Source organism: Procambarus clarkii, chromosome 18, assembly GCF_040958095.1.
Source record: "Procambarus clarkii isolate CNS0578487 chromosome 18, FALCON_Pclarkii_2.0, whole genome shotgun sequence".
Classification (NCBI taxonomy): Eukaryota; Metazoa; Arthropoda; class Malacostraca; order Decapoda; family Cambaridae; genus Procambarus; species Procambarus clarkii.
Window position 1 is genome coordinate 15,284,608 of NC_091167.1, and position 72,089 is coordinate 15,356,696.

Sequence of the window (72,089 nt, forward strand, 5' to 3'; positions counted from 1 at the left end):
TTCGGTCCGTCCTGGACCATTCTCAAGTCAAGAATGAGAATGACTTCTTGACAAGTCAAGAAGTCAAGAATGAGAATGACTTGAGAATGGTCCAGGACGGACCGAAACGTCGTCATCCCTTCAATTTCTAGTGTGTGGTCTGGTCAACAGTAAGACATATTAAGTACAGACAAGCATTAGACGTGTTTTATATATACGAGTAATGCGTGTATTATTAATAGAGAGCACAAGATGTATTGTGTATGGGCGAGAACTAGGTGGTATGTTTGTTTGTTATGTTTTGCGAGCACTTTGGTCTGGGTTCGTATCCTGGCCGGGGAGGATTGACTAGGCGCCAATCTTCTTATCTTGAGATGATTTCGGGGCTTTGCGTCCCCGCGGGCCGGTCCTCGACCAGGCCTCCGTTTTGTTACACAGCCCCCCAGGAAGCAGCCCGTAGCAGCTGTCTAACTCCCAGGTACCTATTTACTGCTAGGTGAACAGGTGCATCAGAGTGAACGAAACTCTGCCCATTTTGTTTGCACCTCCACCGGGGATCGAACCAGGAACCTCAGGTCTACGAATCCGAAGCGCTGTCCACTCAGCTGTCAGGCACCAATCAGGCTGCCAATCCTTAACTGTAGCCTCTGTTCACCCAGCAGTGAACGATTTGGTGGGTCGCATTCCGGGGAAAATTAAGATTAAGGACTTGCCCGAGACGCTATACGTGCTAGTGGCTGTACAACAATGTAAGAACTCGTCTATATATAAATAAATAAAGAGAAGGGCCAGCAGTTAGAATCAGGATGTATCAAAATTAGGGGAGATCAGATAGGCCCGGCCCCCAATAAGAACATAAACAATATTGAGTAAGTGGCTTAAGGTCAATACGTCAGCCTAGAGGTTTGATCACTGCTCCCCTACACAGGAAGAATGGATACTCCTTTAAAACTAATTTATTTATTAAACCCTCTTAACAACCCCCATATACATTAATTAGCAATAACAATAATTACTTTTGAAGGGTTGAAACCGAAGTTCTACTGAACTTACTGGATCCCGTAGCCTATCCGAGGCACAAACCAGGCTTGTTCATAAGATGCATCACGTTAGTGTGATCTCTGTGTGTGATGATGTAAGGGCGAAGAGGGAGAACGGCCTATTGTCATAGCTCGGGTGCAGGGGGGGTGGGGGGGTTGTGTAAAAGCCTGGGGCCGGATTCAGGAAGGTACTTACGAAGGTTTTTCTTCCTAGCTACGAATGTTTTCCTTCTTAGCGCCTTCGTGGCGGCTACGGCGGTATTCAGGTAGCTACACTAAGTGGAAAAACCTTCATAAGTTCATTCCGGGATCTAAGTGTGGTTTCGACCACTCGTAGCTTTACGTAAACTGGATATAACTCAATTTTTCTCTACTACATAACACTGGGATCGATTTTAAGATTTTGGAACATAAACAAAAGATTATAAAAAATGAATCTAGTGAAGAGGAGTCCTTCGTGTTAGTTATATATGCATTCTCTGCTTGAAACTTAAAGTAAATATGTCTTTTATGATATCAGAATTAGTTTTATAATAGCAAGACATTATACCCGTAGTTATTAAGTAAATAAACACTGGTGAACATGAAATATGAGAGAAGGTGATGAGCCCTGCCTGATGGGATCATTTACTATCACCAAATGCTCCTGTTCACCTAGTAGTAAGGGTGTACCTTAGCTATACATACCCATTTCTAATTTATTTAGTTTGGTTTTATTTTGAAATTAAATCTGGGTTAGACATAAAATAAAAATATGCTGCACAAATGATGTTAGGTAAGGAGAAGGGTAAAAATGTCAAAAACTTTATTCATTGAATACTTAAAGCTATAATTATGACTATATAGACTATTGAAAAAGAGAGAGGGAAGTAGGGGTCCAAGACCTCTTCTTGTTATACAATTTGGGTGTGGAACAAGTAATTATCAAAAGAAGGCACCATGCCGGGAAGGCTATGTAGCAGTAAGGTAGTGAGGCGAGGCAGCTACTTATTTGAGAAATGTTTATTTTATTTACCTTATAAGCTGAGGCAACTTATTTTATTTGAGGAATACTCAGCTGATTCCTCTACATTTATCATGTACACAATTTGGCTGTGTGTAACGAAACTAGAAGTGCTCTACAAATCAAGGGACCCAGAATGTGGAATGACCTCCCGAATCATGTCAAAGGCTGTACCTCTCTCAACCAGTTTAAGAGTTAAACCAAGTACTGCCTAATTAACTCCATGTAACCTAACTTACCTCCTAAATGTCAACCCATGTCTTGCTATTTTTTAAACAACGCTGTTCACCAACATGTGCAATTGCTGATTTATGCTATGTTAACCCCCCTTTTCGTATTTTTTATTCCTTCTTTCAACACAATTTATACCTAATCCCGATTACTATTAAGTTTTAGTCTGTGTATTTTCCTACACACCTTGCCCGAAATGCTATGAGTATTAGTGGCTTTAGGTACAGTATTGTATGTACTAGCTCTGTCTATAAATCCAACATTATGTTTGTAAATCAACTGTATGTACTTTTCCTGAATAAAATGTATTTATTATTTATTTTTTAATCAGTAAGTATTAAAAGAAGGCACCAAGCTGGGAAGGCTATGTAGCACCATTGTGTGTAACAATAAACCAAATTTTTTTAACAAATAATGCACCTGTATGGTAAAACAAATCCTGTCAGCTGTAAAAATATTGATGCAGTTATTTAAATGAAAAATATAATGAAAGAAATATTACTGGTTTATTTTTATCCTATCTTTTTGTACTGTACAGTATATCCAAGGAAGTGAAAAATTGAGACATAATGCACAATTTAATGAATGATTAGCATGGATTAGCAGTTCAAAAGAAATATGATTATTACATATCAACATGAGATCTTAATGATCCATGGTTAACATGATTTAATAAGGATAATACAGTACTGTATTTGTAATAATACAAACTATAATTTAAAATCTTTATTATTGATTTTTTTTATTAAGATTAGGTATACACAGCAATGTGCTGCTACCCTATTCTATATGGAATATTACACAGTGTAGATAAAAAACTAGCTATAAGTTTATCTAATACTCCCATCTCACAGGATGGTTAGACATACTGTACATGGAATCAATTTAGAAAATACCAGCCTCAATACAAAAAACAAATCAACTCTGACTAAACAACTCTTCGCGATTTTCACAACAGGTAAGCACTGAATCATGAAAGCATTATATTATAATTACTCTTACCAGTTTCTACAAAACTCCTCTCAAACAATGTATTTTTAAACATGTTTAGGTATACACAGCAATGTGCTGCTTCCCTATTCTGTATAAAGGACCACACAGTGTAGATCAAAAACCAGCTACAAGCTCATCCAACATCCTCACCTCACAGGATGGCCAGTCATACATGGAATTAGGAGAGAACAAAATACTTAATGCTGATCTATTAGCCTCCACTGGCAAAATCTGGGTGCAGCACAAGAATATCTTCCAATATTCCTGAGTGTATGAAGTAATTACAGAGCTCAAAATACCTCATACCATTTGGTATGAAGTCACTGATAACAGGACAATTACAGATATAGTGTTGGAGAGTATGTTCTCTCAAGTAGGACTGAAAACAGATGTTTTTTTTTTCACCAAGAGGGCTATAAACCCATGGAACCGCCTACCCGCTGAAGCCGTAAATGCCAAATTCCAGCTAAAAAATATCATTAAGACAATTGGCGGGCCCTTTAACAAGCCGCCGGCTTTCTGTCCTCTTCGAGGTCACTAGATAGTTAGTGGCCCTTGGGTAAATTCAGTAAAAATATACAATAATTGTCAGCGCATCTTCCGAGCAACAAGGACAGCTACACAGTATCTCTTAGAATTACGTAGGTAAACAACAAATGTAACATATTTGTTTACTACAATGTCGGTGCTGGCTGTATAAGTTGAAAAAACATTGTTTTACTTCGAAATATACTAATTGTATAAGAAAATTCGACGTAAATAGGAGGCAGTAGAGCTCCGATAAGCCAGCGCTAAATCTTCAATATGAAGAATGTTGCTGCTCTCTGATTGGCCAAACGAAACACAGTAGTGACCTCTATCGGCACGCAGGTGAACCAACAACTTTCTTCCTAAGTATACCTTATTGAATCGCACCTAAGCATCTTCTTAGGGCGCACTTAGGAACCTTCGTAGCAAACCCACTTACGAAGAAATACACAGAGCTTCCTGAATCTAGGTCCAGGACAATCACAGGTATAGATGATATTATGATATTATAGATGATATAGATGATATGAAGATCAGATATTATGTACCACGCCCTGTCATAGTGACTCTCTATTACTCCCTTATCTATCCATATCTCAACTATGGTATTTGTGCTTGGGGTTCTACTACCCAAAATCACTTACGTCCTCTAATTACTCAACACAAAGCTGCTATTAGGACAATATCCAACTCTGGCCCCAGACATCACTCGGTACCCCTACTCAAATCTCAGAATATGTTAGACATTAAGTCACTGCACATTCTCTCATGTGTATTATACATATATAAAACGCTAAACTATAATGCCAATCCTGATCTCAAAAGCTTCATAGAAGGTTGTAACAGAACCCATGAGCACCACACCAGAAATAAATACAGTTTTGATATTCCTAGAGTACAACTTAATCAAACTAGAAATGCTCTACAAATCAAGGGGCCCAGAATGTGGAATGACCTTCCCGACCATGTTAAAGACTGTACCTCTCTCAACCAGTTTAAGTTAAAAACGAAGCTATACCTAATAAATTCCCTGTAACCTACCTTACCCTTCTATTGTCAACCAATGTCTGTTTTTCTTTAAAGAGCGCTGTTTGTCAACATAATTGTATTTGTGCTGCTTTTTCATCTATGTTTTCATTTCTTGTTTTCATTCTACTCATTATGCTCAATTAGTATTAAGCTTGTCATTTAAGTTTATCATGCCCGAAACGCTTTGCGTAATAGTGGCTTTAGGCATTGTATGTACTAGCTCTACCTATAAGTCAACCAATCTTTGTAAAAATTTATTGTATGTATGTACCTTACCTAAATAAATATTTTATTTTTATTTTATTTTATTTATAGTGTTGGAGAGTATGTTCTCTCAAGTAGGAATGAAAATACATTGTTTGAGAGGAGTCTTGTAGAAACTGGTAAGAGTAATTATAATATAATGTTTCCATGATTCAGTGCTCTTGTGAAAATTGCTTAGAGTTGTTTAGTCAGAGTTGATTTGTTTTTTGTATTGAGGCTGGTATTTTCTAAATTGATTCCATGTACAGTATGTCTAACCATCCTGTGAGATGGGAGTATTAGATAAACTTATAGCTAGTTTTTTATCTACACTGTGTAATATTCCATATAGAATAGGGTAGCAGCACATTGCTGTGTATACCTAATCTTCTTAATAAAAAAAATCAGTAATAAAGATTTTAAATTATAGTTTGTATTATTACAAATTCAGTACTGTATTATCCTTATTAAATCATGTTGACCATGGATCATTAAGATCTCATGTAGATATGTAATAGTCATATTTCTTTTGAACTGCTAATCCATGCTAATCATTCATTAAATTGTGCATTGTCTCAATTTTTCACTTCCTTGGATATACTGTACAGTACAAAAAGATAGGATAAAAATAAACCAGTAATATTTCTTTCATTATATTTTTCATTTAAATAACTGCATCAATATTTTTACAGCTGACAGGATTTGTTTTACCATACAGGTGCATTATTTGTTAAAAAAAAATTGATTTATTGTTACACACAATGGTGCTACATAGCCTTCCCAGCTTGGTGCCTTCTTTTAATACTTACTGATTAAAAAATAAATAATAAATACATTTTATTCAGGAAAAGTACATACAGTTGATTTACAAACATAATGTTGGATTTATAGACAGAGCTAGTACATACAATACCTAAAGCCACTAATACTCATAGCATTTCGGGCAAGGTGTGGGGGAAAAAACACAGACTAAAACTTAATAGTAATCGGGATTAGGTATAAATTGTGTTGAAAGAAGGAATAAAAAATACAAAAAGGCAGGTTAACATAGCATAAATCAGCAATTGCACATGTTGGTGAACAGCGTTGTTTAAAAAAATAGCAAGATATGGGTTGACATTTAGGAGGTAAGTTAGGTTACATGGAGTTAATTAGGCAGTACTTGGTTTAATTCTTAAACTGGTTGAGAGAGGTACAGCCTTTGACATGATTCGGGAGGTCATTCCACATTCTGGGTCCCTTGATTTGTAGAGCATTTCTAGTTTGGTTACACACAGCCAAATTGCGTAACAGGAAGAGGTCTTGGACACAAATTTGTTCCATGCTAAATGTAGAGGAATCAGCTAAGTATTCCTCAAATAAAATAAGTTGCCTCAGCTTATAAGGTAAATAAAATAAGCATTTCTCAAATAAGTAGCTGCCTCACCTCACTGCCTTACTGCTACATAGCCTTCCCGGCATGGTGCCTTCTTTTGATAATTACTTGTTCCACACCCAAATTGTATAACAGGTAGAGGTCTTGGACCCCTACTTCCCTCTCTCTTTTTTAATAATCTATATAGTCATAATTATAGCTTTAAGTATTCAATGAATAAAGTTTTTGACATTTTTACCCTTCTCCTTACCTAACATCATTTGTGCAGCATATTTTTATTTTATGTCTAACCCAGATTTAATTTCAAAATAAAACCAAACTAAATAAATTAGAAATGGGTATGTATAGCTAAGGTACACCCTTACTACTAGGTGAACAGGAGCATTTGGTGATAGTAAATGATCCCATCAGGCAGGGCTCATCACCTTCTCTCATATTTCATGTTCACCAGTGTTTATTTACTTAATAACTACTGGTATAATATCTTGCTACAGTATTATAAAACTAATTCTACTATCATCAAATACATATTTACTTCAAGTTTCAAGCAGAGAATGCATATATAACTAACACGAAGGACTCCTCTTCACTAGATTCACCAGCTATAATATTTTGGTCATGTTCCAATATCATAAATCGATCTCAGTGTTATGTAGTAGAGAAAAAATGACTTATATCCAGTTTACGTAAAGCTACGAGTGGTCGAAACCACACTTAAATCCCGGAATGAACTTACGAAGGTTTTTCCACTTAGTGTAGCTACTTGAATATGGACGTAGCCGCCACGAAGGCGCTAAGACGGAAAACGTTCTTAGCTAAGAAGAAAAACCTTCGTAAGTACCTTCCTGAATCCGGCCCCTGGCAGTTTATCATTTCCTTTACTAAAAATAGTTACTTACTAATAAGTTTAATTTCGTAGTATACTACTACTTACTGGAACTCCCTTATTTAGTTGATATCAAACATTCTAGAGGAAATTACTTTGATGTAAATGATTTTGCTTTAATTTCCTCGATTAGCTGCACAACTTTAATAAGTCAATTTATGTTACGAGAAATTCTATTTTATCACAGAAGAATTTAATGTGATATTAATACTCGTCATTACCTCTTCCTTCCTTAGTCAATTGCGATATATACATATCCATTTACGCTCGAGATGTCTATCGAGAGCCGCGCATGCACAATAAGGAAGAGGAGGAAGACGGGAGAGCGTCACTAGACACGAGAGAACGAGAGAGCACGGCGTGGACGCCATTGACAGCGTGTAGCAGAGCTACGTTTTGATCCCATTTATTTCTCTCCCACGACCAGTAGAGCGGTGCCACGTTATCTGGCACTATAGCCGTGTCCCAGACTAGCATATGAGCAATTCCAAAGTCAACACCTTTCAAGAAGCAGCTGGAGGACGAAGAATTGCTCAAGTCTCCACATCAACGGACACGCGGCTCGGCAGTTAGGTTCACCTTTTTGTTATTATGTGGCCACAATTAACATTTAGGCTAGTTGTCGTTAGGCCGTAGAACAAATAAATAAATCCCGTACGTGTCTTAAGTAAATTTACCATCTAAATAGATGATTATTTTCATAAAAATCAAAAGAAAGAATTTACAGTGCTTGAATATAAATTGCTCAGATATTAGCTGATAATTTCTACTATTATCCTCATAATTTACGATGTATTTGTAGTTACTTATTATGTAGAAGATTTCTACAATGTAATTGCCTTTCAGTACCAAGGCGGTGTCAACCGAGGTGTTAGGCTTCCCACCGTTCCCTGCAACAATTTACCCTATGCAACACGTCGTCGGTGGAGCGTAGCAGCTGATTACACCTCACTAGATTTACAGCTAAGCTGTCCCTTTTTTATCTGTAGCAATAACTCTGTAGTTACAGTAGTGATTTCCAAAAGAGATCAATTATACTAACCCATTGATTTACTGATACTGTTCAACATTTCAGAAGTATATTGAGGAGCATTTACCTCCAATTAATATTATATAATCAACCTTATTTACTTTCATATTTTATTTACTCTGTGAAGAACCAACACCAGAATAATGTTAGGGATGTATTAATCTTTTAGCATGTAACCCCCCAATTTTGTGTAAGTTAATTTGACTCCATTTATATCAGAAATACAGTTCCACTAAGATCCATAGGACACTAGTTCTAGGGATCAGTTTTTCCATTGCTTTATTTTGTTTTCCACTTTTTCTCAAAAAGTGGTGGTCCTTCGTAGCTATCGAAGTATATATTTAATTATTAGTTATTGGAGTCAGGTTTTCCCCCACAAGTATGGGCCACGAGGAGGACTGAACCCGCATACATGGTACCTCTGCGCCCTACTGATCTTCTCATTGGTGCAGCTGGGTTGAGGCGGTGAGCAAAGTCAAGCGTGCAACTGCAAACATGTATTTGTAAAGTTAGTTACTTTTTTTTTTTTTTTTTTTGAGATATATACAAGAGTTGTTACATTCTTGTACGCGTAGCGTTTCGGGCAGGTCACTGGAATACGATCCCCTGCCGCGAAGAATCGTTTTTTCATCCAAGTACACATTTTACTGTTGCGTTAAACAGAGACTACAGTTAAGGAATTGCGCCCAGTAAATCCTCCCCGGCCAGGATACGAACCCATGACATAGCGCTCTCGGAACGCCAGGCGAGTGTCTTACCACTACACCACGGAGACTGTTAACCAGTAGTAAGATGAGTAACGACAAGCTAGAACATTTAAGCTTAATTCATAAGCAGTAAGGATGCAGAAGAACAATAGTAGCTGAATCTAAAAATTATGTAATAAAGGCAAGTCCCTAGTAGCAGAGTGAACGTAAAGGCCCGACGTTCGGACCTTTGTCGAAATAAGTCGACATATTTAGCCCGAAGCATGAATAGTCCCCGACTACCAGGTGAATATTGGGCACCTGAAGTTTAATGTTAACATTCTATTACGCCCAGTTCACCCAGAAGTGAACGGGTACCTGCTTGTTAAACAATTCCGGGGAAAAAATAGGATTAAGGACCTGCCCGAAACGCTATGTGCTAGTGGCTTTACAAGAATGTATGATTGATTGATTGATGAAGATTAAGCCACCCAAAAGGTGGCACGGGCATGATTAGCCCGTAAGTGATGGTCCTTTGGAGCCAATACCAGTATCAATAGCTGATACTGGAGATCTGTGGAGGTGCGACTGCACCCTGCGTGACGGGAGATGTCTCCCCCGTCCAAGAATGTAACTACTATTGTACATACATACATACATAAAACATGATTTGACATGAGTGAATAGAGCCAACTGGTAGAGGGGGTAACGTACAAGAATGACTAACGGCGTGACACACCACTTCTCGTACTCGAGGGCTATGACGGGCGCGGTCATGTGACAGGAGCCTAGAAGTGTGCCGACGAGCACGTCCCTGCGAGACGAGACGGGAGGGATTGTGCGTTTCGTAGCACGAGGTGGCTGATCGGAGAGGAAGGGTGCTTCATTGATAAAGGTTAAGCCATCCAAGAGGTGGCACGGGCATGAGTAGCCCGTAGATGGTTCATGTTTGGAGTGAATGTGATTGGTTGAGAGGGTTCTATAGGGGCCCGACAGCTAAGTAGACAGCGCTTCGGATTCGTAGTCCTGAGGTTCCGGGTTCGATCCCCCGTGGAGGCGGAAAACAAATGGGCAGTTTCTTTCACCCTGATGCCCCTGTTCATCTAGCAGTAAATAGGTACCTGGGAGTTAGACAGCTGCTACGGGCTGCTTCCTGAGGGTGTGTAACAAATAGTATAGTGGCAAGACTCTCCTGGCGTTCCGCGAGCGCTTAGTCATAGGTTCGTATCCTGGCCGGAGAGGATTTACTGGGCGCAAATCCTTAACTGTAGCCTCTTGTTTAACTCAACAGTAAAATGTGTACTTGGTTGTTAAAACAATTCTTCGCGGCGGGGATCGTATTCCAGGGACCTGCCACTAGTACGCTACGCGTACTAGTGGCTGTACAAGAATGTAACAACTCTTGTATACATCTCGGGGGGGGAGGAAAAAGGAAAGCCTGGTCGAGGACCGAACCGCGGGGACGCTAAGGCCAGAAATCGTCTCAAGATGACGTGGCGACGGCTGGAGCCCCTGTACTACATGGAAATTATGTTCAGAGTAGCTGAATCTAAAACAACTCACTCCCGTCACAATCTATTTGATAATGGTCCAAGACGGATCGAAACGTTGTCTCATCTTCTGGTGTGATTTGGTCATCAGAAGTCTTCGAGATTTGTTTCCAGTTGCAACTGGGTGTGAAGAACAATAGTACCAATGTTGCCATTCAATAGGGCAGTTTTCGACACCCGAACCGAGGTATTGCCAATGCAGGACAAAGTAGCTAGGAGAGGAGGGGGAGCAGCCACCATGGAAAGGGGCCACATCTACGTGTGTCAATCCGGGCGAGGTTAAAAGTATCTTAGGAATCCACAATCAAATAAGTGCTTATTGATGTGCACAGCATCAGGGTGAATATGTTCGTGACAAAGATCAAAGTACTTAGGCCACGTAGTGGGGCCAAACAAATCCTGGAACATATCAGGAAAGGTTGCAGGTTGGAAAGGTTGCAATATCAGGTTGCAGGAAACAAACGCGTGCGAGAGCGGCGACGGCTATTAACCCATCCATAAAGAAGGGGCAATGCAGTTGTCGCAATGTAACTAAGCCACAACAGGGGACTAAGTATTCACTACCGGGGGCTTGACCCAGCCACAGAAGGAGTTGAGGAACGAAGAAAGTATAGGTAGTCAAAAGTAAGCAAGTCAAAAGACGAAGCCTGGTCTGGGTCTAACGAACCTGTCCATCAATCAGTCGGACTTGGGGAGGGGGGTGTCAGGTCACCCACCCCAGAAGTGTGAGAAAAGTAACACTGCTGTCCAGCACCCCTACCCATCAAGGGGCCCACATAGGCACAAGCACAATGGAAAGCAACTTCATAGGTAACCAGAACAGTAAACATGCATCCCCATTGCAGGGCCGAACGGTACCCCCAGGGACCAATAGGGGAACCAACCCAACAGCGCTCACCTAACCTGATGTCCTAGGTTGGGCTAACCAGAGCAGATTAGTTCAGATAGGCCACACACAACCTTACATTATACCTCCCCTCCCCCCCCCCTCCCGGGAGGGCACAACCACTTTGTAGGCTCAACTCCCAGATAAAGGAACACTAAAGTGTGCAAGTTTTCATACAATGCCAACATATGGAGAGGCATTTGTGCAGCCTGACAGCAGGCAGGGGAAGATACCAAGAGTTCCTCACCACGTTAAAATACCGTCCACTGAAGAGGTTAAATGCTCGTGTTAAAAAACAAGTCTGCAAGGCATGGAAGAAGAGCTAGCAATGTATAGAACAATTTAATATATGTAACCAAGTACAAATAAGCAAATATGTGTACTGGACGAACATAAGTATCAAGACATTTCTATAAATACTAAAGTAAATAAAGTTTTGTAATTAATTTATTACAAATGTTTTATACATATTATGCAATTGTACATGCATCTGTATGAGTATATATATAACAATTTCATCAAATTTTGGAGAACACTTTGTATGAATACTTCTCAAAGAAAATGTGACTTTTGCAAACTATGGAAACACTTGAAACTCAAGTCAAAAATATAAAAATAATTACCAATGACACCACTAGTTTTGACACCACTGTACTTCCCAATCCTTAATACAGACTTTAACACAAGCTTAAATTCATCATATTTTGAAGCTTGCAAAAAGGTATGGTAGCCATCATAACACTCACCAACTTACGCTTAAATTCATCATATTTTGAAGCTTGCAAAAAGGTATGGTAGCCATCATAACACTCACCAACTTACAGACTTGCTAGAAAATTGTATTCTAGTGTCTTAACTTTATGAGCCAACTGTCCCAACTAAAACACTACCTTTACAAAACTTTCTACAAACTGAATTTGAAAACCAGTACAGTTTTGCGTAAAAAACTTTATTCATATTTAATTTAGTACATGGAATTGCTGCTGGAAGATGGCCAAACATGCATTATGGAAAAAATTATACACTACAGCTGTCATGTGCAGGTACAGTAATTTATAATACAAGAATACTTTTTAATTGAATGATGCTGAACACTTAAAATTTTGTTTTATTTAAATTAATATGGAGTAACAACAATTGTGTTGGCCACTACAAATGCACATGATTTATTCAAATGTAGAAAGACAATATGGGATTGTGCTGAGGTTGAATAGACACACGAGTCCTGTGTGCATATACTTATGGTCCCAGTCATTGTGTACATCTTATTTACTCAAAACACAGCTGGTCTGCCAAAGCTATCTGAAATTGTATATCCAGCAAATCACAAGTTGGGCAACAGAGTAATACAGCATGACACATTGAATAATTTACTAAATGCATTTATACTTTAATAGCTTTCATACAGCAATTAATTCTTCCACTCTTAATTAAAATCTTCTAGAAGAGAAAATGGATTATCTTGTTTACTACACTTCAGTAATTTTACAATTACAATGTTTGTATGAATAAATAACTCTCGAATTCCTAGAAAGAAATACAGCCATATTTGTATTAATAGGTACACTTGATAATGTGTGTACATTTACTAAAATTATTCGTCTCAAAATATTAATTTTTGCACCATGATTTCAGAACTGACTACTTTTCTGCATACAAACTTTACAAGAACCTCTAAAACCATGACGGTTTTGTTGGACAGGATCTACACCTTCAAAAATCTATTTTTAGACCCGTTTATCAATATGTACCATTTTAATAATAAATTATATAACTTTTCTAAATATTTTGTTAACATCTGCATTAATAATTCAAAAACAACCATTTAAAATGTATAGCATGTCACCAACACATTACACTTATATGTCAAACCTTTATATTACATAGATGTAGGAGCCCAAAAGTTCATTTCTCTCAAAGCTGAAGGTTTTGGCCTTTGTCGACGTTTAACTGCAATTGCTTTTGAATTAGAATCAAATGATTGAGAGGTCTTTGTTGCATCTTCAAGCTGTTGGGTCCTTAACGATGATAACGAAATTTCTCTTACTTCTTCAGAGATACTGTGTGTTGTGTTTGAACCTTCTTGATGGCCTTGGAAAGGTTTTGTGCAAAAATAGCTGTGAACAGAGCTTTTGTTTGAGCCTTCCATTACTACCCCCATTACTGAACGGCGAGGCTTTGGTGATGCTTTAGGAGATGCCAGGGGACTTGAACTTGGTGTGGCCAGATGGGTAGGATGAGAGCCTCCCCGATTAGATGGAATAAGAGTAACCTTCTCTAGAAGCCCTAATTTTTTGTCGTCTGTTTTGCTTGTGGGAGAGCACTTTTCAGATGGAGAAGGGCCAGTTATCAAAATTTCATTACAACTGCCATTAACTGAATTAGAATAAATTGATGCAAAACCTTCTTTTACAGGATGCAGAGTTTGCGTCGATTCAGCAGCTTTTAAGCTTTCTCCTTCTGTAGCAACAGACTCGGTCTCTGCAAAAAATAATGATTTAGTGAATAAAGTCCTAAAAGAATAAAGATCTACACAATGGATAATAGTAATTATTTAAAGAAGGCATCAAGCCGGGAAGGCTATGTAGCACCATGAAATGTGCGAGATATTCAAAAAGCACTAAATATCACTAAGGATGCCAATTCGAGAACAAAAGCGCATAAGGCCAACGATATTAAAAGGTATCCGATTCACCAAGGATTCTGCCTGCCCAAGGTGGGTGGGTGGGTAGGGAGGGAGGGAGGGAGGGATGGGAGGGTTTAGGCAGCCAGGTTGGATGGGAGGATAGAGGGTGGATGGGAGGATAGAGGGTGGGTGGGTGGGCAGGCTAAGGCAGGTTGGATGGAGGTTGGGTGGGTGGGCAGTGTTATAACCCCCCCACCCCTACCCCATGTAGCCTCATGGTGTAGGTCTGTCCCCCACAGTGAGAGTTGTTCCCCACCTGGCCATAGTGAGGAGTCAGGGAAATTAAATAGTGCAAGTAACCATCATCAGATGTGACCACAGAGATAAGTCATTGTTGAGCATCTCTGATAAAGCTTGGAAGTGAGATGTCGACTGTATGCAATGTGTCATGTGTAAAAATGAAGACGGGAGCATGTCATGTGCAAAGGTTTAAGGACATCACTTGTCATGACGAAGGATAAAGAGAAGGACGCACACCGTCACTCCAGAAGATATGCGTATCTTGTGAAGAATTCATGAGGAAGCTGATTGACGAAGAATTCATGAGGCGATTGGTGACGTATCTCGAATAGTGGCAACGAGTAGGAGCGACCGGAAGCCAGTTGGGTGGTCATGCCCTGAGGAATCCTACAAGAGGATTTGTTGGGCATGTGTACCCGATTGGTACCTGTCCTGTGACCTTTTTTTTCACGCAACTCAAGATTGAGAGGAGCTGAGTAGTGGCAGTCAAAGAGTTGTGTGGGCGACTTAGCAGAGCACCATATTCGATTGGCGTGCAATGAGCACCATATTTTGCAGTAATAGCCAAGTATACTGCCATATGTAGATTAACACTATCGGTCACCGGACAGGCACGCGGTCAACTTAAGGGGTTATGCACCGAACGTGCGGGCGAGCGTGCGGCGACACCTAAATGTGTTTACTAGTTGTGTTTTGCGGGGGTTGAGCTTTGCCCTTTCGGCCCGCCTCTCAACTGTCAATCAACTGTTTACTAACTATTCCCCCCCCCCCCCCACACCACACACACCCCAGGAAGCAGCCCGTGACAGCTGACTAACTCCCAGGTACCTATTTACCGCTAGGTAACAGGGGCACTTAGGGTGAAAGAAACTTTGCCTGTTTGTTTCTGCCTCGTGCGGGAATCGAACCCGTGCCACAGAATTACGAGTCCTGCGCGCTATCCACCAGGCTACGAGGCCCCGCTAACACCTAAACACCTAAATGTGTATACTCGTTTCAGCTTTCTCACCTTAATTCTCATGCTACGTTGCTCGTTTTGGTATTGTGTTCGCAATTAAATTCCCTACAGATGTGTATGAATATAATGTACAAAAGTTTGGAGTGCCTCCCCGCAGAAAAGCCTAAAGTTACCCGTGAACGAGAACCAATTTGTACACTGCAACCTAATGTGTATACTCGTTGAGTTTGATAACATCAATTTTCGTGTTACGTCTTTCATTTTGGTATCAAATTGTTCACAATAAAAAGGCGCGTATTTTAAAACTAGTCCCATAATAATAGAGCAATAACTGGAATTTTAACAAATATTTTAATTCTGGAAGCTCATCATCACAAAATTATATCTTTCCAGTGTTCCGACAAATTTGTGTTACATCTTTCATTTTGGTATCAAATTGTTCGGGACGTAAAGGCGCGCATTTTAAAACTAGTCCCAACATAATAGCATAATAAAATTTTAACAAATATTTTAACATTTTGACCAAAAGCCTATTTATATACATATATATATTTATTTAAAGCCTATACAAGTGTTCGGACATCAAGTTTAACATGAAACTTGATGTCCGGATATCATCTTTCATTTGGTATCAAATTGTGCGCATTCTAAAGGCGCTTATTTTGATGCTATCCCGAGGTCGAGAGGATGAGATCGTGGCGAAGTCAGAGGGAAAGATGGCCCTGCCAGAAAGATGGAGCATAAACCGAGTGGACCTGACTAATGCCAAAATAGTTGAATTTGAGGAACAGATCAAAGAGGCAAAAAGGGGGAAACTCTTGTCCAGAGTCCCCGATACATTATTACATGAAGCACGACATACTAATAAGGAAATGGCAACCTGACGGAACCGGCGCGTTATGGAGCCCCTCTCTTGAACACTTTAGGGGTCAGCCAGTTATGTCCCTTATATGTAGTGGAAGCGTGTTGAACAGTCTCGAGCCTCTGATGATAATAGACAGAAGTTCTCAAGAGTACTGTACCCACTTCACCTCTGATTTGCAATGCAGGAATTCTGCAAATCCTGCCATGCCTCCTGATCTCAGGTAGTGTTATTGTGTGCAGGTTTGGGACCAGCTCCTTTAATATTTTCCATGTGTAAATTATTATGTATCTCTGATTTCTCTACATACCCTTCACTGAAGCAAGGCCATTAACAGACCTCCAAATGCCATTTGTTAACTGCACAGTTTATTCAAAATAGCATAGTAAGGTATGGGTAGACAACAGATTATGATATTTTCCCCACAGTGAATTTTAGCTTTTTATGCATATACAGCAAACTATGTTGCTGAATAAATACCATTATATTTATGCATGTATCGAGTATTTTTAGGCAAGATTCACACTGCCAATTTATCTAAATTGTATTGCTTATAACTTTATAACTTAGGCGACTGGTCGCTTGGTTTGTTGAGTAGCCTGTGTTTCCACTCATGTTCACTGGCTGGCTGGCAGCAGTAGCACAGTTATTCATATTTAAAATTTCAATGTTTACAAGACTTGCCAATCCACATCTACCCATGAATTGGTTAATCTGAACCTATTTTCAATTAAATTTGATTCCCTATTTTGGGAAGGCTGGTGGCAACAGTTTCTCTGTACTGACACTATGTATTTTGACTGTCCAATTGTCACGATTAAGCATTATTTCCTTACACGAAGATTTCACTGCATGTCCTATGTGTCAAAGAGTTGAATGTTAAGAGATGCCATTATACAAGAATGTAAGGCAGAATCTAAATCTAATACACACATTCCTCATATACCAAACTGCACAAATACAAATACAGTACTTATTCTTAAAAGCTTGCATCAAAGTTAACATGGCAACCAAAACCCCAACCTTTCAAATAAGTTTAAAATAGCCAATAAAACATTAAGTAACATTATCCCATTTTAGACAAATATAAAAGTTTGTACTTGTGTACCTCTCCATATAACACTATTAGAATTGGTCAACATTTAAGATACAACATCCACTAATAACATTAAAACTAAAGAGAGTCCCTGGTTTGACAATGCAGGTCTGCCAAGAGCCATTACTGCAACCTTGCTACAAGAACACACACAAGAGTGCTAACCTCCAAAGTTCAAAACAAAAAGTGGTTGAACATCATAATTTTCCGCTGCAACTTTTGACGCCGAAACCGCCGCAGTGTTGGTAGAGAGGCCACCCGGGCTGATGATGAGAGCGGCCTCAGGGCTGGTGCTGTCCAAGTGTTCAGAGGAGCACACCGTTGTTATTACAGTGCTGCCATCCCTGACCTAGAAATGAAGACAATTTCTTATGTGACGTATAACAACTGTGGCTAATTTGCCCAGATAATTTGATTAGTTAAAATGCAATTTGTACAGCTTTACAATAATATTTAAAAAAATGGTGGGAAGCCATTACAGAACCGTGCTCAAACTAGTCACTGGGGGAGGAGGGTGGGGAATGAGAGATTGAAATTCTTAATTTAATGAAAGTAATTAGTAACTACATACAGTAAATACAAAGTTTAAATAATAAGTAAAACTGTAGTGTTAAGAAAAATTCCAATTATCTATATTCTAAAATTCAGGATACCTCAGTTTCATACAATTTTGATGACTTTCAAGCTGCACACACTGAACAACAGGTGCTACAAAACTTTATCAATTTTAATTAAAAAAATATGCTAGAAAAAATTGTAAATTTGGTAAATGTAGAAATAAATTTAAATTTTGGGAAGCCAAGATATATTTATCAATGATACCCAACAAACTTCTGCAATAATATATGTATGCAAAAAATAAAAGTACAGTACAGGAAACTATTCATTCCAGACAAGAGATGAACTTCCCTTAAATTTGCCCTTCTGTTTACTACTAAAATTTCCTGGGTTTCTCTTATAGCAAGTGATAAAATACATGTGCATGCTTATTTAGGCAAAATGATTTTACGAGGTATAAATTATCAAATTGTATGAAAAGCCTCTAGAGGATTCCTTGGTGGCTTCCTCTTGCTAACCATCAAATCTCTCCAGGCTCTTGCGAGCTATTAAAAGCCTATCTCAGAGGGGAGAGGGGGGGGGGGGGGAAAGGATAAAAGATCATGAACATAAAATTGCCACCAGAAATGTAGAGACAAGACAACAGGAAGGCAAAAGCAAATAAAAATGAGACTAATGGAACCGTTAGCTCCACCTTTATCTACCACTCTCACAGAGAGGATCCGTATGTGTGCGTGCTCCAATATTTTCTTGCAATTTGGGAGGGTTAACTTTTAAACTGCATACATTGTATATATATACAATTGAGGGTGCTGTGCAAGATTTAAAAGTCCTGTGCTGTAAAAGGAGCACCCATACAGCAGCCAGCGCTGATGGTAGACAGACGTCATCTTGGGAAAAAAAATCCAGCGTAGGCCATCATTGTGTGGAGGCCTCAGTTTCCCCGACAGACATCACGGCAAGCGCACCACATACCAGCGGCCAACCGGGCTCAATGCCTAGCCCAATCTTTGTCTAAGGATGTAATTTATCAGGAATTGTTCCAAGAGGGTGAGAAACCTGATATTGGCGACTCGGACATAGATGAAGACTGCACTCAGCCCTCAGACGTAGATACGACTGACACTAAGTGAACATGTGGGTGCCACCAGGGTCAGGCACAAGCCCTCATTTACGCCACTCCACTCTCACTCACCAATTCGCACCCGACCACACATTTCACGTGTTACTTTGCCAGATCATGATGTTTTGGTTGACGAGTCTGTTGAAGGTAACTCATTTTCTGGTTTTAGCGAGGTAGACTGATAATCATGTTACCATGCCTGTCGCTAGTGCCAATGATGTTACCAAGCGATGTTTTGTTGGGTCAGAAGCATTTCACCCAGCCAACGCAGTGTGGCACCACATGGAGACAATGAGGAACCCTCATTGTCCATTGTTCATTGTCATTGAACCCTCATTCAAGTAAATTTCCTTCATTGTTGGTTTCCACCCATACTGCACATAAACCAACTTCAGCTCTTGGTCCAAGGATTCCTCACTGTGGTCCTGATGTTGCGTCTCACAAGACGCAACTTGCGTCTTTGTTTATTTGTCTGGAATGGTAAAGATTTAGTTCCAGAAACTCCCACCTTTGACAATGCAGATGTTGGAATTACAAACTTTTCCCCTGACACAGGTGACGATATAAGTGAAGTGGAATTCTTTACTGCTTATTTTGATGAGCCGCTCATGGAACATACTGTTCAGGATGAACAAGTACACGATTCATCTCAATGGAGGCGAGAAGGTTATCTTGAGGTTATCTAGAGATGATTTCGGGGCTTTTTAGTGTCCCCGCGGTCCTTGACCAGGCCTCCACCCCCAGGAAGCAGCCCGTGACAGCTGACTAACACCCAGGTACCTATTTTACTGTTAGGTAACAGGGGCATAGGGTGAAAAACTCTGCCCATTGTTTCTCGCCGGCGCCCGAGATCGAACCCAGGACCACAGGATCACAAGTCCAGCGTGCTGTCCGCTCGGCCGACCGGCTCCTTATTAAGTATCAGCAAGTAAAATATGTTTTTGGCACTGTATGAAACAGTGTGTCAAGAACGTACTCAGCTATTATTGGAACAAAGACCATTATGTTCCAACACCATTGTTCGGTAAATGTGTCTCATGACAGGTTTCTGATACTCCTCAGGAGTCTTCATTTTGCAAGTGATGAAGACTAGACAGAGAATGATAGGCTTTGGAGGTCATGGCACATTCTGAATGAACTTGTTGGAAAGTTCAGAGATTTCTACGTACCAGCTCAGAAGCTGGCGATTGATGAATCCCTTGTGGTTTTCAAGGATGTATTACCTTAAAGCAGCATATGCCCTCCAAACGCCACAGATTGACTGAAATTCTTTGTACTCTGTGAAACAGGAATTGTGTTACACATGTTAATGTGTAACACAATGCTATCAATGTAGGCATTCCTGCTAATGACTAACATGGTTTCTAAGGTAGTGTGGCGAGGACATTGCTGGCACCATGGCACATGGCTAAACAAGGGCCACATACTATACACAACTATTATACAAGTCCTTTGCTAACTACGTTCTTGTTTGATAATAGAACTGGAGTGTGGGGCACATTAAAGGCAAAACAAAGGGAAATCCTGTGTTTGACCATGCTATTGAGGTAGGCGATTGGCAGCTAAGAAAATCTGCTGAAATGCTTTCCAGTGCAGTGGAACGACAGGAGTGAAGTGAACATGTTGACCACCATTCACACTGGTACAATGCTGAACAGTGGCAAGGTGAACAAAACCATGAAACAACATATGTAAATTATTGTGTTATGGACTATAACATAAGCATGCGATTGATTGATAAATGTAACATGATGGTGGTTGCTGTCGAGTGTGTGAAAAACATTGAAGTGGACCAAGGTGATGTTTTTCCACCTTCTTGATGTTACAATGTGTATCTTGTCAAAACGGGTACTAAGCCAAATCTGTGCGTTCAGTTTTATTGTAGTGACAGCTACTAGAAAAGTTTGGCAAACCACTTCCTGGTATACAAAAGCCCATTGTGAACCCATTATTGCACCATGCTCCCACACCAAGGCTGGCTTACAGGGAAGGCTTTCAGGTACATGCAATAAGGAATTTACCACCAACTGGAAAGCATACAGCAGGCCAGCACGAGTGCATTATGTAAAACCCAACCCATTCTCGCACTTTCTTAGTCAATATTGACTAAGTACGAGAACGGGTTGGTAAAACCACACAAGAGGCAACAGAAACGTAAATGGGTGCTAACATGGTGTCCAGCGTGTGCCGCCCCTTTGTGTCATGTCACCTGTTTAAGAGCTTCACACTGTCCAGAACTACTAATTATCCAATAATTGTGCAGACAGACAGACCTACTGAGTGGTGCGTCCCCGGGAGCGTCGCACACGGCGCGACGCTCCTGGGACGCACCATGCTTGAGCGAGCAAGATCTGCGACATCTAGATGGTTTGGAGCCAAAAGCAGGGAGGGAGGAGCAGGGTGAACACGCAAACCTGGGAAGGAAACAGGGGCGCTGACAGAACCGAAGTCGAAACAACCAACTCTCCCAATTCCCGGGCCCTAAAATCCAAATGGGGCAGCTCCAGGGCGTCCAACCAGGTAACCAACCAGGTGCATTGCAAGGAGAGGCGAGCTTGTAATGCCACCTAAATCATCTCATCCACAGACGAGGCAGGGGTAAACTGAAACACAAGCGGGGAACAAGTCCTGCAAGACTCCTGGTCATAGGTGTCACCGACCCAGCGGGCAGCAAGGCAGAAGGGGGTGATCGTCTCCCCGAGGCAGGGGCAACGAACAACCGTCAACATTGCACAAGGTGCGAGTGGACTGATGGATCCATGTTACCAACCGAGCCCACTGTGGTTTTCCAGGGCTTACAGGGTATGTTAGCCCTACAGGTAGCCCAGACACTGAGGCCAGCTAAGCTGGCAGACTCCCAGCTTGTAAACAGGCAAACTGACTACCAGTAGCAGAGGTAATGGGGCAGCAGCAGGCAGCTCCTCCATTGCCCCTCAGGGGCAATGGAGGGGGAAAGCCACCACAATACTAGGTTGGCCTAATAAGCAGACCTCCATTCAGAGGGGAAAATTCCCAAAAATAAAAAAAATAGAACAAGCACCGAAACATGCTTATGAACGACACCGCAAGCAAACTAGCAGCCGGAGAGAAATGTTAGCCGTCTCACAGGTAGCAGACTGCGCCAGCCACAGTGCGCCCCCCCCCCCTCGTCCAAAAACACTCCCCTGCCAGGGGGCAAGACAAAGCCCTAGACCCCAAGGGCGAAGACAACGTCAAACAATGAAGTCCTGAACCGGGAGCAAGTCCTGAATATCCAGGGAAAGTAACCCTGGCACGCAAGGGTAGTACTTATGGAGTACCCAGGGAAGGATACCCAGGGCGTATGCAGCTCCAAGTACAGCAAACACCTGGCCACCACACCACACAGCTGGTACAGCCACACAGGGCAAAATCCAGAACAGGAAAGCGAGGCCAGAGGTGACCAGTGACCGCCAAACACATGAGCAGAGAACCGAGATGGTGGTGGTCGGCTTGCCCGAGCTGGCTCTGGGGTTACGCTAATGAGCAGAAGTACTAGTAAATGAAAACATTTTCCAATTTCTACTTTCTTTTAGCATGAGTTTCTTGGCTTTCTGGCTGTAAGTAGCAATTTCCAGGCTAGTTGTTTGTTTTGTTTTGCCTATCTTTCTGGGTAAATGCCCTGGTTGATGGCAGAATATAACGTCCTTTACATGTAAAGTGCTTATACGCCATTACTTCTTGCACCTCTGAGAAGGCCCAAGTTCTGGCTCATGGTCACCAGTAGGCCGATGAAGCCCATGTGACTGATGACACCAAACTAATATAGCACACAACAGTTCAGATAGCTTCAGGGAGCCAACAGGGCTCCCCCAAAAAATATTCTGTTATTGTTTTATGAACATAATTGAATCACTAATAATTTCTACTGTCTACTTTTTGAGTATAGCAATGCACACCAGCACACCATACTAATTGAGTATAGTAATGGTTCACACATTTTAGTATAAATGACACTACACACTATTGAAAAATATTACTGGAGAAAAAAAAATCAGACATTGAAACACACGGACACCGACCCCAGACATGTACTTTTTCTGTGCCTGTATCTTGCCAGACTTCTTCAACCTACCATTGCCAAAATACGTCGCCTACGATTTTTTATTCCACATGATCAGGGAACACATTTAAACAATCTTAGAAGGGGGAAAAAAAAAATTCTTGCACACAAATGTGGTGGTGTTGGCTATTAATATTAACACTTTCACTGCCTGATGATGTTGTCGACATCATAAAACCAAAATAATGGAGTATGCCTCATGATGCAAACGGCGGCATTAATTATAAAAAAAAAAAAAAAAAAAAAAAAAAAAATAGAAATTTTTTATTGTCCGAATACCATGGGACTCTTAAAATGTGCGCCAATGTCTTCTCATTCTCCGTATACCCCACGTGGCATGATCCCACCGTGTGGGCACCCACCCACACTGGAGGCTCACTGTTCGAGACCTCGCTCGTGACAGCCGCGGCCTCCCTTCGAGTAGAAAAGTTTCCCCATTCCGGTTATTTTATCTCGGGTATTTGTTGTTACCGGCTTTATAAACACTGCAAATTGACTTCCAGGTGGATACTGATAAAAACAAAGCCAATCCACGATGAAAGCATTGAAAGAAACACGTATGAGGGGAAAGTAATCAATTTTTCGTCGAAAGTATAGAAAAAAGTTAGACATGTTCTTGTATGCACATATTCCTTTAGTGGGTGAACTTTAGCTATTGCGAACAATTTGTTACCAAAATGAACAACATAGCATGAAAATCGAGGTCAGAAAGCTAAAGAAAGTATAAACATTTGTGGGAGGTGGAGAGCTCTCGGCCTAACTTGCAGTGCGCGGCGGGTCAAAAAGTATAGGAAAGGGAGACTTGCATGTTCCTGTATGGAGATATCCCTTTATTGCGAACAATTTGATATTAAATTGAATGACATAGCACAAAAATTGAGGTCGGAAAGATTAAAAATAAATAAATAAATAAATAAATAAATAAATAAATAAATAAATAAATAAATAAATAAATAAAAATAAATAAATAAAATAAAATAGAGTACTGGCGAGTTCACGCGCACCACTTGGGCAACCCGCCGCACACGTCAAGGTCGACCACCGGGGTAGCGAAAGTGTCAATTATTAGCTGCACCGCCCAAGTGTTAAACTACCGCACTTCTGCTGTCATTCTTATTACTAAACAATACGTGATGACTACCACCTTCACACTAATTTCACACACAAGCATATTAAAAAGCAACATTAGAAGTAATAAATTGCACCATTCCACCATTAACAGCTACACAGTACTGCTACCTCACTCATTTTCGTTCAATAATTATGATTAAATTTCACCCTTTATTCTAGGTTCAGGCTTGCCTCAAACTTCTCTTCAAACCTACCTAGCTTAAAAAACTTACCACTTCAAGCTTTTTTTTCCTTCCCACCCCCCTCCCCATATATTCTTGCAACATGAAAGCCACACAAACCTGCCTTCATTTTTCTGAGAGCAGTTACTATACCAAGCAATTCTTATAAACCAGCCACATGGTAAACAGGACAAAATTTATCAATGGTCAACTGTAGGACTTTACCTGCTGAAGTCTTTGCACTAAAGAGACCAGCTTGCACAGCACTCAACACAAACTACGAGAGCAGGGAAAATTAAGAGTTAATGCCCTAAAAGAAAAATACTAAACATGCAAAATGCACACCCACCCTTTCACACAAAGCTTCACTACATTACAACACGCAGATAAACACAGTCCAGGAAATGACAAGAGCCTAAAGAGGTTATCAACTCTTACATGCAAAATACTGCAAGAAAAACAAAGAAAGAGAAGTTAAAGCCTTACATTTATGAGCCCCCTAAACCCGAACACTGCTTCCCTAGCCAATACACACACCTCAACAGTCATGGACATTTCCTGGTTGGTGCTGTCTTGGCTGGGTTGGTGCAGCCGTGGTCTTGGGTTTCGTCCATAACGGAGATGCAAGAAGCCCCCATCTTCAGTGGAAGGAGGCGATACTATGAAGTCATCTACCTCATATCTGTTATAAGCCAAACCAGTTTTTGATGTTTTAATTATGCCTCCGATACAATATTTTTTAATCCTGATTGACTTATTCAATAACTCGAGAAAACAACCAAATATTGTACTATACCATGATTTGACCATTTAATACAGAATGCACACAAACTAAAAATAACAAAATTTATCCACCTAAACGAGTATCTAAGATATGAGTAAAACATCACAAAAGCTAAAGGCATAACTTTTCAGTTTGCATGCTCCCAAGAACAGGGCAACAGGTAGAAAAATGAGGAGGACCCATTAACATACAGCACAGCAATACTGAGTAAACAAAAGTACTGGGGAGGGAATGAAGCCCTATGCTATATTAACCAGAAACATGCTCATATATCAATACCTGGGACTTTCATCGCTAGAGAAAAAAAAATACTCTACAAGATAAGCAGACGACATGCTTCGTTGTCAGGGATCTAAATACTGTAGATTGAAAGTATGAAGAAATACAAAGAGAAAATGTGTGGAACAGACTGGTTGTCCCCTGGCTACATATTGAAACACCACAACCTTGACCTCTTTTCAGTTTTCCCCTCTGCCACATTAACATCCCAGGCCACTCTCGAGTTATGAAAGTTTATATACAGTACAAGTATCGTGCAACCTTTTCTAAAACATTAAATATGAAATTATCTAACCGTCCAAAACTACCCTTACATATCTTCGTCAGAGTTCTTCAATACCTTCCTACATAATTTGTAGGTTCTAAGTAGCCTATTTCCTCCTATTCCACATTCTATATCATGCCATTGTTCACAATGAATTCAATTTGCCAAGTGTTCCATACACTTATTGTGTTAGGTCATCTTGAAGGACATGACAAGGGCAGGAGATTTGACTTTTCTTGACGCTGGGAAACCTTAGGAGGATGGGCTGGCTAATAACATTTCTCCAATCTGAAACCATTTCTCCTTGATTATTGGCCTTTTTTCTAGCAGCTAAAAAAAAAAAGTCTTGTGCTCATTACCGCTCCAGCTTTTTCCAATTTCCAGAACCTCTTGCGTGCGACTTCATCAAAAACCCATTTTTTTTTTTTTTTTTTTTTTTTTTTTTTTTTTTTTTTTTAATAGGTCTAGATAAAGTCAACCAAACCAGCTTTTTCCTGTTGAATCTGTGGCTTTATCATAGAAACTAAGATTTGTTACACAGGATCCTCCTATTCGTAAGCCATACAGTACCAATATTTCTCCATTTCTATCCATTTGGATTAAACTTGTTTTATAGTGTTTTGACTATCATGCTTGTCGAGATGGCTATAATTTAGAGGCTACTCTCCGGTGGCTGGGTTTTTATGTTATAACCAGTTTCAATAATAGTGTCCAATGATTGGCATGACTACCTGAAAACCAATCCTTATTATTCATTTGTACCTTAATTCTATTGGAGTAGAATATGAATGAATTAACCAGTTGGACATCTACACAAACCAAACAGAACACATCGGTCTCCATGCCATCCTCGCAAAATATTAATCCAGGTAGGTAAATTGGCCAGATGCAGTGGAGCCCCTCACTCAATTGACCCCTCACTATACAAAATTTCTGCATGGGCTAAATTTTATGTTCAGTGAATCAGAAAATGTGCACACATTAGGATTCTTTACCAAAGCCACCAGTGAGCCAACCCCAACAGTAGTGCATAAAATCTTTTAAACTCGAATGGAAATCGATTGATCATGTTATCACAAGTCGAGCCGGGCTCAGGTAATAGAACTCAAAACCCTCTCCATCTATGATGAATTTGTACTTAATTCTGTTGGAGGATTTTATTTTTGTATTACCTAAAGACATTTTACTTGTCTTTATAAAATAAAAGTATGGTAACAAACTAATAGATGTTTAAGCAGTTAAAGGCCTTAAAAATTTAGCAAGTAGGTTTACCAAGGGAACACATTAAAGTTCTGGACAAATGATACAAGATATAGAAACTTCAGATGCATTTGGCAAAATTTTTTTTTTTTTTAGCAATGAAGACAGTGTGCCGTCACCTTTCACAAAATGGCTAAGACTCCTCTAATTAAAAACTTTTAAAGAATCTTCATAAATGGGCAAAACAGAGCAAGCAGAGTTATCTCACAGGGAACACTTTACATTATTTTCATTTCTACAAATAACTACGGGAACAAATCATTGTGGACAAATACTGTAATACAATTAATACATTTGAATAGTACAGTACATAAATTATGGAAAATTTATAGCAATTATGTCTGAAGCACAAAAGCAAGTCACACAAGTTGAACCATGCTTCTCTAGCAAGCCAACACTTAACGAACCATTTAACCTCTGGTAATGAACGGTTTTAAGAAATCACAAAATACAGCTTTAAAGATCCATGCATTAGGACAAGCCTTATGAACAGGGAGAGACCTGACCCTGTTTAAAATTTCTGACTAGCTTTACAATAGCACAACAACAAAAATCACTCGGGGAAACAAGAGCTAAAATCTTAATACTTGGGGACTTCAATCTCATGAGAACAGCCTGGATAAATAAGGATTCCCATAGGAATGATGAGACATGGCGAGCAAAACTGGTAGACATGGCCAGGCAAACTGACCAAACAACTATGGCAGACAAACTTCTTAAAGCAACATGTCACACTTAAAGCAACATGTCACAGAACCAACAAGAGTGAGGAGGAGACTATCTACCAGCTACACTAAACTTGCCGGTTTCCCAAAATGAAGCACAAGTTGAAAAGCCAGAGCACGAGATGCCTCTAGGAGCTAGCGACCACTGCAGTGTCATCCTTAAATACAGAGTGGAGCTGAAGGAACTGGTTACACAAAGGAACCCTTTGATGAAGATTATAAATGTGGCAACTACAACCACATGAGGGACTTACTGCAAGAAATACAATGGAACAGAAATAGATGGGACGACAGAAAAAGGTGGAATTTATTGCACAAATGTGCAGATGTATCGGAGTAGTTCATACCACTCAAGTGGTGGATGAAAAAATTAAGCCTAGGTTCAATAGACAATGTAGGGAATCTTAAAAAGTAAAATGGGAACCGAAAACAATTGGGAGGCGTTAAAAAGAACAACTGAATACAGTACAAACAAATTAGGAGAGAAGCCATGAGATTTTTAAAGTGACATTGCTGCAATAGCTAAGGAACAACCAGAGCTATTTTATAGCCATATAATGAGAAAAATGACAGACTATACTCAGATTGAGGAAACAAGGGGAAGCTCTCAGAGAATAAGGAGGTATGCAAAGAACTCAATATTTCAGGTCTTTACATTAGAACCAGCGTACGACAAAGGTTGCAAGATGAAATATTGGAGGGAAATACTAGATAGTCACGGTGGAAGAGGTGAACAAAATCCTATAGTTTAAAATGTGACAAACTCAATGAGCCAGGCCTAATCTCACTGAGGCTGCTGAGGGAGGCTGCAGAACTACTCTACCACCTGTTGTCTTAAATTTGTAATAAAACTCTTGAGATAGGAAGTCTCCCAGATCACTGGAAAAAGGCAAACCGAGTCCCAACATTCAAAATAGGGGATAGAAAGGAGGCACTAAACTATAGTGTCACTGACAAGTAAATTGCTGGAGAGCATTCAGGTCAAGAATGGCGGAGCATTTCAAGAGGACCGACTTTGTGACAAAAAACCAGCATAGATTTAGAAATGGGAAAATCATGTCTGACAAACCAGACACTTTTTCAAGGCTGTCGAAAGGCATTCAACACTATTCCCCCATGAAAGACTGCTATACAAGATGGAGAACCAGGCTGGGATAACTGGGAAAACACTGAACTGGGTAAGGGAGTACCTGAAGGACAGAAAGCGGTCACACACAGAGGTGGTTTCGAGCTGCAGGAATGTAACAAGCGGGGGTCCACATGGCTCTGTTCTGGGACCACTGCTGTTCCCAATATATGTGAATGACCTTCGAGGGAGCGAGCTCAAACATGTCAATGTTTGCTGATGATGCAAAGCTGATGAGAGTGAAAACAGATGAGGACTGCAGAAAGTTGCAGGAAGACCGTGACAAACCCTAGGAGTGGTCTGACAAATGTTCAATCCCAACAAATGTGAGGTAATGAGGATGGGAAAGAGATCAGAAGGCATCTACAGGAATCAGAAAGAGAAGGATCAGGGAGTCGATGTAATTCCCTAACTCACATTGGAAGCACACACACAAGATAACATCGGCAGCATGTGGAACACTGGCAAATATAAGATCACTTAGGAATCCAAATCGGGCCCCTTTCAAAGCAATCTGCACACCATTTGTTCGACTAATATTAGAATACGCATCACCAACATTAGAGGTGCCAGAGCTGGGAGAGTTAAGACACGAGGAGAGGCTGTTGAAACACTCACAACCCTAGAGGATAGGAGGAAGAGAGGGAATACTGATAGGTGAACGGGGACTGGACAACACTGACACTAACATGCACACACAGGCAAGATATGTCAAGTGGAGTACCACAGGATCTTGCACCGGTAATGATCGCTGTCTATATAAATGCTCTACCAGAAGGAATACAGAATTATATGAACATGTTTGCTGATGATGCCAAGATAATAGGGAAGATAAACTTTGATGATTGTCATGCCCTAAGACCTGGACAAAAGTATATGGAGCACCACTTGGCAAATGGAATTTAACGTGAATAAATGCTATGCAATGGAATGTGGAATACGAGAACATAGACCCCACACAACCTATAAATTACGTGAGAAATCTTTAAAGATGTCTGATAAAGATCTAGGGGTGGTTCTAAAAAAAAAAAAAAAAAAAAAAAAAAAAAAAAAAAAAAAAAAAAAAAAAAAAAAAAAAAACCTCACCTGAGGACCACATTAAGAACATTGTGCGAGAAGCCTATGCTACACTTTCTAACTTCAGAATTGTTTTTAAATACATGGATAGAGAAATATTAAAGAAATTGTTCATGACATTTGTTAGACCAAAGCTGAAATATGCAGCGGTTGTATGGTGCCCATATCTTAAAATGTACATCAACAAACTGGAAAAGGTGCAAAGACATGCCACCAAGTGGCTCCCAGAACTGAAGGACAAGAGTTACGAGGAGAGGTTAGAGGCATTAAATATGCCAAAACTAGAAGATTGAAGAAAAAAAGAGGCGATATGATCACTGCGTACAAAATAGTAACAGAAATCGATAAAATTGACAGGGAAGAATTCCCGAGACCAGGAACTTCAAGAATAGATGTCATAGATTTAAACTGATGAAACAAAGCTGCCAGAGAAATAAAAGAAAATTCACTTTTGTAAACAGAGTGGTAGACGGTTGGAAAAAGTTAGGTGGTGGTGAAGCCCAAAACCATCAGCAATTTCAAAAGTATAATATGACACCCACGCGCTGGGAAGACGGGACACCACGAGCGTAGCTCTCATCCTGTAACTACATTTGGACAACTACACACTTTAGTAGCAAGTGCCTGCTAGTTGGCAATACTAGCTTGCCACCAGTTTGCAGCCCAGGCCACCTGAGGATACCGATTAGCCAGCACCCTCATTCACATGCAACAACCTTTGAATACCATTGAGACTGTTTTAAAAAGGGAAACATTATGGGACCTACCAGAATGGGGGGCATCTTATTACATTCAACACTTCATTTCAGAAAGGGGGCTCCCCCTCTGTGGGAACCCGAGCTACCCTGCCATAAGCAACAAGAAAAGGGTCACATCATGGGAGAAAGAGAGGGTAACAAGTAACCTTAGAAGCAGCAGTGCAGAAATCATCTGAGCAGAATGCCAGAACCCCGTAGAAAAGTAGCCGTCACAACTGCAAGAAAAATGACAGGTTGGATAACAAGAACTTTTCACACTAGAGATGCTATACCGATGATGATACTTTTCAAAACGCTTGCGCTCTCTAGAGTGGAGTACTGCTGCACAATGACAGCCCCTTTCAAAGCTGGATAAATTGCTGACCTGGAGAGGGTGCAGAGATCCTTTACTGCTAGAATCCACTCAGTAAAACATCTAAACTATTGGGACCGACTAAAGAGCCTAAAACTGTACTCCCTTGAGCGCAGGTGGGAGATACATAATAATTTACACGTGGAAAATATTAGAGGGGCTGATCCCAAACCTGCACACAGAAATAACATCACATGAGACCAGAAGACATGGCAGGATGTGCAGAATACCCCCGTTGAAAAACAGAGGTGCAACAGGTACTCAGAGAGAACACTATCAACATCAGAGGTCCGAGACTGTTCAACACGCTTCCACTACACATAAGGGGCATAACTGGCCGACCCCTCACAGTGTTCAAGAGAGAACTGGATAAGCACCTCCAAAGGATACCTGATCAACCAGGCTGTGACTCATACGTCAGGCTGCGAGCCGCGTCCAACAGCCTGGTTGATCAGTCCAGCAACCAGGAGGCCTGGTCGACGACCGGGCCGCGGGGACGCTAAGCCCCGGAAGCACCTCAAGGTAAGGTAACCCACGAGCCTAGTATCCTGCCCAACAAGAGAGCTCACACCCAATGATACCAGCTGTGGCAAAAAGAACAACCAGAGGAACCAAAATTCCTGGAACCAAACCCTGCCCATGGAGAATACCATGCAGGCAAAGTCTGAATCTGGGATGAAACCAAAAAGTGACTTAGGCCAGTTCACCAGAAACCCCAACTCAGCAAGATGGGAGAGGACCAAAACCCTGGCCTGCAGACATGGACCGACTCAAAGTTCAAACAATCATGTCAATGTAAGCCAAACCATGAACATCCAAAAGATACAGCCTGGAAAAAACAGGAGCCAGGCTAAAATTCAAGGGAGAACCTGACAGCAAGAAGCCAGACATCCCACAACAAAGCCCATCTCTGAACCATTAACTAAACAGGACAGGCTAGAATACACCTCTCTAAAAGAGATCGGGAACAGAACCAGCCCAGAGTCCAAATTGCAATGGCTAAAAAAAAGAACAGGAAGATAATTGAAAAAAGCTCCAAAACTGCAGGAGGGGCCGAGGGACATCACTGCAGGAGGGGCCGAGGGACATCACTGCAGGAGGGGCCGAGGGACATCACTGCAGGAGGGGCCGAGGGACATCACTGCAGGAGGGGCCGAGGGACATCACTGCAGGAGGGGCCGAGGGACATCACTGCAGGAGGGGCCGAGGGACATCACTGCAGGAGGGGCCGAGGGACATCACTGCAGGAGGGGCCGAGGGACATCACTGCAGGAGGGGCCGAGGGACATCACTGCAGGAGGGGCCGAGGGACATCACTGCAGGAGGGGCCGAGGGACATCACTGCAGGAGGGGCCGAGGGACATCACTGCAGGAGGGGCCGAGGGACATCACTGCAGGAGGGGCCGAGGGACATCACTGCAGGCTGAGGTAAACTACCAGGAAACCCACACAACATGGGTTCAGAAGCATCCTTCTAGGAACTGACCCCCAATTGGCAGTACACCTCTACCAACAAGCAATCCCCCCCCCTCCCCCCCCCCCAAAAAAAAAAACAGCAGCCTGGACAGGCAGAGGGACAGAAAGCAGCAAGGCGGATAGACAGCAAAGGGACAGAAAATGGGGAATAAAAAAAAAATGGGAGGGGGAGAAAAAAAAATGGGAGGGGGAGAAAAAAAAATGGGAGGGGGGGGAGGAGAAAGAAGGGAAAAGGACAATACCAAATCCAAAGCACAGGCAAGCACCACACACAAGACAAAAAAAATGTATGCAACTGCCTCATGAAAGAACCCAATTTGGGCACAGCTTCTGAAGCCTGCACCACGGGCATAACTGTCACAATAGTCGACACAAAACCCAAAACATCCAGGCAGCTCAAGAGCTAGGTGGATACCACCACAGCCCTAGAGCAGAAAATGGAAAAAAATGAACAGGGGGGGGGGACTCATACCTCTACAGCCAGGGCTCCAAAAGACAAAAGCAACTGCACATGGCATTACCATATGTACACGTCCAGGGGCAGGACAGAAGCAACAGACAAGCAATAGGAGCACTAACTAGGCACTAGCCTAGAGAAAACATCAAAGTGAGCCCACCTCACGCGAGCAGTTTACTACGGAAAAGCCGGGCCAAGCCCCAAAAAAGAACGAGCGAGGCACCTACAAGCCAGGACGAATCGGTGAATGCAACACTGGAAGGCCAAAGCAGACCCCACTCAAAATAGATTGGGTCCAACAGTGATTTGGCATCTTGAATCACGAGGAGAAACTTAAAATCAGATCAAGGTGAACACAGGAGGTGGGACAATAAACTGCACACACCTGAGGACTAGTAAGATAAATGCACCTGGGGAAGTAACAGCCAAGGAATCTAAAAAAAAATTGATGGACAACAAGGAAGACTTCCCATCATCCCAAGCAAAAATATAAAAAATAAATGAATAATTGCACAGGTAACCAGAGACCAGCACAGGTACAAGAGCACCCAGGGACCCACCATTTAAGAAATGAAAGGTACACCAACTGCCACCAGGTGGCAGCATATGATGAGGTCTACTCTATCCGAGTGCATCCACCCCCATTTTCTGTTCCCCCCAGTGGATGGCTGTGATCTTACTGACAACTGTGTAGTTTCTTACTAATCACATTTTTCTCCTCAGAAGTGATGTGGGTGGTACCTTGGTCGACAGGAATCTGTTTACCCATGGACGGTCCTGAACTCAAGACGTGTTCCAGTGGGAACAATTGGCCGAGTCAGCGAAGACTGGTTTGTCGTCTGATAGTGAAGTACCATACTGTATTGGTGATTGGACCGACGTACTCTGATATTACGAAGTTGAGTTACGAGATGGAATCAATGTCTGTCAAAGCTTGTTATAATTGAAGCCTGCCAGCAAGCTGCTGGAGAGTAGGAAATGTGTTTTGGCACAATGACAATACTGTGATAGGACTGGCCCATTAATTAACCGAGAAAGGTGAACTCGTCAGCGTGAGGACCATAGACGACACTCTAGGAGGAAACCTTGAGTGGTGTACAATAGAAGATAGAAGTTGACTTACCAGGAAAGAAGATTGCAGAAGTTTTATAGTGTCCTCCCGCCAAACACACGCCGAAACTACGACGTTGCTACAATGTTTGAACAAGTTTTAATACCTTACAAGTTGCAAAAACAAATATAGCAAGTTGTAACAACATTCTAATATCATAAAAATGTTATGTTATAACAAGACAACTTTATTACAAGTTGTAACAAGCGGAAAATAGGGACAGTTACGTTATGTGTTTGCTGGGCTGTGCCAAGTGACACCTGCAACATTATGTCATGCATGTGTGTATATATTGTCAAGACGTACACTTGGTGATGGTTCTGTTTAGCGTTGTTTACCCCCTTTTTCCTGTAGATTGATTATTACTGCCAGTTCTTAATAATTTACCCATGACTTGGGGTGGGATTGTGTAAGAAGAGGCACCAAGGCCCCATAAACAGTTTGATGAGAACCCGGTTACTGGCTAAGTGAGGCTGTAACACAGCACTATCAGAAATTCAGTAGACCCGCAACCCCAATCACAAGGAATCAAGGAAATGGGAGAAAGATAGGGAATAATAGCCTCCAAGGGACCAACACCTGTTTCATTATGCTTAACTCCCATTTCCAAACAAAGGCAGCCCCCCCCCCCCCCCGCCCTTCCCCACCAAAGATTCTTCCTCACAAGAAAAGCTACCCAAATATTAACAAAATGAAAGCATTTGCCTGAAATGAAGAGATAGGAGGCAGAGAACATTGAAAACAAACTACCCTGTAGTTTCAAATCCAGAGCCCCCCCCCCCCCCTTACACACCCAGCCACCAATTAGGATCAGATGGAAGATAATTAATTTTGGCTACACAGTGATGCTTAAGGTGAGATACATTGTGTAAATAATGAAGAACAGGGGATGCCACAGAACAGAACTAAAATCCCAGAGGAAGCCTGTGAAGAAGATCGTGGATCAAAGGTGGTGTACACCATGAAATTCAAGAGATTGTGACTGGTCACCAACCGGAAAAACCAGTCTAGCCTCTAGTCACATCCTAACCCAGGAAGATGCACAATGCACGGAAGGTTCAGCTAGCCCAAGAGATTAAATACCAACGAGAAAACAGATGCCTCCAAATGATCAGATGAAGGGAAGCAAGTTGGCAAGATAATCTCCATGGAAGAGTCGTGGTGTGCCATTCCAGGACCTAATGTTTGAATTATTATATCAAACAAGCCTAATGATCATTCCGAGAGCCCAATTGATTAGTCATGGCACGGTACCAAAATTTCTAACGAATCTGGTGCCGATTCCACCAACAAGGTCTCAATTCAGATACGATTATCAATTCGGATTCTTTTCAAAAGTACTGATTAGATACACACCTGAAAATTTTGGTATTTTAGTTTGAAAAATGGATAGTAAATATAATATATTTATGACAAACAATCAATTGGTAAATCAAGCATAATCTCCTGGAAGAAACCTAGAGTGAAAAACTTTCATTATACTGTACATGCAGACATACATGCTTTAATTGTGTACTATACAATAAAATTATATTTGTAATCTTATTTCATATAAAGTTTATATTGCAACAATAGCTCAATTAAAGCATAACTAATTTCTTTTTGACTCAAAAAGTAATCTTTAACCATTGTACTGCACATAGCACCTTAGGGCTCTTTAATGGATGGTGCAAAAAAGTTTTATTTACCAACATTTCAATGTTTTTTCACCGATTTGAAATGAAAATCGTTGAGTTTGGTAATATTTGGAAATTGTTTTAATTATTAAACATTTTCAGTTATGTGCAGTCCAGGAGTTTAATCTACAAAACAAATAAACACTGAAAACATTCCAGTGCCCATCACAGATGTACATATACACAATTTACAACATTTTTAATACTTTTTTCTAATAAAAATTATTAATACTTTAAACCCAAGATAAATTGTAATGTAAAAACATAAGCATCTATCCTATTTCTGCTTGCATTCTGTTGGGCAATTGTAATACATTGTTAAGGATCATAATTTTAATAATTTGAATTATCAAAGATGAAAAGTGAATTGTTAAAAAATAGTTTTAATTATCAGAAATCATGATAAATTTCTCTATTCTAATACCAATTACTGAAACATGTTCAATTCTTCTAAATCTCGATATAGATTCTGATTAATCGTCCCATCACTACAAAAGATCCCATAGGAATGGTACGAATATTGATGTACTAACACTGACAAGGTGATTATCCACGAAAGGACAATGATCACGTATCCAACAAATCGAGAACGAAACAGAGTTTCTTCGCTACAAGAAATGTCTACATTACTGGTAATGTAGGGGGCCACGGCAATCACATCACTGTCCAACATCTAGCAAATGTTTAGAGTACTGGAGAAGATGGCTGCACAGGACCAAGGAACACCTAAGGAAAACTAGGGAACAAAGCTATCATCCTTGACCTGGAAAGCCCAAGCATCCCTGGTCAAAGACCAGGCACACATATCCATGATGTTACCTCGGGCCAGACTTGGGGGAGTAGAACTACCAGAACCCCATCAACCAGGTATCTATAGGAGCAACAATAAGGCCTATCGAGCCCTAAGAGGGAGACTAAACTGCAGGTACTTGTTAAGGAGGAACAGAGGCTATTAATTGGCCTGATACATTCATCACAAGGTGGAACCAAGGAAATTACATACCCAAGCAGAAAAGTGGGACAAGATTTATTACAATTACAAAAAGAAAAAAAAAAAAAAAGGTAGGGGGAGGGCACCTTCCACCCAAAAGGAATTTTGTGAAAGGTAAAAACTCTTACATATTCACCATACAAAATACAATCAAATAATTACAGTACTGAATAACAACTGAATTGTGGATATATTTCAGCATACTGTACTTTTAAGCACTGTACTATATTCAAATTAAAAATTAAATAAAATTGCACATACCTCATTCCTTTTTTCATCATCCACTTTGGGATGCCAAATGCTCCGCTTGGCGGCTCGATGGTGTTATCTTCCATCACGACTAACTCACTATATTTAATGAATTTCAAGAGAATATACTGTACACCGACCGAAGTATTTGAAACAAAGTTGAAAACAATGATCTTTGTAAACTATTACAACAGTTAAAGCTTAATACTGGCAAACCATGTTAAGAAAGCAAGCACAGTATGCAACAAAGGTCATGGAGAGAAGAAGAAAAAAAGTTTGACTATCAATTCAAGCAGGAGCTATCTTGTTTATTGACGCCAGCAAGGATAATGTTCGAAGTCTTCTAACCATCATCTTGATTCAATCTAAAAATATAAAAAAAGTAATGTAAATTTTATATAAATCCTAATTTTACATATACAGTACTATGAAATGCAAGAATCTATACAAAAACAAGAAATGATCTTAATGAATATGACAGGGGTTAAAACAGACAAATGAATGGTGGAAATGTCAAGAGTAGCGAAGGTTTGTTTGCAGGGTTTGTGATTAGACGCAAAGTCGATTGTTTAAGGGGCCGGGTTTGCTATTTTCTCAACTTTTCACAAAACACTCAAATTTTTTGGCAAAATCTACAGGGTAAATGCTCCAACTTTTCCTAGTGGAACATCATAACATGAATAGAAAAAAAATAAAGTTAATAATTTTAATAAATTGAAAATTTTACATTTCCAAACTTTAAAATTGTAAAATGTCACCAAATTTAATTTTATTCATTATGGTCCCAGGTGCCATTGTGGTTTGCATTTCATTATGGTTTATTCATTATGGCATATAATGTTCATTTTCATAAAATATAGTTTGAGAGGATAGTTTACTGCAAAAATAACTATGTGGCCTTCCAAATATGCGCCAAATTTAAACGTAACATTTATTGCTCCAAAAAGTTATGGGGGTTTATGAACACTATAAAATGACACCTCGGAACTAAGAACTTTTGCACACATGTGAAAATGGCAAGAATTGACCAGAAACCGAATTGTTAAAGCTGTCTCAAAGTTGAAAATCCTGTTCATAGAAAAAATTTAAGTCCTCGACAATAAACAAAAAGTTGTAGGTTAATCTCTTGAAATAAAGCCAAGAAAAATAAAACATTTACTAAACACATACATATAAGTGTTATATATATTTAAAACATTTCACAGGTATATTTTGATGTCCATTGACTTTATTTGCACTTGTATTGTGTATTTACCCGTGTTGTAATAAATGGCACTACAAGTGAAAATAAATTCCAGTAAATCGTATTAGGTAAAACAAATAACATTCATTTATTTGTAGTCAAGGAGTGGCCCCGAGGGGCGAGGGGGAGTGAAATTTGCACGAATGATGCCAACAGATTTGTTTAACATTTTAAAATATGTTTCGGTTTTTGACGAATATTTTAGAGGTCCCGGGCCCCTTAATCTCCCATTATTCTCATTTTCAGGGCAGCAAGTTTAGCCTTTTGTACGAATTCAGTATGTAATTTGTTGTTCGATGCTGAATACGTCCTAATTTGGCCCTACATTTCTTGAAGCATGGCGACCAAAATGGTACAGCTAGGTTGTCGACGCCCAGTTGGGAATCCTGGGTTCGAATCGTGGGCAGAACAGAAATGGTTGGGCACATTTTCTTTCACCTAATGCCTCTGTTCACTAAATAGTAAATAGGCACCCAGAAGTTGGTCAACTGTTGTGGTGTTGCATATGGGAGAAGGTCAGTACTTCGGCCCTGTAGGTGGGAGACCTTGATAGGAGCCTACAGTATTGTGGGCATGTGTTCACAGGTTACCAGTGTTTTACAAAATTAATTATTGCCATCAGTGATGACTTGTTTAGCAAGACTGACTTTCCGATTTAATAGAAATATTTCCTCATGGAACTTCAGGGGGCATATGCCAAAAAATATGCAATAAATAAAAACTGGTTCGATTTCAAACTTTTTTGACTAGTTGTATATGAAATTGGGTTCAACTGGCCCAAGTCTCAGCACCGTAGCATAAATAGGAAGAGAGGAAAAAAAATATTGAATAGTGTCAATTTTCCAAAATGGTCAAAAATTAACATCAAACACAAGCGTCAACTGAAATCATGTCTATGACTAAGCTATCACAATAGCATATATTAAAGTATTTTAATATTTACTTTTATGCCAAAAAATAAATAAAAAAACTAATTTGTCTCATTTTTTATCAGCCGATCTGCATGAAACTTTTACACCTTACAGAATGAATGCCTATCTGTAAGGATGCAAATTTTGGAGGAAATTGGTTGAAGTCAACTTTAACCGCAGGTGGCAGTGTGTTTGATCTTATTTATTTTCAAGTAAAATTAACTCTTTTTTTTTTTTTCAATTTACATGAAATCTACACCTTATATGCAGAATTGACGTCTATAACATTTGTAAAACACTTTACTCCCAAGTTCATTTATTGATTTCATAAATATTTGCAAACATGAAATATTGGCATATATTTGGGGAACTTAGACTACTTGAATTAGTAAAACTAAACATTTTAGATAATCCTCTTTATAAAAATACTTTATTATATGCTAATGTGATAGACGAGTGTCATAGAAATGATTTCATTTGAAAATTGTGGTTGTAGAGTATTACTGAAAATGTGTAAAATTCGTTGAAAAAAAATAATCCCGCCTTTTCTATTTAGGGTGCGATGCCGAAACGTAGAAATTGCAGCCCTTATATACAACTAGTAAAAAAAGAGTTTGGTTGACATTAAACATTTAAAATCGCATAATATTATCCCTTAATACTTTAGGGGCCTGACGGCTGAGTGGACAGCACCCGGGGTTCGTAGTCCTAAGGGACTGGGTTCGATCTCCGGCTCAGGTGGAGACAAACGGGCATTTCTCTTTCACCCTGATACCTTCACCTAGCAGTAAATAGGTATCCGAGAGTTAGACAGCTGCTACAGGTTGCTTCCTGGGGGGGGGGGGGGTGTGCGAGAAAATTAGGATTAAGGACTTGCCTGAAACACAGTGCTAGTGGCTAGACAAGAATTTAAAAAAAAAAAAAATTGTAATAATAATAAATTTTATTTAGGCAAAGGTACATACATAAAGAGATATTACAAAGTTTGTTGGCTTTATAGATAGAGCTAGTACATACAATGCCTAAAGCCACTATTACGCAAAGCGTTTCGGGCAGATAATATAAAATATATGTAAATATATATACAAACTAACCCATGGGGTGAGGGAGTCAACACGTCTCCAATTGCTACCAAGAAAATATTTTGTTAATATTCACTTCCATTGATAAATACAGTACTATGTATGGATAATCTTCAGATCAGTAAATAGGTTTCTTTGTACAATTTTTGCTTTTAACCAAATAATTGTTCCCAAGCAGGCAGGAACTATGAGGAGCAAGCGTCAAGCCATTACCACTATACAGCACCTGGAAGGCATTAGAATAAGGTTTTGGCCAGACTATTAACACACAACTGGACAAAATAATTAGTCTTCTGTGTGAAACAATCCTCAACCCTTACCGTACCATCTTACACAGGTTACACACGACTCCAACAGTCTTCACAAGACTCAACAAACTCAGGTTAGGATCGTATTCAAAACTGAAGAAGACACATTACAGTACACCTTCAGTGTAGGTGGGGGAGAAGGTCAGTGTGGCAGGATATACGTAATGGAGGACCCGTTGCTACCCGAGCTCCACCACGCCACAATACCACTCCTCTTGCCCTATTAACACCCAGCCTGCTACTATACACACAAACCCCGCATGCCTGAGGATCCACTCTACACTTCTGCACACAAAAGAGCCACTAACAATATACTTACAGGGCCGAGAAAGTAATTTTCCCGAAGCGCGAGTGAGAGAGTAGTGAAGGTGGTGGTCGGGGCGGCCTAACACGCCTCCGTTTTCTACCCGTGTGGCTGTGTCCCGACCCGTGCCCTGACCTTGGCTTCCTCTTCACCTCTCCTACCCGCGCTCCTTATGTGTGCATCATCACCAATGCTTGTCAATAGCTTATTAATAAAGCTATATGTCTTATTTTAACAAATTATGTCATGCAAGGGTTTGGAAACGTATATTTTGTTATATGTGATGTGGAGGTCGTCATTGCAAAGGCGCACAAGCGCTTGTCACGTGATTGGCAGCTTAAGGTGGGGATAAATTAAGCGATAAACCTATAGGTGTTCCATTCTTCATTGTTATAAACGCACTATTTGAAAAAATGTCTGAAACTCAAACGGGCGAAAGCACAGTTATTAACAGAGTTTGTCATTTTAATGCTTCGGCGGGTAGGTAGTTGCATGGGTTTATAACCGTATGGGTGCAAAAGCATCTCCTGTTTTCAGTCCTACTTTGTGGCTTCTTGAGCTTGAAACCGTTGCTCCTTGTTTGTGTTACATCTGATCTTTTGAAGAAATTGATCTAGATCAACATCCTACAAACTGTCTTTTCGCATTAACCCTTTCCACTACTGCACACAAGATGGGTATGGTGGGCATAATAAATTTCTGGAAACTGTAACCGGCTATTCAGACAATTAAAGGACTTCTGGAAAGACAGAAAAATTGCTGTGATTCACGACAGAAAAAAACCAGTGATGCAAACTCCCAGGAACTCTCAACAGGCAACCCTAACCAGTAGGACGCATGAGACGCAAATTAATAGAAGGAAGCGGCTGTTATTCCCTACAACATGCCAACTGAACTTCCATGAAAAGCTGGAGTGGACAGTACGTCTGGCTAAGGAGTGTTTTGCATATGAACCACTATTCAAGTAGGGTCTTCATCGGCCCTACGTAACCGAAACGCTTTGCGTAATAGTGGCTTTAGGCATTGTATGTACTAGCTCTATCTATAAATCCATCAACTTTTGTATTTCACCTTGTATGTATGTACTTTACCTGAATAAATATTTGTATTTGTATTTTGTAGCAGTTGGGACAGAAAAGGCCGTGGAACACCTAACGACGGTTGGGTCTAAGGATATTGTGATGGTTACTCCAGAAGAAAATATGATGCATACTAAGATCATAGTTATTAAGTATCCAACTTATTTGGATCCTGATTATCTTCTTCTCAACAATGATAGTGTTGTTTGGGCAAAGAGGAACAATGTTCGTGGTAAAAAACAAAGCCAGGTTGTTGCCTTAGTAAAAGGGTGAGGCTTCAAACAGGATTTTTGTGCAAGGACTACAAATACAAAATACAAATACAAATATTTATTCAGGTAAAGTACATATGTACTTTAAATACAAACATTTATTCAGGTAAAGTACATATGTACTTTACCTGAATAAATATTTGTATTTGTAGTCTTTGCACAAAAATCCTGTTTGAAGCCTCACCCTTTACTAAGGCAACAACCTGGCTTTGTTTTTCACCACGAACATTGTTCCTCTTTGCCTAAACAACACTATAACATGCAAGGTAAGATACAAAAGTTGATGGATTTATAGATAGAGCTAGTACATACAATGCCTAAAGCCACTATTAAGCAGAGGGTTTTGGCCAGGAAAAACACAAAGACTAAAACTTAATACTAATTGAGATTAAAGTATAAATTGTGTTGAGAAAAAATAAAAAAAAATGGAAAAGGAAGGGGGGAACATGGCAGAAAAAAAGCAAAAATACAATTTGGTCAACAAACAGCATTGTTTAAAATAGAAGACATGGGTTGACATTTTGGGTGAGGTAGGTTACCTCACCTACCTCACATGGGTGAGGTAGGTTACATTGAGTTAATTAGGTAGTATTTAGTTTTTATCTTAAACTGGTTGGGAGAGGTATAGTCTTTAACATAATTGGGAAGGTCATTCCACATTCGAGGTCCCTTGATTTGTAAAGTATTTCTAGTTTGACTGAGTCGTACTCTTGGAATATCAAATAGGTATTTGTTTCTGGTGTGGTGCTCATGGGATCTGTTACAACATTCTAGGAAGCTTTTAAGGTCAGAATTGACATTACAGTTCAGCTGTAATGACATTACAGTTTACAGCTCTGGTCAACATTACAGTTCAGCGTTTAATATATATAAAATACACATGAGAAGATGTGTAGGGACTTAGGCTACAGGAAAGTTGCAAAATACATTGAAGAGCCTATATTATGCATGAAGTGTTCTCGTTGGGGACATATGATGTGGAAATGCCAGTTTGACCCCAGGTGTCGGTATTGTGGTAAGAAACACGACTAGCAAGAGTGTAGAATCAAGATTGAAAAAGGGGAAAAATTCGTCCCATCTTGTTGCAATTGTCGAGGTAACCACAATACTTGGGCATCCTAAGATAATTCTTACAAAATGAAACCATGAGGATTATCTTAGGATGCCCAAGAAATGCTATGATTAAGATAATGAGGATGGAGTTGAAACTGAAGAGTATTGGGGATAGAATTTCAGAGATAAATGTAGCCTCTGCCATTAGATTAATGAGAGGTGTGGGAGCTAATGAATTAATCCTCTAAGTTCAAAAGGTGGGAAGTAATGAATAATGTATGATAAAGAAGAGAGCATATATGAGTACCTTATGCTCTAATGTTATAAAGTATGATGTTATTACAGAATGTATTGCTCTGCCTAAACTGATCTGCTACCAGAAATTTTAGCCAAATATCCCCAGTTTGCTAACTGTAGGTAGTAACTAAGTGATTGCAACCTATTCTCCGCTGCCCACTGGATGGGGGGCGGTGTGCAGGACAAACATATCAATTGTGACACTAGCTCTCCACATATGTCAGTTGCTTAATTTAGAAACTGTACTTGTGGTCGATCTCGAACCCATTGTTGATGTGATGACTTATATTGAATTTTGTAACTAGCTCATCAAGATTGTAACTTGCTTAGCTAAATGAATTGTGGGGTTCAGTCCCTGAGCCCATTATGTGCCTCTGTAACCCTTTCCACTACCGCCCACAAGATGGGTATGGGGTGCATAATAAATGAACTAAAGCCAAACACAATATACTTAGCTCTTGCCAATATGGCTTCAGACCCAAAAAAAAGCACTAACGATGCACTTATTAGTATGATTAACTTGATTCATGCAGCTCTTGATAAAAGTGAGTTCCCTGTTGGGTTATTTGTGGACCTGCGTTAGGCTTTTGACACTCAACCACCAAAACCTTCTTCTTAAATTACATCATTATGGAGTTAGAGGACACTCCCTGCAATACCTCAAATCCTACCTTACTGACAGGTTCCAGTATGTTTCTGTGAATAATTCAATTTCTCCCACCCTACCCATCAACATTGGTGTTCCTCAGGGCAGCATACTTGGCCCTCTCCTCTTTCTCATCTACATTAATGACCTTCCAAATGCCTCCCAACACCTCAAACCAATTCTATTTGCTGACGAGACGACCTTTATTTACTCCAGTCCTGACCCCCTTGCTCTAAATGCCACAGTAAATACTGAGCTAAATAAAGTCCATCTTTGGCTAACTGCCAACAAACTCACCCTTAACATTGACAAAACTTTCTATATTCTGTTTGGCAATAAATCCTCTAATCAAATAAATCTCAAAATAAACAATCCCCAAATTTGTAACAAATTAGATGGCAAATTCCTTGGCATTCTCATTGACCACAAGCTGAATTTCCAGGGACACATTCTAAATATATCAAAAAAAGTTTCAAAAACTGTGGGCATTCTTTCTAAGATCAGATATTATGTACCCCGCCCTGCCCTGGTGACTCTCTATTACTCCCTCATCTATCCATACCTCAACTATGGTATTTGTGCTTGGGGCTCTACTACCCAAAATCATTTACGTCCTCTAATTACTCAACACAAAGCTGCTATTAGGACAATATCCAACTCTGGCCCCAGACATCACTCGGTACCCCTACTCAAATCTCTGAATATGTTAGATATTAAGTCACTGCACATTCTCTCATGTGTATTATACATATATAAAACGCTGAACTGTAATGCCAATCCTGACCTCAAAAGCTTCATAGAAGGTTGTAACAGAACCCATGAGCACCACACCAAAAATAAATACAGTTTAGATATTCCTAGAGTACGACTTAATCAAACTAGAAATGCTCTTCAAATCAAGGGACCCAGAATGTGGAATAACCTTCCCAACCATGTTAAAGACTGTACCTCTTTCAACCAGTTTAAGATAAAAACGAAGCTCTACCTAATAAATTTCCTGTAACCTACCTTACCCCTCTATTATCAACCCATGTCTGTTTTTTTTTAAACAACGCTGTTTGTCGACCTAATTGTATTTGTGCTGCTTTTTCAGCCATGTTCCCCCCTTTTTATCTCTATTTTTATTTGTTCTCAACACATTTTATTCTTTATACTCAATTAGTATTAACCTTTAGTCATTTAAGTTTTTCATGCCCGAAACGCTTTGCGTAATAGTTGCTTTAGGCATTGTATGTACTAGCTCTATCTATAAATCCATCATTCCTTGTAAAATCTCTTGTATGTATGTACCTTACCTAAATAAACATTTATTTACTTACTTATTTATTTATAAACTAAACTAACTAGAGACAATTCACACCACCATGGGAGGATTGTAATGTAGATGTAGTAATTATTCCCTTGCAAAAGGAAAAAAATATGTATGAGATAGGAGAGGTGGAGGCAACATATAATTTTATAATTAGAAAATTACCTACAGAAAACACTCTACATGTATATTGTGATGGGTCAGTAGCTAGGGATGGGAAGGCAGGATGTGGAGTCTTGATCAGGGAGTACACTGACATCGACACTGTAGATACTGTTATTGGACGCCGCTTAACTGACAATGTCTCTTCAACGCAGGCTGAACTCCAAGGTGTATTAGCAGGATTACAGGAAGTAGTCAAATGTGGTAAAAATGCCTGCTTCTTTATTGACAGTAGAGGATGGTTAGAGTATTTAGAGTAGTAGAGAGATTTAACCTATATGAAATAAATATATCTTTGATATCCCTAGAGTCAAACTTAATCTGTGTAAACACTCTATGCAAATAAAGGGACCCAGTCCATGGAACTCACTCCCTATTGAATTGAAAACCTGTCCAATTTTTGCGTCATTCAAAAGCAATACTAAAAAGTACCTAATTTCATCTTCATAGTTTTTTACCTTGTTGCTTTAAAATTGCACTGTATCTATTGCTACCCAATCTCCCAATCTTTATGTACCTAATCCGAACATCTTTACCGTTGTGATCATTGCTATCTTCTTATATGTGCTGTCAATCTGCTGTATGGTGTCTATTAATCTTGTTTAAATTACCAATCAAGCTGTCAATGTAATCAATCAGAGCTTTAATATACCAATGTGCTTTAATATACTTACTAATCTCTCTCATCTCATTTTTTCTTGCAATATATTTGCTATCATTTTATTAATTCTGCTGGAATTTACCTACTTAAAATTATCTGTTAGTTTAAGGACCTGCCCGAAACGCTGCACGTACTAGTGGCTTTACAAGATTGTAAATACTATGCTATGTATTCTCACAAACCCAATGTACCTTCTTGTATATAAATAAATAAAATAAATAAAATAAAACAAAATAAAAATTATTTATATGTAGAGATTTATATTTATATCTCATATTTATGAGATAGATTTAGATTTATATATCATATTTAGATTTATTTATTTATATTTAGAGTTGTAGGGAGATAAACTTTAGGCTGCACAATGAAACTGCTATAGGCAATTTTATAGCTGTTGCTGATAATGTCAACTGGGAGTCCGAGTTAGGTAACATAGAGGACATCAACCTAGCAGTGCAATCTTTTCTTCAAAAAACTCTCAGCCTTCATTTATTACCTAGGTTGCCTAGCCTAGCTATACTCCCTTACTCCATTGTACCCCTGTAAGCCCCTTTTGTGTTTGTTTTGTACAGTATTGTGTACATTTTTTTCCCTATTTTATAGCTTATTTCTACCTTGTAATTTGCCTTTCTTTCCTTGTTTTTCCTGCAATCAGCTTTTTTTATGCAGACAAGTATAGACCCAGAACTTAACCTCTTATCCGCTATCTATGACAATTATCACTTTAATGATCTAAATTGCAGATATTTTGCAGCACATGATGTAAACAATGTATTAACTCATAATCACAATATCTCTGTAATCAATTTGAACGTTAGATCCCTAGGTAAACACTTCGATGATGTTAGTGCCTTGATTGAAGCTATTGACAACAAATTCTCTTTTATTATACTTACTGAAACATGGTTGAAAGAGGATACTACTCAACTCTTTAACATGCCTAACTACTCAGCAATTCACAACTGTCGTCAACTTCAGAGAGGTGGTGGCACTGCTCTTTACTACCACCAAGAACTAACATGCTTAAAAGAAATTAGAACTAGAGACTGCTATGGGGAGTATATCTTCGCCAGCTTCAGAGTCAAGGGTGCCGAGTCTGTCCTGTCTGTGGGTGCAGTTTATAGAATTCCTAACACTGATGTGTCCGAATTCAACTCAAACCTTAGAAATCTAATACTTGATAACAGACTGAACAAAAACCACCTAATTATCGCAGGGGACTTTAATATTGACCTCTGCGAGCCAGAACACCCTACTGCTGTTAGCTTCCTCAACTGTATGAATTCCTGCTTCCTCATACCCTTAATCACTAGACCTACTAGAATCACTGATAGCACTGCCACGACTCTAGATCACATCTGGACAAACATAACCTCTCCGCTTACTTCCGGTATAATCACCGATAGCACTACAGATCATTACCCCACATTTCTCTTAACTAACATTAGCAAACCACCTCTTGAGTCAAGAGAGATACGTTTTAGACTACACAATGAAACTGCTATAGACAATTTTATAACTGCTGCTGATAATGTCAACTGGGAGTCCGAGTTAGGTAACATAGAGGACATCAACCTAGGAGTGCAATCTTTTCTTCAAAAAACTCTTAGCCTTTATAATACCCACTGTCCTATGCTTACAAAACAAGTCACAACCAAAAGGCTTAACAATCCCTGGCTTACAAAGGGAATACTTAAATCTATTAATAAAAAACATGACCTTGAGAAGAAGTATAGGTTAGGAATTGTCTCCAAAGAATTCTCAAAGAATTACTCATTATTGCTATCTAAGATAATTAGACGAGCCAAAACTAAATACTACGAAGATAAATTTACCCAAATAAAGAGCAACATTAAACAAACTTGGAGAACAATTTCACAAATATTGGGATCAAAGAAGTCTTTAAATAACAAACCGACTCTCCTGTCTAATAACGATGGTCAGCTTTCAGCCTCTGATTCTGATATTGAGTTCAATAGGTTCTTCTCTTCCATTGGTTCATCCCTTACAAATGACATTCCATCTTCCAGTACTGACATTAAGGACTATCTTACAGGTAACTATCCACAGTCTCTGTACCTAAAGCCTATTAATTCCACTAAACTAACGTCAATTAACTAACTAAACTAACAAGCCTATTAATTCCACTAAACTAACGTCAACTCACTAACGTCAATGAGATAATCCTTTCCCTTAAAACCAAGTCTGGTGCCCTTGAGGAGATACCAACTTTAATTTACAAAAAAGCCTCCAGATCTTTAGCCCCTGCTATTGCATTGCTCTTCAACAAGTCACTTGAACTCCAAACCTTTCCAGATATTCTAAAAAAAGCGAGAGTAACGCCTGTCCACAAATGTGGTGATCTCACAGATGTTAACAACTACAGACCTATATCTATCCTGCCAAACTTGTCAAAAATTTTTGAAAAACTAATCTACAAGCAGCTTTACTCATATCTAGCCAAACTCAATATACTTAGCCCTTGCCAATATGGCTTCAGACCCAAAAAAAGCACTAACGATGCACTTATTAGTATGCTTAACTCGATTCATACAGCTCTTGATAAAAATGAGTTCCCTGTTGGGTTATTTGTGGACCTGCGTAAAGCTTTTGATACTGTCAACCACCAAAACCTTCTTCTTAAATTACATCATTATGGAGTCAGAGGACACTCCCTACAATACCTCAAATCCTACCTTACTGACAGGCTCCAATATGTTTCTGTGAATAATACAATTTCTCCCACCCTACCCATCAACATTGGTGTTCCCCAGGGCAGCATACTTGGCCCTCTCCTCTTTCTCATCTACATTAATGACCTTCCAAATGCCTCCCAACACCTCAAACCAATTCTATTTGCTGACGACACAACCTTCATTTACTCCAGTCCTGATCCCCTTGCTCTAAATGCCACAGTAAATACTGAGCTAAATAAAGTCCATCTTTGGCTAACTGCCAACAAACTCACCCTTAACATTGACAAAACTTTCTATATTCTGTTTGGCAATAAATCCTCTAATCAAATAAATCTCAAAATAAACACTACCCAAATTTGTAACAAATTAGATGGCAAATTCCTTGGCATTCTCATTGACCACAAGCTGAATTTCCAGGGACACATTCTAAACATATCAAAAAAAGTTTCAAAAACTGTGGGCATTCTTTCTAAGATCAGATATTATGTACCACGCCCTGCCCTGGTGACTCTCTATTACTCCCTTATCTATCCATATCTCAACTATGGTATTTGTGCTTGGGGCTCTACTACCCAAAATCACTTACGTCCTTTAATTACTCAACACAAAGCTGCTATTAGGACAATTTCCAATTCTGGCCCCAGACATCACTCGGTACCCCTACTCAAATCTCTGAATATGTTAGACATTAAGTCACTGCACATTCTCTCATGTGTATTATACATATATAAAACGCTAAACTATAATGCCAATCCTGATCTCAAAAGCTTCATAGAAGGTTGTAACAGAACCCATGAGCACCACACCAGAAATAAATACAGTTTTGATATTCCTAGAGTACGACTTAATCAAACTAGAAATGCTCTACAAATCAAGGGGCCCAGAATGTAGAATGACCTTCCCAACCATGTTAAAGACTGTACCTCTCTCAACCAGTTTAAGTTAAAAACGTAGCTATACCTAATAAATTCCCTGTAACCTACCTTTCCCTTCTATTGTCAACCAATGTCTGTTTTTCTTTAAAGAGCGCTGTTTGTCGACATAATTGTATTTGTGCTGCTTTTTCATCTATGTTTTCATTTCTTGTTTTCATTCTACTCATTATGCTCAATTAGTATTAAGCTTGTCATTTAAGTTTATCATGCCCGAAACGCTTTGCGTAATAGTGGCTTTAGGCATTGTATGTACTAGCTCTACCTATAAGTCAACCAATCTTTGTAAAAATTTATTGTATGTATGTACCTTACCTAAATAAACATTTTCATTTTTCATTTTTCATTTTTATAACACTTACTGTCCTATGCTAACGAAACAAGTCACAACTAAAAGGCTAAACAATCCTTGGCTTACAAAGGGGATACTTAAATCCATTAATTTGCATAGTGTGTTTACACAGATTAAGTTTGACCCTGGGGATATCAGAGATATTTATTTCTGGTGTGGTGATAATGGGTCCTATTACATCTGTCCAGGGAGTTTCAGAGCATGGTTTGCATTTAAGAACAGGGTTTTGTAAATGTAGTTGACACAAGAGAATGTGTGGAGGGGGTTATTATTTAGCAAGTAAGTAATTATCAAAAGAAGGCACCAAACCGGGAAGGCTATGTAGCACCATCAAATGTGCCCAATAATCAGAGGGCGCTAAATATCACCAAGGATGTCAATACGAGAACGAAAACGCATAAGGCGAACGATATCAAAAGTATCCAAGTCACCAAGAATTCTATTGAGGGACAGGTGACTGCAAGGGGCGATCGGAAAGCAAGACACACACTCGTCCTGGAAGTCAGGACATTCAAGAAGGACATGCACGACCGTAAGAGGGACAATGCAATTAGGACAATAAGGAGCAGGGCGGCGCTCCATCAAGTGACCATGGGTTAAGCGAGTATGGCCAATACGCAACCTCGCCAGAGCCGTTTCCCATTGCCGATTACGGTGGTAGGAGGACGGCCACGAGGAAACACAACATTTAAGAGTACGTAATTTGTTACCAGTAACAGACGATCAAGAAGCCTGCCAACGGGTAAGGATGGAGGAATGGATAACCGGGTAAAAGTCGGAATATGAAATACCTTTATGAGAGATGGGACAAGAGCGGACAGCTTCCTTGGCGGCAGCATCCGCACGCTCATTTAAAGACACACCAATATGGCTGGAAACCCAACAAAACTCAACCGACTTAAATTTACTGTGAACAAGAAACAGCCAATACTGGATCTCGACAACTACTGGATGAACTGGATCAAAGGACCCGAGAGCCATGAGTGCACAACGAGAGTCAACAACAACTACAAAGGAAGACTGTGTTATGATCTCAGCCTACAGGAGAAACGAGTCTCCCTCCTTAAGAGTTATTCATCAAGCCTGACCTGATTAGAAGGTCTAGCAAATATTGAGGTGATAACGCATATGTAAAATAGTTGCTTGGATATGTATAACAGTTTAAGATTATGGGCAATGAAGAAGAAAACAGATAAATGACTGGCTAGGAGATGTGGACATTTTGCTGGAAGCGTGAGGCTCGCTTCCGGAGGACCTTGACCTCACTTGAGTGCCAGACATCGCAGGGGGAAGCCGCGCTCCGTTTGAGCTCCCGTCAGAAGGGAACCCCTAGTGATATATCTCTAAAAGAAGAGAAGTGTGCAGACGTGCCAGCTGTGGAATTGAGCTGAGAACGTTGTGGTCTCAAGTCCTGGTCGAAGAAGAGAGTATCAAGCCGGCCAGGGACATTATTGTGGGCCGTGGAAGCGCCGTGACCAGGCGCCGTCAGAGGAAGAAGCGCCCTCGACCAGTTTAATCTGTGGTAAGCACGATATACGCCAGTTCATAGTGATTGCTAGTAGTTGGTCGTGTGCCCAGCGACAGTAGCGATGTTTATTTACAAGTTAGACATGTTTTAATAAGGCAGAAGGCCTGAAATAGGAGAGTGAAGAGGGAGGAGCACGGAGCGACGTCCATCCACTCTGAGCGCTGGCGGGCGACTGAGGGAGCCCGGCTCCTGACGGAGGAAGACCCTCCCAGTGAGTGAGGACCGCCGCCAGGCGAGGTGGAGTATGGACCCGCCCAAAACGGGGGAATCCACTCTCACTGTATGTAGAGAACAGATAGAGGTTTGAGGCAAACATATTGTGTGAATATTTTTTGTTTATGTGTTAAAGGGGAACATTTTATTGGAGTGTCGATGGGTTGCAGGTTTGTTCTTTGGGGAAGAAGTTGCTGAGAACTTCGAAGCCAGCAGATGAAGTAGCTGATGAGACTCCAAGATAGTGGAGGCGAGGACCTCGAGCTGTGAGAAGCAGTGAAGAGGAGTGTCACGTGTTTCTGTAGAGGTGGTGAAGCACCATAGTTGCTCGAGGAAACTTCATGGTGTAGCAGCCAAGAGAGCTGTGGAGGAACCTAGCAGAAGGGTGAAGCACCGTAGTTACTCAAGGAAACTTCATGATAGCAGCCTGGAGGAGCTGCAGAGGATCCTGGTAGTGAAGCCCGGAAGAACCTAAGGATATTAGGGTAGTGAACTTCCAGAGGTGTAAGGGGAAGTTCTGGTGGATTACTTGTAGGGAGTTGATAGTGTTTGGTTGTCAGTGGCGTGCAAGACGCAGTGAGAGGTGAGTGATTGTTGGTATTCTGATGTCAAGGAGTGTTTTTACACTGAAGTTTAGAGTTACAGTCGTAGGCTGGATTACCTACAGACGTATGCGTTCTAGGACTGATAGAGTGATCGATTGATCATTGTTGTGTATCAATGAACATTTATACTGATATGTTATTGCATTCAAATGCTGATTTTCTTTGTACACATTTATAGATACATATATATATTCTCTTGCTGATGGTGCAACAGTGTATGTAGACTCGATCAACTTGAGGAGGTTGATAGTATCAGGTGGTGAACCAGGAGATAGGATACCACTTGATAAGCTGATGGTAGAGTTCTGGTTGTGTTGGAGAGCAACCTGATTGTGATATTATAGAGTATAGGATTCATTATTATTATATGTGTGTATGTATCGTGTATGTGCTTTGTCCAGTAAATGTATCCCAATTTGCTGGTGTTTGCCCTTGTCCTAGTGAGGCTTCCCAGGAGGTAGTAAAGAAGGAGAGAGAGAGAGAGAAAGAACCAAGAACCACTGCTGTGGACAGGGTAGGAGCTAATACTAATAAGCCAAAAGGGGATCGAGGAGATCATATTACCTGAGGAGAGAGTGGGGAGTCACTGCGGCTCGAGTGGGTGTGTGCACGTGACAACGGGGCTAAGTGTTGGAGCCGCATCCCCTAAACGTGTGACGTTGAGCCCCTCTCCAAGAGCCAGAAGCGCCAAGGGTGATCTCCTAGTATAAGCACTCTACCGAGTTGTGGGTTGGGTTGTCTGCAAAGGAGGAACCACGACGACAACAACAACCAACCCACAGTACTATAATAACTGACAATGAGAAAGCAGGAGACGAAGAGCATAGAGAATAGCATAAAGCTCCGCTGTGAAGATGCTAGTCTCCGGAGGTAAGCGACACATATAAGTGCGATCAGGAAAAACAACAGAGTAGCCAACACCGTCTGCAGACCTAGACCCATCGGTGAAGACAGAAACGGAGCGGGAGTGAGAAGAAAAGTGCTCAAGGAAATGGCCACTGCCTTTAGGACGAAAGGCGGTGGAGTTTCTGATGGGGAAGGAAGAGACAATTGTGCACCGCGTTCTGCAAGGCGCGGTGCGGACAGTCTGGGTGGCATAAATAACGCAGGAAGTGAGGTCTCGCTCTCACTCCATTTCCCGACACGGTTCGCGACTCACGAAGCGGCTCCACGCTCAGCGCCGCGCCTCATCAACACGTGGGCCAGTACTCTATACTGCATCTCCAGTCTGCTTTACCGTGTACACGAGATTTCTCAAGCAAATGGACCCTTCCCCACTACTATGGTCCCAGATCTGACGTTCTCTGATCCTTTGGGGCCTTCGACATCCCAGGCTGGTACGGCAGGGGCCCCCTGCTCTACTCAGCAAACCTTAAGGTAAGAGAGTTTCCTGTTCAAGTTAGTCAGGACTATCCCCAGTGCTGGCGTGTGATTGCGCCGTCCCTCGCGGTCCGTTCGTGCCGCCTTAGCTAGTTCCCTAGGGCCTTCCGCCTGTTTGCCTGCCTGGGGTTGCAGGTGCGCCTCCAGGTCGGGACTAGTGTGCTGGTTATCTGCGGTGACTCCACGTGGCCAGTTTTTGGTGGTCCTGTGCCCCTGGGGCCCAGCCCTAATGCATGCTCGGTGGAACATTCGTCCCAAGTGTGCCCTCCCAGGCGTTTATCTGGAGCCCGGTTTGCTGTGCCCCTAGGCTTGCCCCTAGGGGCCATGTTTCGCCCGCGCCTGGACGTGCGTGCACAGCCAGGCTCCCTACTATGGTCTGGCATCGCCCTCTGTGGCGACGCCACGTGGCTGGTTTCTGTGGACCTGAGCCCTGGGGACCAAGCCCGGTAGGCGGCGCCCACGTGGCTTGGAGCTCGGTGGAGCACTCGCCCCAGGGATGCCCTTCGTTTCCTCCACCCCCCTCCCAGGCGTCTTCCCTGGACCCCGGTATGTTGCGTCTCCTAGGCTTGTCCCTAGGGGCCAGGGTTCGTGACGCGCTCGGTCGTGCGTGTTCGGCCAGGCTCCCTGCGAGCGTCCTGGCGTCACCCTTGGTGGCGACGCCTCCTGGCCGGGTTATTTAGTTGTCTTTGTCTCTAGGGACCCATGCCAAGGTCGGCATCACCCACGTGGCATGGCACTCCGTGGAGCGCTTGCCTTGGGTTGTGTTCCGCTTCCTTCCTGTCCCTCTCCCTCTCGCCCACGGGCAGGAGACGCCTTTGTGGCGGCGGTGCCCCGGTGGGTAGGCCCAAAGCTTTCTTGCTAAAGGCTGCCTTTGCGTCAGCTGGTGTCGCCCGGCATGTTCTTCCACAGACGTTTGTCTGGCTGGTGTAGCCCAGCCTGTTCGTACCTAGACGTTTGCCTGGCTGATGAAGCCCAGCCTGTTCGTACCTAGACGTTTGCCTGGCTGATGTAGCCCAGCCTGTTCGTCCCAGTTGTTTGTCTGGCTGGTGTAGCCCAGCTTGTTCGTCCTAGACGTTTGTCTGGCTGGTGGCGCTCAGCTTGTTCGTCCCAGACGTTTGTCTGGCTGGTGTAGCCCAGCTTGTTCGTCCCAGACGTTTGTCTGGCTGGTGGCGCCCAGCTTGTTCGTCCCAGACGTTTGTCTGGCTGGTGTAGCCCAGCTTGTTCGTCCCAGACGTTCGTCTGGCTGGTGTAGCCCAGCTTGTTCGTCCCAGACGTTCGTCTGGCTGGTGTAGCCCAGCTTGTTCGTCCCAGACGTTTGTCTGGCTGGTGTAGCCCAGCGTGTTCATCCCAGACGTTTGTCTGGCTGGTGTAGCCCAGCTTGTTCGTCCCAGACGTTTGTCTGGCTGGTGTAGCCCAGCTTGTTCGTCCCAGATGTTTGTCTGGCTGGTGTAGCCCAGCGTGTTCGTCCCAGACGTTTGTCTGGCTGGTGTAGCCCAGCCTGTTCGTCACAGACGTTTGTCTGGCTGGTGTAACCCAGCTTGATCGTCACAGACGTTTGTCTGGCTGGTGTAGCCTAGCTTGTTCGTCCCAGACGTTTGTCTGGCTGGTGTAACCCAGCCTGTTTGTCACAGACGTTTGTCTGGCGGGTGTATCCCGGCTCGTTCGTCTCCAGATGTTTGCTTGCCTAGTGTCGCACGTTATGACCGCCCCAGCCGTTTGGTCCGACGGCGTAGCCCGGCCTGTTTGTACCCAGACGTTTCGCCCGTCCGGTGTAGCCGCCTGCTGTTCCCGCACGTACACGTCCCCTCCCGTTCTCACTGTTCTGTTCTACTCCTACAGGGTAGGCGCATGCCGTAGAGCTGTCTGTCGGCTTGGGTGGGCTACGCTATGTTATATATCATTTATTTAAGTTTTTCTAAATTAATTTATTACATTGTTCAGCTTTCAGTTATGCCTTGTATTTACTTACTAATCCTGTTGCAGCGTTAAAGCAGTGTCCATTGCTGTGGGATACGCAATTAATTTTGTTTTCACTTTTGAGACTATTATTGTTTTAATTAACCAATCTATCCTATGAACATTACAGTTTTAATCTATCCAAACTATACCATGCATATATTACTGTTTAACCTAACCATCCTATACCGTGTAGAGTCCTGCTTTAATCTACCCAAATTATCCATGATTATCACTGTTTACTCCTTTATTTGTTCAGCTTAATACAAGTATATTATAATACGGTCTTAATCTATTTACTTGTTCAGTTTCAGTTTGTCTTGTATTTACTCCGCTATTTATTCTCTGTTTTCTAGCACTGCTTAAGCCTCATGCCTTTCTTGCTGTTTTTTGGCCTCGCTATGTTATTTATATTATTTATTTAAGTTTTCTAAAATTAATTTGTTACATAGTCCAGCTTCAGTTATGCCCGGTATTTACTTAATAATACTGTTGCAGTGTTAAAACAGTGTCCATTTCTAGTGGGATACTCAAATAATTTTGCTTTTCACTTTTGAGATTAATATTGTTTGAATTCTTCCAAACTATACCACGAATAATACTGTCTTAATATAACCAAACTATACCATGAATAATACTGTTCAATCTATCCATGAATATTACTCTCTTAATCTATTTAACTGCTCAGCTTTTATTACATTGGCTTTTATTACGATAGTATTAGCTATCTGTCCGGTATTCTCACTCACTATGGTCACTTAACTTTACCTTTGCTTTTGTCTACTTGTGTATGTGACGGTTGCTGGTGCGGCAGCTGGGTCTCCCCGCCTGCTTTTTTCCCGTTAGTCCTACCGATGCTTACTTTTTCATTTTCCGCAGTGGCGAGAAGCCGGATCACGCAGCAACTGCAACACGGAAGAGGGCTCGGGCGGCGTCGTGCGAGGACAACAGCGCAGTGGTGTGAGGACGCAGCCGGCCTGGGCCAGGACGAAACCCGCCCGTTTCGCCTCCCCCTCCTCGGGGGCCTCCTCGGGCGGCTCTGATATGAACGGCGACCACACTTCCCAGAGGCCCCCTGCCGGCAAAGCGGCGGGTGGCACAGCGTCGCAGCCTCCACCTCTTTCGGCCGACGATTGGACGACGCTGCAGGCGCCCATCGCGCAGGCTCGGGGGCCCTCTCATGTCACAAGCCTTCTGGGCATGGGGACCACGAGGCCGACCCTGCCGCGGTTGCCACAGCCGCCCTGCCCCCTTCACCGACCGTCGCCCACGGGCCAGGTCCAGGGGGCATAAGTCGAGGCGACGTGCGAGTTCCTCCAGTCTGTCCTCCTTCCTTCCCAGTTCGGTAGCGTAGTTGCTCTGCCACCTTGAGGTTTTCCCTCGGGCACTCGCCCTTTTTGGGGGGGGGGGTCCGGCCTTCTGGCCTGCGGGGTGGGGGTGCAGCGCCCATCCCCAAATGTTCCGCTGTCCGCAGCTACTACTTTGACTTTACAGCCATTCTACTAGTAAGCCCTCCCTTAAGTCAAGAAATTCTTTCTCCTTATTCCTTGGCGGCTCGGCCTCTGGCCTGGGGTTATTTTCTTCTCCAAATTCATATCAGGCTTTCCATGCAGTCTCTATGTAATTTTCTGCCGCCGGATTATTTTCCAGCTAGGGTTTCCATTATGTTCAGAGATTCAGATTCAGATGTTTATTCAGGTAAGGTATATACATACAAGTGATGTTACATTAATGGATTGATATATAGATAGAGCTAGTACATACAATGCCTAAAGCCACTATTACGCAATGCGTTTCGGGCAAGAAAAACATTAATATCTAGAACTTAATACTAATTGAGCATAAAGAATAAAAAGTGTTGAGAACAAATACAAATAAAGATAAAAAAAGGGGGAACATGACTGAAAAAGCAGCACAAATACAATAGGTTGACAAACAGTGTTGATTAAAAAAAAAGAAAATAACAGACATGGGTTGACAATAGAGGAGTGAGGTAGATTACAGGGAATTTATTAGGTAGTGTTTAGTTTTTATCTTAAACTGGTTGAGAGAGGTACAGTCTTTAACATGGTTGGGAAGGTCATTCCACATTCTGGGCCCCTTGATTTGCAGAGCATTTCTAGTTTGATTAAGACGTACTCTAGGAATATCAAAACTGTATTTATTTCTGGTGTGGTGCTCATGGGTTCTGTTACAACCTTCTATGAAGCTTTTAAGATCAGGATTGGCATTATAGTTTAGCGTTTTATATATGTATAATACACATGAGAGAATGTGCAGTGACTTAATATCTAACATATTCAGAGATTTGAGTAGGGGTACCGAGTGATGTCTGGGGCCAGAGTTGGATATTGTTCTAATAGCAGCTTTGTGTTGGGTAATTAGAGGACGTAAGTGATTTTGGGTAGTAGAGCCCCAAGCACAAATACCATAGTTGAGATAAGGATAGATAAGGGAGTAATAGAGAGTCACCAGGGCAGGGCGTGGTACATAATATCTGATCTTAGAAAGAATGCCCACAGTTTTTGAAACTTTTTTTGATATATTTAGAATGTGTCCCTGGAAATTCAGCTTGTGGTCAATGTGAATGCCAAGAAATTTGCCATCTAATTTGTTACAAATTTGGGTATTGTTTATTTTGAGATTTATATGACTAGAGGATTTATTGCCAAACAGAATATAGAAAGTTTTGTCAATGTTAAGGGTGAGTTTGTTGGCAGTTAGCCAAAGATGGACTTTATTTAGCTCAGTATTTACTGTGGCATTTAGAGCAAGAGGGTCAGGACTGGAGTAAATGAAGGTTGTGTCGTCAGCAAATAGAATTGGTTTGAGGTGTTGGGAGGCATTTGGAAGGTCATTAATGTAGATGAGAAAGAGGAGAGGGCCAAGTATGCTGCCCTGGGGAACACCAATGTTGATGGGTAGGGTGGGAGAAATTGTATTATTCACAGAAACATATTGGAGCCTGTCAGTAAGGTAGGACTCGAGGTATTGTAGGGAGTGTCCTCTGACTCCATAATGATGTAATTTAAGAAGAAGGTTATGGTGGTTGACAGTATCAAAAGCTTTACGCAGGTCCACAAATAACCCAACAGGGAACTCCTTTTTATCAAGAGCTGTATGAATCGAGTTAAGCATACTAATAAGTGCATCGTTAGTGCTTTTTTTGGGTCTGAAGCCATATTGGCAAGGGCTAAGTATATTGAGTTTGGCTAGATATGAGTAAAGCTGCTTATATATAAGTTTTTCAAAAATTTTTGACAAGTTTGGCAGGATTGATATAGGTCTGTAGTTGTTAACATCTGTGGGGTCACCACATTTGTGGACAGGCGTTACTCTCGCTTTTTTTAGAATATCTGGAAAGGTTTGGAGTTCAAGTGACTTATTGAAGAGCAAAGCAATAGCAGGGGCTAAAGATCTGGAGGCTTTTTTGTAAATTAAAGTTGGTATCTCCTCAAGGGCACCAGACTTGGTTTTAAGGGAAAGGATTATCTCATTGACGTCAGTGGAGTTAATAGGCTTTAGGTACAGAGACTGTGGATAGTTACCTGTAAGATAGTCCTTAATGTCAGTACTGGAAGATGGAATATCATTTGCAAGGGATGAACCAATGGAAGAGAAGAACCTATTGAACTCAATAGCAGAATCAGAGGCTGAAAGCTGACCATCGTTATTAGACAGGAGAGTCGGTTTGTTATTTAAAGATTTCTTTGATCCCAATATTTGTGAAATTGTGCTCCAAGTTTGTTTAATGTTGCTCTTTATTTGAGTAAATTTATCTTCGTAGTATTTAGTTTTGGCTCGTCTAATTATCTTAGATAGCAATAATGAGTAATTCTTTGAGAATTCTTTGGAGACAATTCCTAACCTATACTTCTTCTCAAGGTCGTGTTTTTTGTTAATGGATTTCAGTATTCCCTTTGTAAGCCAAGGATTGTTAAGCCTTTTGCTTGTGACTTGTTTTGTAAGCCTAGGACAGTGGGTGTTATAAAGGCTAAGGGTTGTTTGTAGAAAAGATTGCACTGCTAGGTTGATGTCCCCTATGTTACCTAACTCGGACTCCCAGTTGACATTATCAGCAGCAGTTATAAAATTGTTTATAGCAGTTTCATTGTGCAGCCTAAAGCTTAACTCCCTTGTTTCTAGAGGTGGTGTGCTAATGTTAGTTAAGAGAAATGTGGGGTAGTGGTCTGTAGTGCTATCGGTGATTATACCTGAAGTAAGCGGAGAGGTTATGTTGGTCCAGATGTGATCTAGAGTCGTGGCAGTGCTATCAGTGATTCTAGTAGGTCTAGTGATTAAGGGTATGAGGAAGCAGGAATTCATACAGTTGAGGAAGCTAACAGCAGTAGGGTGTTCAGGCTCGCAGAGGTCAATATTAAAGTCCCCTGCGATAATTAGGTGGTTTTTGTTCAGTCTGTTATCAAGTATTAGATTTCTAAGGTTTGAGTTGAATTCAGACACATCAGTGTTGGGAATTCTATAGACTGCACCCACAGACAGGACAGACTCGGCACCCTTGACTCTGAAGCTGGCGAAGATATACTCCCCATAGCAGTCTCTAGTTCTAATTTCTTTTAAGCATGTTAGTTCTTGGTGGTAGTAAAGAGCAGTGCCACCACCTCTCTGAAGTTGACGACAGTTGTGGATTGCTGAGTAGTTAGGCATGTTAAAGAGTTGAGTAGTATCCTCTTTCAACCATGTTTCAGTAAGTATAATAAAAGAGAATTTGTTGCCAATAGTTTCAATCAAGGCACTAACATCATCGAAGTGTTTACCTAGGGATCTAACGTTCAAATTGATTACAGAGATATTGTGATTATGAGTTAATACATTGTTTACATCATGTGCTGCAAAATATCTGCAATTTAGATCATTAAAGTGATTATTGTCATAGAGAGTGGATAAGAGGTTAAGTTCTGGGTCTATACTTGTCTGCATAAAAAAAGCTGATTGTAGAATCAGAAATAAGTAGAAATAAGCTATAAAATAGGGAAAAATATATACACAATACTGTACAAAACAAACACAAAAGGGGCTTACAGGGGTACAATGGAGTAAGGGAGTATGGCTAGGCTAGGCAACCTAGGCAATTAATGAGATTAAAGAAAAAACATGTAAACATGGACTATACAAAACACAAGATATAGAAATACAAAACAAAAAATATAAGCAAGACTAAGCAATACAAAAAAAAAAAACAAAAAAAAAACAAATTGAGCAAAAATGAAAAAAAAAAGAAAAAATGAGGTAGATTGCTTACGAGTACTCGCAGGTACACTGTAAGTAACAATTTGCAATTTGAGATGCAGGCAAAGCCAGGGGTACAATGGAGTAAGGGATGTTATGGTGTCCTGACTGTTATACTTAGAGTTAGATTTGTTACATTTGCCTCACTGCTAATTCTAGACAATAGGCCATTAGGTTTCTGCAGAGTTTGTTACTAGGCTACAAGATTACTTTTATTTTACTACGGGTGTACAATTTAAGTTGTTTCGTGTACTTTGAGTTAGCCACGGCTATGTTATACATTTGTTAAGACCTACTTAGAAGCCTGGTTTACTTCTGCAGAATTATTTATCCTGTACTAATAAATTTACACCCCCATACTGTTGGTGTCTTCCTTCCCTTGATCAGAAAAAGGCGTTTTAGAACCGTAGGAGGGGTAAAAGCTTTAGTGATGCGGGTTAAGAAAGTACAAAACTGCGGAAAAGGGACTCTCTATGGGGGCAAAGAAGGAACAACAAGAGCAGAAACATTAGAAATACGAACGGAAAGAGAATCCTGTAAGCGAGCTAACCGGACAGAAAAAGGGAGGTGGTGAAGAGGAACAGGAACTGCAGGAGGGGTAAAAGTTAAAGCACGACAGAGGCGAGAGGAAGGATGTTGTAAGGACCGCGCAAGATAGCGAAGACAGTAGCGATCACGGTGGTCCTGGAGAGACAAGAAGCCAGTGTCAACATACAAGCTAAGGACGGGAGTCGAACGAAAGGCACCAGAACTGAGGCGCAACCCAGTATGGTGCAAAGCATCAAGACGGCGAAGAGTAGAAGGAGAAGCAGACGAGTAAGCAGGGCAACCATAATCGAGCTTAGACAGGACGAGAGAGGAATGTAAAGCAAGGAGAGTGCGCCTATCAGCTCCCCAAGAAGTATGGGACAATACCCGAAGGAGGGTAAGGGCCTTAGAGCACTCAACACGGAGGTAAGAGATATGGGAAGACCAAGACAAACGAGTGTCAAGGAATAACCCCAAAAGCTTCGCAGAATCTTTGTACTCAAGGGGATGACCATAAAGGGACAAAGAGGGACGAAGAACAACCAGTTTCCGAGTAAAAATCATGGCACAAGTCTTAATAGTAGAGAACTTGAAGCCATGATCGGTGGCCCAAGACGACACGGCATCAATCGCAAGTTGAAGCCGGCATTGAAGGAGAGGCGAATCATCACAAAGCAAAGGGTAAGATCATCGACATAGATATTATTTAGCAAGTTAAGGGTTTTAAACAAGGGAGCTGAGTGTTGTCTGAAAGCAGAGTTTGATATTATTCTGATAGCAGATTTTTGCTGGGTGATGATGGGCTTAAGGTGGTTTGCAGTGGTAGACCCCCATGCACAGATACCATAATTAAGATAGGGATAGATAGGTGCATAATATAGTGAGAGGAGAGCAGAGTTAGGAACATAATATCTTATTTTGGAGAGTATACCAACTGTTTTAGAGACTTTCTTAGTTATGTGTTGAATGTGGGTGCTGAAGTTGAGTCTCTTGTCTAGGAATAGGCCAAAAAACTTTCCATCATTTTTATTACTGATGTTAATGTTGTCTATCTGTAGCTGAATTGCATTCGATGATTTGCTTCCAAATAAGATGCAGTAGGTCTTTTCTATGTTTAGTGTTTGTTAGTTGACATCCATAAGTGGACTTTTTTTAATTCATTATTCACAACATTATTTAATGTATGTGGGTTGGGGTCTGAATAGATGAGGGTAGTATCATCAGCAAACAATATAGGTTTAAGAATATTAAGAGACATTAGGCAGATCATTGATATATATAAGAAATAGAAGAGGTCCTAAGATGCTGCCCTGAGGCACTCCAACGGTTATTGGTAGAGTGGAAGAGGTTGTATCATTGATGGTTACACATCGGTGTCTGTCACTAAGATTGGATCAGATGTAGTCAAGGGCAAGGCCTCGGATTCCATAATGCTGGAGTTTAAGTAAGAGGTAGTTGTGATTAACAGTATCAAAGGCTTTTCTTAGGTCAATGAAGAGTCCAATCGGAAACTCATTTTTGTCAAGGGCTGATTACGTCAAAGATACTAATGATTGCATCATTGGTGCTCTTTTGGGACCGGAAGCCAAACTGGCAGGGGCTGAGTATGTCGAATTTTACGAGGTAGGAATAGAGCTGTTTATAAATAATTTTTTCAAATATTTTTGATAGAATGGGAAGAGTTGATATTGGTCTATAATTGTTTGTCTGCCGGATTGCCTCCTTTTTGGGCTGGCGTTACTTTTGCTTTTTTAAGGATATCAGGGAAGGTGTGACACTATAGATTTATTGAACAGTAGAGCTATGGGTGGCGCAAGGGCATGGGAGGCGCTCTTGTATACAATGGATAGAATTTCTCTGGTGTCCCCTGGCTTGGTTTTTAGAGAGTGTATGATGGACACATCTGCCGGGCTGACTGGTGAAATGAGAAGGGTTTGGACAGCTGCCTGAGAGATATGTGTTAATGTGTCAGAGTCTGTGGGATTTTACTGGCAAGATTAACACCAACCGATGAAAAGAAGCTATTAAATTAATTTGCCATTTCTAAATCAGTTGACGGTGTATCCCCCTCCTTATAGAGTTTTATTTGGTTATGTGAGTGTTGTTTAGTTCCTAGGATACTAGAGATGGTTTTCCATGTGCTTTTCATGTTGCCTTTCGCTTTATTGAATCTATTCACATAATATGAAAGTTTTGCCTTTTTTATGATACTGGTAAGCATTGATGAGTACCTTTTAGCTACCTCCTTTGAAACTAAGCCAATCCTAAGTTTTTTTTCATATTCATGTTTCTTGTTGATTGAGTTGAGAAGAAGTTGAGATGTTATAAGAGAGATAAGTTGTTTTCTTATAAGAGAATAGAATATAGAATAATAGAGAATAGAATATTCTTATAAGAGAATAAGTTGAGTTGTAACTAAGTAACTGTAACGTATCCACCCCTGCCCACTGGATGGGAGGCTGTGTGCAGGACAAACATATCAATTGTGACACTAGCTCTCCAAATATGTCAATTGCTTAATTTAGAACCTGTACTTGTGGTCGATCTCGAACCCATTGTTGATGTGACGACTTATACTGAATTTTTTAACTAGCTCATCAAGATTGTAACTTGCTTAGCTAAATGAATTGTGGGGTTCAGTCCCTGAGCCCATTATGTGCCTCTGTAACCCTTTCTACTACCACCCACAAGGGTATGGGGTGCATAATAAATGAACTAAACTAAACTAGGGACATCCCTTAAGGACTTCCGCCCAATTGCCCTCATGAGTTGTGTCTGCAAACTCTTTGAAAGCATGGTCAATGTCCGTCTGATGTGGTTCTTGGAACACTATCGCCACCTCTCCTCTTCTCAATTTGGCTTTCGCAAGTGCCCGGCACAACTGATGTCTTTGTGAACTTGGAAGTCTATATTCGTACTGCTTTTGCTGCGAAGACCTCCGTTGTTGCTGTCCTTTTCGACCTGGAAAAGGCTTATGACACCACCTGGAGATACCATATTCTGTTTAAACTCTTGTTCTTTTGGCCTTGGTGGTAATCTCCCTCTCTTCCTACAAAGCTTCCTCTTTCGTTGTTCCTTTAGAGTGAGGCTTCGTACCACTCTCTCTGCCTCTTTTCGGCAATACGAGGGTGTACCCCAAGGTAGTGTTCTGAGCACTACTCTTTTTCCTGGTTGCTCTGAATGGTCTTCTTTTTCCCCTTCCTTCTGGTATCTTCTCTGCTCTCTATGTCGACGATCTTACCTTCTGCTATCGAGGCGATGATTCACCTTTACTTCAACGGCGACTTCAACTTGCGATTGGTGCCTTATCGCCTTGGGCGATAAGGCACCAATCATGGTTTCAAGGCTTCATGGCCTTGAAGTTCTTGATCATGGCTTCAAGTTCTCAACAACAACTAAAACTTGTGCTATGACTTACTGGGAAGCAGGCCGTTCTCCGTTCCCCTCTGTCGCTATATGGCCATCCCCTTTCGTACAGAGATTCTTCTAAGCTTTTGGGGCTCATCTTTAACATTGTCTTGACTTGGTTGCCCCATATTTCCTACCTCCAAGTTGAATGCTCTAAGTAATTATCAAAAGGAGGCATCAAACCGGGAAGGCTATGTAGCACCATGAAATGTGCGGAATAATGAGAGGACGCTAAATATCACCAAGGATGCCAATACGAGAACAGAAACGCATAAGGCGAACGATATTAAAAGTATCCGAATCACCAAGAATTCTATTGAGGGACAAGCGACCGCCAGGGACGGTCGGAAAACAAGACACGCTCGTCCTGGAAGTCAGGACATTCAACAAGGGGGCCAGGTGAAGGGGGCCAGGTTCTGGCTTGTGGTTTCCGGTAGGAAGAACTCCATTGACTCATGCCCCAGACTAATACATCGCATATTAGTCCAATAGCGCCAAGGAGCCATGGGGGCTCCCCACAGAAATAAAGTTGTACAATTCCCCTGGGCTGGATGAAGTGTTTGCAAGTTTACTTTAGGAATATAAAAAAGGTTGGTGAGCCCTTGTTTTGCATATTTAATAAGTCACTAAATTCAAGCAAAGTACCAAAGTCAGGAAGGGTTGACTTTTTGCTGAATTTTATAGAGATCACCTGCATTGACCTAGTGTCAACTAGCTTAATGTCTATTGTTGGAAAATTGTAAGGATCACTAATTACAAAAACCATTCAATCATTATTTGAATAATTTAGATTCACAACATGGTTTTACTAAGGGCAGCTTGTGTTTAACAAATTTACTTTCGTTCTATTCCAGCGTATTGTGATGTTCTATTGTTTTAATAACTATATCTTGATTTAACAATGCTTTTAACTACTACACAAAAGTTATCAATAAGTTAGAGGCCCATGATATTGAGGGGGTTTGTTGTTTTATTAGTCCTTGATTACTTCAACAAAAGCAGTTAGTATAAATGAAGTTACGTTTGGATGGGAGACTGATGTTGTGATGTACCCCAAGACAATGGCTTGGGATCTCTGTTGTTTACCACATATATAAACTATTCACACACATGACTGAAAAGCAACACTTGCAAATACAAAAATAGGGTGGGATATAAATTCAGAAGATGCAAAATTACCAAAAAACATTCTTCATGGGTATTTAAAATAAATGGAAAATTGGCAGATCCAGTTTAATGCTGAAAATGTAGGGGTCTGAGTTTGGGTAACAATAACAGTAGTTTTCAGATATCAGCTGGAATGTGAGAAAGATCTAAGAAACATGATTAGTACGGATCCTATGCCAATAATTAATACACAACTGAATGAATTGATGTAAATAGCATACCGGGATTTATTATTATAAGCATTAGCAACATCTAATATTCGTCTTTAGCTTTATTTGCCTTTATTATGCCCCACTTAGTGTATGCTGTTCAGTTTTGATCTCCATGCTACTGAATTGACACACTCTCTTGAATGAGCTCAGAGAAGGATGACAAAATTAATCCCAGGAATTAGAAGCCTTCCTTATGCAGAGAGATTCAAAAGTTTAACTTACATTCTCCAAAGAGACAAAGAGTAAAGGGAGAGGGTGACATGGTTAAAGTATACAAATGGATGAAAGGCTATAAAAACAGAATTGAATGTAATGAAATGCCAGTTTCTGGGTGAGCCCTGGTGGCTCCTTGAAGCAAGCTGACTGATTAAGTGCCACACTACTCGAGTCATCAGTCACAGAGTTCTTGTATGCCTACCAGGAACCAGAGCCAGAACACAGCCCTCGTAGATGCACAGGGAGCAATGGCTAATGAACACTTTACACTTAAAAGTTTATCATCTTGAAATCAAACAGGGACGCACCCAGAATGGTAGGCAAACCAAAACAGATTACTGCCTGGTTGAAAAATGTGACCTTCGCCCTCAAATTATCAAAAGAACTCCCCCATAAAGAAAACAATCAAGTAAAAACTTCATCCAACTAATCCCCCACCTCTCTCCCATTGGGGGGGGGGGGAAGGGAAGGGAAGGGAATTATCAGGAGAGCACTAAGCCATTATGACTATATAGCACTTGGAAGGGGCCAGGATAAGGTTTTGGTATGGGATGGGGGAAGGAATGGTGCCCAACCACCTGGACGGTCAGGGATTGAACGCTCGGGCAAGCAGGACTGCCACCAGCCCAGTTCTTGAATGATAGGAGGCCACCGATAAGAGGGCTGAAGGGTGTCAGGGGGCTTCTAAAGCTCATCCTGAACCGAAAGAGCCAGTACAAACCGAGCAGAAGAAAGGAAAGAAAGAACCAGGTCCAAGCAGGCCCGATGTGAAAGAACACACAAGATAGCTTGCAGAACGGGGCAAAAGTGACATCAACCCCGAATGCAAGCTGAAATGGCTCTGCCAACGCTACATGATAGGAAGCGACAGTATTCGACATAGACGCCAATCAAGAAAAAGCAAAGAAATAAAAGTCAAAACAACTCAGTCAGAAATGGAAGAAAAATGACAGAGAAAATGGCAAAAAGCCCGCCAAGAAATCTAATTCAGTCACTGAGAAGAAGACCACAGGTGGGACATCATCAAACCAGCCACCTAGCCACCATACAAATGGTGATAAATACGTGTCAGAAAGCCCAGACCCATAATATCAACACAAAATAAAGCTTGAAACAATAGATATAAATTGGTTAAGGTTAGATTTCGTTAAGACCTTGAAAAATACTGGTTTTGAAAATGTCAGTTATTTATGTTACAAATTACAGTGTAACTTAACAGACAAGAGATCAATGCATTGTTTCAGGCATAAATCAAACATACTTATACGAATAAATTTGAAGCTGATTCATATGTGCAAATGAGCCTTTTGCTGTTTCCTTTATATATATTTTTTTTGTGACAGGTAAATTTAATGCTTCAAATGGTGAGGGATGTGAAGAAATGTAATGCATCCTCACTGTAATAAACCCTGCTCTAGCGAATTCCCAGATGGTCAGAACAAATTGTATTCAGTACAAATTGTTCAGTGGAACATACGAATGTTTGATTAAGCGAAGATTGTCTGTCCAAGTCATCGCGAAGCCCGAGTATCAGGAGTAGTAGTAGTTGGTGATTGAGGGGCGATGACGATCAAGGGATTGGATGCGCCCAGAGTATTGGGAGGTGGTTGTGTAATCATCATTCATGATCCATCTAATCAATGTGTAAACAATTCTACAGTGCTTAAAAACTTGTATTCAAACTTAAATATAACATGATATTTTACAAATTATAATACACACACCCATACTAATATTAAAAAAATATATATATACAGAACAGCCAAAAGTGATTTTATTATTTAGCCACCACTACACATTTTCAGACACTACTGCTGGTTGGTTGGCTTGGTCTGAGATGTTTGTCAATTATCTGCACTGTAATTTGCCTTGTTTATTAGCAAGATGTCTTACTGGCACATTCATAATGCTGAAGATTGTAATGAATAGCTGGAATATATTTTCATTTGAATGAAATTTGATAACAAACAAGCGATGAGGGACAGTCTCTTGGTATCAGCTGACTGGTATCGTTGTGTGGCGTGCCAGGGTGGATCCTTACCGTCCTCTTCCCTCACATGCTTGCCCAGAAAAACTATCGTTTTGCTTGTATCGTATTTATATAATTTTGATACCAAAAATAATTATACAGGTGTCAGGCAATACTAACTTGAAACTACAGCACACACACAACAATATATAAATGCTTCAGGCACACGTCAATTGAGAGAGATTATTGTCAATTATTGCTTTATCAGCACTATAAATGCTGTTAAAGCATTTAATAGAATAGAAATATTAGTAACTATTATTAAAACTATTATTAGAAATAGTAAATAGAACTATTTACAATATATTTTATTACAGCAATTATAATACTACCGATTGTAATAAAATGTTGGAATACCTTTCCACTGCACTGGAAATTGAGGACAAACCTGTGATACGTACTTCCTCATGGCATGACAAAGCAGCAGCAGTAAGCTGATTGGCAAGACTGGGGAGACAGGGTGGCAGTCCATCCTTCATTCACTCACCAGTTTGTTGTGAAAATTTTATAATTTCCTCTTGTGTGGTATCAAAAACAGTAGTACTGTATATATAATTTGTATACCAAAAGAAACTTGTACAAGTACAGTGTTACTGTCATTCAATAATATATAACTCGAAACTACAGTACTGTATACACAAATGTATAGTGCAAATACCTCCAAGCCATGAGTCAACTGAGAGATATTTTTGTAAATTTTCTGCAAAGACAGAAACAAAATATATATAAATAAAAATGGAAATGTTCATTTGTTCAAAATCGCTAATCTCCGAAAGTTCTTTACCGATTGCTATGAAATTTTCACACATCGTTCCATTCGCATACGAGCAGACTTTTATATACATACTATATCAATATCATGTCTGTGACATGAAAAAACATGTTTTTTTTTTTAAACTGTGTTTTTCATGTGTTTTTAATGTCAGGGAAATCTTCGAAACCTCTTTACCGATTGCTTTGAAATTTTGACACAACGTTGCATTGGAATAGCTGATTGTTTTTATATATCTACTGTACTATATACATGCCTCACCTGTGACAGGAAAAAAACAGGCTTTTTTTTTTTTAAACAGCGCCATCTGTTGGACGTAGGAGGAACACACGCTTTCTCCAAAAGTTCTTCACCGATTGCTCTGAAATTTTGACACAACGTTCCATTCAAATACGTGCGTGTTTTTATATACCTGCTATTTAGATGCCACACCTGTGGCAGCTAAAAACATGTTTTTTTTTTTAAACAGCGCCATCTTTTGCACTAAAAGACCAACACAAGCTATTCAAAATATGTTACGATTCCATTTAAATGTTTCCGATTGCATTGAAAAATTTAATTTTTATAGATTTTGATTTATTTTCATTTTGATTTAATTATCTTGTGTGACATTGCATTGGAATTGAGCAGTGTTGTGGGTACAGTTTATTTGCTTCTTTTTTCATTTTTTTCATTTCATTTTTTAACTGATCTTATTTTTCAGTGCAATTGGTGGTGAAATTGAGCTGTGTCAATTGGTCTGCGATTGAATTGAAAAATATCGTTAGCATTTTTTATTTTTGTTTTCAAAACATGAAAATGTACAACACATTTATTTCACAGCTGCAAATGTACAACAAACAGCTATGAATCCACCGGCTACAACGTTAACTGCTTTCTTCATGTTATGTCAAAATTACCGGTTTGCGAAAACACTGTTGTCTTCGAAAGTGCCTACGTATTACACATGGAATACCAGTAGAAAATCATTTGAACGACGCAAACGAGGAGAGCGAGTCGACAGACAACCTGGGGCCGGATTCAGGAAGGTACTTACGAAGGTTTTTCCTCTTAGCTAAGAGCGTTTTCCGTCTTAGCGCCTTCGTGGCGGCTACGTCCGTATTCAATTAACTACCCTAAGTGGAAAAATCTTCGTAAGTTCATTCCGGGATTTAAGTGTGGTTTCGACCACTCGTAGCTTTACGTAAACTGGATATAAGTCATTTTTTCTCTACTACATAACACTGGGATCGATTTATGATATTGGAACATGACCAAAATATTATAGCTGGTGAATCTATAATAATAATAATATTTATTTAGATAAAGGTACATACATAAAGAGATTTTACAAAGTTTGTTGGCTTTATAGATAGAGCTAGTACATACAATGCCTAAAGCCACTATTACGCAAAGCGTTTCGGGCAGGAAAAAACACTAATGACTAAAGCTTAAAACTAATGGGTAAAAAGAACAAAATGTGTTGAGTACAAATAAAAATAGAGGTAAAAGAGGGGGGAACATTGTTGAAAAAGCAGCACAAATACAATTACAAATTATTACAGAAAATTACATTCAAACAGCATTGATTTGAAAAACAAGAAAAAACAAAAAACATACATGGGTTGACAATAGAGGGGTAAGGTAGGTTACAGGGAATTTATTAGGTATAGCTTCGTTTTTATCTTAAACTGGTTGAGAGAGGTACAGTCTTTAACATGGTTGAGAAGGTCATTCCACATTCTGGGCCCCTTGATTTGTAGTGCATTTCTAGTTTGATTAATCGTACTCTAGGAATATCAAAACTGTATTTATTTCTGGTGTGGTGCTCATGGGTTCTGTTACAACCTTACAACCTAGTGGAGAGGAGTCCTTCGTGTTAGTTATATATGCATTCTCTGCTTGAAACTTGAAGTAAATATGTGTTTGATGATAGTAGAATTACTGTAGTTTTATAATAGCAAGATATTATACCAGTAGTTATTAAGTAAATAAACACTGGTGAACATGAAATATGAGAGAAGGTGATGAGCCCTGCCTGATGGGATCATTTACTATCACCAAATGCTCCTGTTCACCTAGTAGTAAGGGTGTACCTTAGCTATACATACCCATTTCTAATTTATTTAGTTTGGTTTTATTTTGAAATTAAATCTGGGTGAGACATAAAATAAAAATATGCTGCACAAATGATGTTAGGTAAGGAGAAGGGTAAAAATGTCAAAAACTTTATTCATTGAATACTTAAAGCTATAATTATGACTATATAGACTACTAAAAAAGAGAGAGGGAAGTAGGGGTCCAAGACCTCTTCCTGTTATACAATTTGGGTGTGGAACAAGTAATTATCAAAAGAAGGCAGGCACCATGCCGGGAAGGCTATGTAGCAGTAAGGTAGTGAGGCGAGGCAGCTACTTATTTGAGAAATGCTTATTTTATTTACCTTATAAGCTGAGGCAACTTATTTTATTTGAGGAATACTCAGCTGATTCCTCTACATTTAGCATGGAACAAATTTGTGTCCAAGACCTCTTCCTGTTACTCAATTTGGCTGTGTGTAACCAAACTAGAAGTGCTCTACAAATCAAGGGACCCAGA

The 72,089-nt window shown here is 40.5% G+C and overlaps 1 protein-coding gene across 2 annotated transcripts; it reads right to left on the reverse strand.

Moving 5' to 3' along the window:
• Nucleotides 1-11,788: 11,788 nt before the first annotated feature.
• Nucleotides 11,789-40,936, reverse strand: LOC123754479 (uncharacterized). Of its 2 annotated transcripts, none has more exons than XM_045736924.2 (5): nt 40,805-40,936; nt 36,954-37,306; nt 24,893-25,037; nt 17,467-17,650; nt 11,789-13,940 (listed from the first exon to the last, which is right to left on the reverse strand). In XM_045736924.2, the coding sequence occupies exons 2-5, from the start codon at nt 37,025-37,027 to the stop codon at nt 13,339-13,341; spliced, it is 1,005 nt and encodes a 334-aa protein (XP_045592880.1). In that variant the 5' UTR covers nt 37,028-37,306; nt 40,805-40,936; the 3' UTR covers nt 11,789-13,338. The 2 variants fall into 2 exon arrangements, with proteins under 2 accessions (XP_045592880.1, XP_045592881.1); XM_045736925.2 differs by lacking the exon at nt 24,893-25,037 and adding an exon at nt 34,038-34,104.
• Between the last annotated feature and the right edge of the window lie 31,153 nt (nt 40,937-72,089).

What these genes read in the sequence shown, in the direction of transcription:
- LOC123754479 (XM_045736924.2), bottom strand. Translation starts at nt 37,027, where the DNA reads ATGGAAGATAACACCATCGAGCCGCCAAGCGGAGCATTTGGCATCCCA. An exon ending in ATGATGAAAAAAGGAATGAG is followed by an intron (nt 25,038 to 36,953) that starts GTATGTGCAATT and finishes GGCTTATAACAG; the next exon opens with ATATGAGGTAGATGACTTCA. An exon ending in AAATGTCCATGACTGTTGAG is followed by an intron (nt 17,651 to 24,892) that starts GTGTGTGTATTG and finishes CTTCATTTCTAG; the next exon opens with GTCAGGGATGGCAGCACTGT.